The sequence below is a fragment of the Hyla sarda genome, chromosome 13 (genome assembly GCF_029499605.1).
Source record: "Hyla sarda isolate aHylSar1 chromosome 13, aHylSar1.hap1, whole genome shotgun sequence".
NCBI classification, from domain to species: Eukaryota; Metazoa; Chordata; class Amphibia; order Anura; family Hylidae; genus Hyla; species Hyla sarda.
The window spans coordinates 37,055,762-37,127,850 of record NC_079201.1 but is presented as its reverse complement, the minus strand read 5'-3'; positions in this window follow the sequence as shown (position 1 = coordinate 37,127,850).

Below are 72,089 nucleotides of genomic sequence, written 5' to 3'. Positions count from 1 at the left end.
TGGATGTAAAGTGCTCTGTGGGCAAACTACAATGCTCAGAAGAGAAGGAGCGCCATTGGGCTTTTGGAGAGAGAATGTGTCTGGAATTGAAGGCCATGTGTGTATACAAAGCCCCCCCCCTGTGGTGCCAGAACAATGGACTACTCCCCTCAAGGAATATAATAAGGGGATACAGTGAGCATTTACAACCCCCAGGTGTCTAACAGATTTTTTGAACAGTGGTCCGTGAAAATAAAAAATGTAATTTTTCATTTGCACAGCTCACTGTTCCAAAGATCTGTGAAACGCCAGTGGGGTGTAAATGCTCACTGCACCCCTTATAATATTCTGTGAGGGGTGAAGTTGCGAAAACAGTGTCACATGTGGGGGGGTTTCTGATGTTCTGGCATAATGGGAGGTTTGTTAATACACATCGCCCCCGACTTCAATTTCAGCAAAATTCTCTCTCCAAATGTCCAATGTCGCTCCTTCTGTTCTGAGGCCTCAGAGTACTTAACGTCCACATATGGGGCCTTTTCTTAATCAGGAGAAATTGGGGTTCAAATTTTGGGGTCCATTTTCTCCTATTACACCATGTGAAAATGAAAAATTTGGAGTAACACCATCATTTTAGTGTTAAAAATAAAAACTTACATTTTTTGGCCCACTGTTCAAAAAACCTGTGAGGTGTAAGTACTCACTGTAACCCTTGTTACGTCACATGTGGGGCGTTTCTGCTGTTCTTGCGTCATGGGAGGTTTGTAAATGCACATGGCCCCAGACTTCAATTTCAGCTAAATTCTCTCTCCAAAAGCCCAATGGTACTCCTTCTGTTCTGAGACCTGTAGTGCGCCAGCAGAGCACTTAAAGTCCACATATGGGGCATTTTCTCAGGAGAAATTGGGCTTCCAATTTTGGGGTCCATTTCCTCCTATTACCCCTTGTGAATAAGAAAAATTTAGGGTAACACCATCATTTTAGTGGTAAAAATCAAATTTTCCATTTTCACATCCAACTTCAAGGCAAAGTCGTCAAACACCTGTGAGGTATTAAGGCTCACTATACCCCTTGTTACATTCTTTGAGGGGTGTAGTTTCTAAAATAGTATACCATGTGGTTTTTTTTTTTTGCAGTTTTGGCACCCTGAGGACATTCTAAATGCAACATGCCCCCCAAAAACCATTTCAGCAAATTCCCTTTCAAAAAGCCAAATTTTGCTCCTTCTCTTCTGAGCATTGTAGTGTACCAGCAGAGCACTTAATGTTCACATATGGGGCGTTTTCTTAATTGGGAGAAATTGAGCTTCAAATTTTGGGGTCCATTTTCTCCTATTACCCCTTGTGAAAAAGAAAAATATGGGGCAACACCATCATTTTAGTGTTAAAAATCAAATTTTCCGTTTTCACGTCCAACTTCAACGCAAAGTCGTCAAACACCTGTGAGGTGTTAAGACTCACTATACCCCTTGTTACGTTCCTTGAGCAGTGTAGTTTGCAAAATAGTATGCCATGTGGGTTGTTTTCTTTTTTTGCTGTTCTGGCACCCTGGGGACTTTCAAAATGCAACATGCCCCCCAAAAACCATTTCAGCAAAATTCTCTTTCAAAAAGCCAAATTTTGCTCCCTCTCTTCTAAGCTTTGTAGTGCGCCAGCAGAGCACTTAACGTCCACATATGGTGCATTTTTTTAATCAGGAGAAATTGGGCAAAATCTTTATCCTCACCATCCCGGAAGATGTTTTTGCCCCCAGGGATGGGGAGGATATGAAGTTATAAAGTCCCCCTCGGTCGCCCCATAAGTAGTCACCTGGACTATACTTACTGGTCCCGTCGCTGCGGCTGTGCTCCCAACCCCTCGGCTTGATTGACGTCTCATGTCACCACTCTGCTTTGTCTGCTTAGCGATGATGCAGGCCGTCAATCAAGCTGAGAGGGCGGCATCATGGTCGAAGTTACAGGACTCGGTAAGTTTAAGTCCTCGCAGGGGACTACTTACGGAGCGGCTGGGGGGGGCGGTGGGGCGACTTAGTAACTTCATATCCTCACCGTCCCTGAAGGTAAAAAATGTCTCCCAGGGATGGCGAGGATAAAGATTTTGGCTTAAAAGGGTACTCCGCCCCTAGACATCTTATCCCATATCCAAAGGATAGGGGATAAGATGTCAGATCACCACGGTCCCGCTGCTGGCGACCCCCGGGATGAAAGGGGGCGGGCAGTGACGTCACGAGGGGCGGAGCCATGATGTAACGATGCTCCGTCCCCTGTATCGCCAGTCATTACGCACAGAGCGAACTCGCTATGTGCAGTAATGATAGCGCAGCGCCGCAGCTGCGATCCCGGGGGTCACCAGCAGCGGGACCGCGGCAATCTGACATCTTATCCCCTATCCTTTGGATAGGGGATAATATGTCTAGGGGCAGATTACCCCTTTAAATAATGCATTGCCAAGCATCATATAAGGTAAAATATGCTGCTTGGTTCCCTTTAAAGGGGTATTCCTCCCCTGGCATCTTATCCCCTATCCAAAGGATAGGGGATAAGATGTTAGATCGCCGTTGTCCCGCTGCTGGGGACCCCGGGGATCGCCGCTGCGGCACCCCGCCATCATTACTGCACAGAGATCACTACTACACGGAAATTTCTTTATACCAGAACAGGAATATGTATGAATATATTGAGGAAACGTTCTGCCAGTTCTCTACCATACATTCTTGTAATTACTATTAGACTGTACTGAAATTAAAGGGGGTTTTCAGGACTTTTGTGATTGCTGGTCTATTCACAGGATAGCCCCTCAATTGCTGTTCAGTGTGCCGCACTATACAGTAAATAGGGACAAAAGCCTTGCTCTCTTCATTATATAGTGGTGGCGCTGAATAACAGCATCATGGCTCTCATTGACGTAGATGGGAGCTGAGCTGCAGTTGCCTGGCACCACCACTGTAGAAAGAAAGGCCTAGGGCTTCAGGCCCATTTCCTGTATAAGAAGAGGAGCTGAATAGCTGCTCAGAGGGTGTGCCTGGAGTCAGTATCCTGATGATCAGCAATTAATGGCCTATCCTAATGATAGACAATCATTTAAATTTGAAAAAATCAACCCCTCAAAAGAATAAAAATACATAAATTAAAAATAAATATATTTTTATGTTTGGGAAATGTATGTATTTTTATTATTTTGAAGAGTCGATTTTTTTCAAATTTCAATAATTGCCTATCCTTAGAATTCTCTATAAAAAAAGAGAACCAATGTGTAACATGTTTTTACTGTTTTTTTTACTGTTTTTACATTTATTTACTGTTTAATAATCCCTGAGATTAGCTGCAAGAAAGGAACCATTAGAGAGTTAATTAATATTTATATTAACCCCGTTTATGAACGTCCATAAGCGTCTCCTGAGTTATGACGGCCGCTCAGCAGGTGAGCGCGCATCATACCAGGTGGGTCCCGGTTGCTATAAGAAACCAGGACCCGTGGCTAATGCCGGCCATCGCCGATCGGGCTGATGTCCAGCATAAATTCTTTAGGCGTGGCAATCAAAGTTGATCGCCGCGTCTAAAGTGAAAATAAAATCTTCCCGGCAGCTCAGTCGGGCTGATCGGTACCATCGCGGAAAAATCACAATGTCCCGATCAGCTAGAATGCAACAGGAGGGTGCCTTACCTGCCTCCTGCGCTTCTGATCGGTGATTGATTGCTCCAAGCCTGAAATCAAGGCTTGAGCAATCAAACGCCGATAACAATGATCCCTGCCATTAAATGCAATGGCAGTGATCAGTGTATTGAATCAATGTACTGCATGCAAAAAAAAATAAGTGAAAAAAAGTTAACAAAGATCATTTAACCCATTCCCTAATAAAAGTTTGAATCATCCCCCTTTTCCCAATAAAAAAATAACTGTAAATAAAAATAAACATATGTGGTATCGCCGCGTGCGTAAATGTCCGAACTATAAAAATATATAGTTAATTAAACCGCACGTTCAATGGCGTATGTGTGATGGCCGCCAACCCCCCATCCATAGACTTGTATTGAGGAGGCGGGCCGTGATGTGATGAGGGGGCGGAGACATGATGTAACGATGCTCCGGCCCCTGTATTGCCTGTCATTACGCACAAAGCAAGTATGCTCTGTGCAGTAATGATAGCAGGGTGCAGTAGTGGAGATCCCGGGGGTCCCCAGCAGCGGGACCCCGGTGATCTGACATCTTATCCCCTATCCTTTGGATAGGGGACAAGATGCTAGGGGTGGAGTACCCCTTTAAGGGCTTAAAGGGGTATTTTAGGAATAAAAAAATAGGCCTTTTTTCTTTCAAAGAAAGTGCCCTCCTTGTCTCCACTTTGAATGAGGTATTAAAACTTGGCTCCATTCACTTCAGTGGAACGGAGGTGTGAAACCACACCCAAACTGGATACAAACAGGTCTTTGAAAGAAAAAAGGCCTGTTTTTTTAATTCCTGGAATACCCCTTTAATTACTGATGACAATCAGGCTAGATGTAATATCTAGACCAAAGATCACTATTAGGTGTGCATACGGCACTGAGGACGTGGAGGGATCTCTACAGTATACTGGGAAACGCTGGTGAGTGTGCTATGGTGCTCTGGCTTATAGATAGGTAATCATAGTAGTCAAACATAGAAGATAATGGAAATAAAGCCGGCACTCACCATTCTTCTCAAAATTCTTGCTTTATTTTGCTTCACATGTGTTCAGGGGTAGGGAGCAGACGTGGTGGGGATTACAAAGGCGACAAAAGCTCCGTTTTGTGCTGTGAATGCACTTCCTCCGGCCCTAACTTCTAGACTAACAGTACACCTTTATATACCAGGTAAGCCTTCCTGTTATCCAATCACCTTATTTTCTCTCCTTGACACGTGACTATGACGTAAACCTCCGGGAGAGAGAAAGGGGAGGGGGGGGGGGGATAGTGTTTGTGATTAAAAACAAGCTGATTGTTCTGTTCTATCGTTGAGGCCTATTACACCTGTCGCATTAGTCTTGATTATCCATTCAGTTTCTATTGTTAATAATTTCCTGTCTAGCCTTTCTCCTTTTTGGACAGTTATTCTTTCCAGTCCTGCAAATTTTAAGATATCAGGATTATTATTATCCGTTTCCCTTACGTGGGACATTAGTCTGGCAGCTCCTGGTTTTCCTGTACGTATAGCGTACAGGTGTTCTCTTATTCTCACCCTGAGCTGTCGACTTGTCTGCACCAGGTAATAAAAACCGCATGGACAGAACAGGGCATAAACCACCTGATCCGTCTTGCAAGTTATAAGATCTTGGACTGTATGTGACACTGCTCCTAGCCGTATGTATTTAGCTTCCATGTTGTATTTGCAAAAATTGCAATTTTTACATTTTTTATTGCCTTTAGGTACGGTGTCTCCTAACCAGGTTTTTTTTTAGATTTTTTCTCCTTCTCTTTTCGTTGTTCGTTTTTTCTCAGAATACTCCCTATTGTTTGAGTTTTTTTTATAGGTTATTCTTGGTTTTCTCAGAGCAATTTCTCTTAGATCTTCATCTGATTTTAAAATGAACCAACTATTTCTTATAGCTCTTTCAGCTATTTTGTTCACAGGATCATTATCCAATACAAACGTGAACCTTTTTTCTTTTTCTTTAGGATAAGTTTTTTTATTTTTTAACAAATCTATTCTGTTCTTTTTTTCTGCTTTCTGCCTTGCTTGTGTTATTATTTTCTTTGGATAAGCTCGTTCTAAAAGACGTTTTTCTAAATCGTTTGCTTGTTTTAGATATGTATCTTCTTTTGTATTATTACGTTTTAGTCTTATAAATTGTCCATATGGTATGGCATTTTTTCCAGCTATTTTATGTGAACTTTGATTCTGAGTATTTTTTGCAACTTGTTTGCAATAACCTTCAGATATAATATGTCCCTCTTCTATAATTAGTTTAACATCTAGAAACTCTAATTCTTGTTCTCCATACTGATATGTAAATTCCATATTAAAGGTGTTTATTGTATTTAGATGTATAACAAAATCTATGAACTGCTCTTTGGTACCTGTCCATGTTATCAATATGTCGTCTACATAGCGATTATATGTTTTTATATGTTTGACATATGGGTTTGAACTGTTATAAATATAATAATTTTCAAATATTGCCATGTATAGATTAGCGTATGTGCAGGAGATGGGAGTTCCCATCGGGGTCCCCGTCTCCTGCCTATACCACCTGTCACCTGACATGAAAGTATTATTAGTAAGGACAAATCTCAAACCTTCACATACGAATTCCATCATTTCTGGTGATATACCCGTATCTTTAATGTATCCTCGTATAGCCTGTATACCCGTCTCATGGGGAATACGGGTATACAGGCTTACCACGTCAATAGAGCATAGAGTAGTCCTCTTTTAACAGTAGACACCATCTACAATTTGTAGCAAATGACTGGTGTCTTTTATATAGGAAGGAATCGACTCCAATAAGGGGTTCAATATCCAGTCTTAGTACTGGGATAGGAACTCAGTCGCTGAGCCGATCCCCGCCACTATGGGCATTCCTGGGGGTCGGCTCAGCGACTTGTGAACCTTAGGGAGGTGATACCAGTATGCCGGTTTTGGCACTTCTGGGATCAGTCTCTCTGCGGTTTTCCGACTGAGTAGACCTTTTTCAACACTTATATGCAAAAATGACCGCAAATTCGACATGATTTTATATGTCAGATCTGCGGGCAGGGGGGAGTAGGTGGTGGTGTCGGAGAGCTGCCTTTTGGCTTCTTCCAAGTATTGCGACTTCTCCTGCACCACCACACTGCCCCCCTTATCTGCACGGATAATAACTAGATCATCCCTTTTACATAATTTTGTTAAGGCTAGTGATTCCTCCTTAATGAGGTTTTCAACAGGGTCAGGGTAGAGAATTGATTTCACTTCTTTCAGAACTGCCTTTGAAGAAAGGTCTATACTGCTACCTTGATAGATAGGGGGAGAAAACCTTGATTTATTTCCTTTTGTGAAAAATTTCCTTTTAATCTCCCTGTTGCCCTGCTGAATTTCCTCAAAATTAGAGGCTAACATCTCTATGCAATCCCTTTCTGCTGTGTCGAAACCTGGAGGAAAAAAAAACAGAGGACCAATGGTAATAGGGGACTCTCCTTCCATAGGTACTTGCTCTTGTGATATTTTATTACAAAAAAACTTGTGAAGGTTGATGTCCCTTAAAGACGTTGCTAGGTCTATTTCAAATCTAGTGTCATTGAATCTGTCATTTATGCCAAAGTTCAGACCTCTTGAAAGTAGGGACAGCGTGTTATTGTCCAAACACTCCTCTGTGAGGTTAATTACATTAACAGTTCTTGGTTGACCAAGGATTCATTTTTCTTTTTTTCTGATCTTGAGTCAGCTGTGTTGAACTTCTTTCGTTTCTGTCTGCCTCTTCTTGTGTGCCTCTTTGAGTTTCTAAAGGGATATTCTCACTTTTTCGTTCTTGTTCATACGCTGCGTTTTTTTCGCCATTTTGATTTTTTGAAGCTTGAGATTTTTCTGTTGATATTTTAGATTTTTGTCTTTTACTTTGTGGATTATACTTCCGTCCTGTGTTATTTGGTTCCGTTGTTTTATTTTGCCATGTATAGATATTGTTATTATCATAGTCTCTCTTATCCATTAGAAATTTATCATGCTTATTAATTTTTGCTTCATCTTGTAAAGGAATAAGTTTAGTTTTTAATTTTCTTGAAAACTGTTAAGCTGTTCCGTGGTGACTCTTTTTGCGAGCTCTCTTTTTGCTTTTGAAAGTTCTTCCTGTATTAAACCGTACTCTATACGCGGTTACGGGTTAGGACAATTTGTAGAAGCTTCATCGCATGATCATGGAAAGCTTTTTGCCACGCGTTCACAAAGACTTCGTCTTCATGGAAGATGGCCGGAGGTTTGTACATTCTAAGTCCCCTTGGGACGCGTTCGCATTGCATATAGGACTGAAGCGAGTTCACTGTCCAGAAGTAGTTTATTTCTCTTTCTGACAGACTTGTGATGCGATGTTCCAGTTGCTTAGTACTGATCATTTCTATGTCGTCTTTGACATTGCAGTCTAGAAAGTAACCTCCCACGTCTTCCCTCCCTATGTGAATAGCGACATCCAGATTTTCGAACTGATCGTTAAGATCCATCTCCGTGTTTTCTGAGTTTTCTGCCATATCCTCGTGCTCTGTAGGCTTAAGCAGCAGAAAAGTTCGTAAAAAAGATCACTCTTAGGTGTGCATACGGCACTGAGGACTTGGAGGCATCTCTACAGTATACTGGGAAACGCTGGTGAGTGTGCTGTGGTGCTCTGGCTTATAGATAGGTAATCATAGTAGTCCAACATAGAAGATAATGGAAATAAAGCCGGCACTCACCATTCTTCTCAAAATTCTTGCTTTATTTTGCTTCACATGTGTTCAGGGGTAGGGAACAGACGTGGGGGGGGGGGATTACAAAGGTGACAAAAGCTCCGTTTCGTGCTGTGAATGCACTTCCTCCGGCCCTAACTTCTAGACTAACAGTACATCTTTATATACCAGGTAAGCCTTCCTGTTATCCAATCACCTTATTTTCTCTCCTTGACACATGACTATGACGTACACCTCCGGGAGAGAGAAAGGGGAGGGGGGGGTGTTTGTGATTAAAAACAAGCTGATTGTTCTGTTCTATCATTGAGGCCTAGTACACCTGTCGCATTAGTCTTGATTATCCATTCAGTTTCTATTTTTAATAATTTCCTGTCTAGCCTTTCTCCTTTTTGGACAGTTATTCTTTCCAGTCCTGCAAATTTTAAGATATCAGGATTATTATTATCCGTTTCCCTTACGTGGGACATTAGTCTGGCAGCTCCTGGTTTTCCTGTACGTATAGCGTACAGGTGTTCTCTTATTCTCACCCTGAGCTGTCGGCTTGTCTGCCCCAGGTAATAAAAACCGCATGGACAGAACAGGGCATAAACCACCTGATCTGTCTTGCAAGTTATAAGATTTTGGACTGTATGTGACACTGCTCCTAGTCGTATGTATTTAGCTTCCATGTTGTATTTGCAAAAATTGCAATTTTTACATTTTTTATTGCCTTCAGGTACGGTGTCTCCTAACCAGGTTTTTTTTAGTTTTTTTTCTCCTCTCTTTTAGTTGTTCGTTTTTTCTCAGAACACTCCCTATTGTAATATCTAGACCTACAAAGACATCTTAGACTCTACCTTATACATGAAGATATATGTGTTGAAAATAAGTATATAGTCTATGGACAGCTTCTTATAAAACACAATCATGTCTTAGGTACAGAGATTAAGAATATTTGTGATCCCTAATCTCTGTTTTGTTATTTGTAGGAATTCCTTTTTCAATATTTAATAGAATAGACTAGACTTACTGCAGAGTTTACAAGTTTATTTTAGACAGACTGACCGCAGATTTAGGACATAACTGTACTATAAAGAAAAAACAATAATTTGTTTTTTTTTTTTTGCTACAAATATACAATTAATAATAACAACAAAAAAACTATATAAAAGACTATAGCCGTAATGATACATAGCCTGATGAAATAATGCTGAAGGGCATAATACACTGCACTTTAATACTAGTGCAGTGTATTATATGAGTGATCTTAAGATTGCTGTTAAAAGTCCCCTTTGTAAAAAACTTAAAGGCTAGCTACAAACTGAGAAATAACTATTGTCGGAGGTTCCAAGCGTACATTACCGGCATCATAGATGGCAATGTATTCTGCCCGGATCCTATCTAAATAAAGTTAAAAATATACAATTTATAAAATAATTCACCCCCACCCCAACCCATACAAAAAATAAATGTTTATATAAAAAAGAATTTAAAAAAATAACCCATTTCTCCCCTCACATAAGCTATAATTAAAAATCAACTGTCAACATAATGCTGACAGCCATAATACACTGCACTATAATACTATTGCAATGTATTATATGAGTGATCAAAAGATCACTGGGGAAAGCCCTCTCATGGTATTTGTTAAAAAAAAGACCAAAAAATAAAAAAACTAGTTAAAAAAATATTCAAACAGAACACCCTAAAAAAAATATAAAAAAAAGAAAAAATATTTAAAAACCAAAAACCCGAAGTAAAACCCCTGACAATACTGTAACCATACATTGTCTTTTGGAATAATGACAAGAGGCATAAGACACTAGTGCAGTGTATAATTATATAGCTATCGAAAGATTGCTGCTCAAAGTCCCTTGATGGGAATAGTTAAAGGAAATTTGTCACCAGTGTCACCTGCACTAACCTGTCGGTACCAACAGATAGTGCAGGTGACACTAATGACAAAGGTCCTTGCCTTGTCCCGTTCCGTGGAGGGGATCTCCGGTAATCTTCTCTGTTAAGCTTCAGCTCTAGGCCCGGCTTGGGGCACGAGTGGAGCTTAGGAATGTCACTGCTGCTACGAGTCCAGCAGAGAGCAGCAGCGGCTAGGGGCATTGGCAGAGCTTAGTGACATCACCGCTGCTGCTCCCTGCTTGGTCCCGCTGCTAAAGAACAGCAGTGGTGAAGTCCCTATGCTCCGCCCATGCACCAAGCTGGCCAGAGCTGAAGCTTAACAGAGAAGATCACCGGAGATTCCCGCCACTGAACGGGAAAAGGTAAGTACCGTTGTCACCAGTGTCACCTGCATCTGTCAGTACCGCCACTTTTGTGTAGGTGACACTGGTGACATATTTCCATTAAAAACAATAATAGAAAAAGAAGGTTAATAAAATAATTAAAAAAGAAAAAAAACTTCTACAAAAATATCCCTAAAAAAACATATTTGGTATGAAATATAAAATTAAGAAAATAGAAAAAATATATTAAAATTCCCCCAAAAACTATATAACCCCATACAAATCCCTCACAATGCCATAACCATGCACTGCCTGTCAGAATAATGCTAAGAGGAATAATACACTGCACCACAATAGTAGTGCAGTGTTTTATAGAAATAATCAGATCTTTGGTGAAAGGTTGCCCTCTAATGGGAATATGGGTGAAAAAAACAACCCATAAAATAAAAGTGTAATAACATGATTTATTGACCCCCCCCCCCTCCCCCACCAACAAAAAAAGAAAAAGAAAACAGTAGAAAGGCAGAAATGCTTTTGAAAAAAGAAATACACAATAATAATTTATAAAATTTTCGGCCCCCTCCCCCAAAGAAAACATATATTACCCTTAAAATGTATGAATAAATAAATGAAAATTAAGACATAACCCAAACATTACAAAAACAAACCCTCCAAAAACCTGTCAATAGTCTTCGTCAACATCATCCTGGGATGATGCGAAGAGTAGTACACTGCACTACTATAGAAATAAAAATCCCTACCATCTAAATCCCAATGTGTTCCATTTTTTTTTTTGTTCCTTTTTCTTATGCGGTTTCATAATCCCTGAGATAAGTAGTTCTGGCCCTAGAGTGTTATATATATTAGCGTCTGTAGCATGTATCAGGAACATGTTATCATACCTGTGTCTTTTTACAGGTGACTGATGTCCGGTGAGAAGGTGAAAGTGACCTATACCCCCGTCAACTGCAAGAAAGGAACCACAGGACAGGTAATTAATATTTATATTAATTACTGATAACAATCAGGCTAGATGTAATATCTAGACCTGCAGAGATGTCATAGTCTCCACCTTATACATGAACATATATGTGTTGTTAATAAGCATATCGTCTATGGACAGCTTCTTATATAACACAACCATGTCTCAGGTACAGAGAATAGGAACATTTATGATCCTTAATATCTGTTTTTTATTTGTAGGAATTCCTTTTTCAATATTTAATAGAATAGACCCAACTTACCCCAAGGTTTACAAGTTTCCTTTAGACAAACTGACTGCAGATTTAGAACATAACTGTAATGTAAAGAAAAATCAATAATTTGTTTTTGCTACAAATATATAATTATAAAAATAATGAGAATTAAAAAACTATATATTAAAAGACTATAGCCATAATAATACATAGCCTGTTGAAATAATCATGAAGCGCATAATACACTGCACTTTAATACTAGTGCAGTGTATTATATGAGCGATCTTAAGATCGCTGTTAAAAGTCCCCTTTGTAAAAAAAACGTAAAGGCTAGCTAGGAATTTTCATCCGGAATAACTATTGCCGGAGGTTCCAAGCGTACATTACCGTCATCATAGATGGCAATGTATTGTGCCCGGATCCTATGTAAATGAAGTAAAAATAAACAATTTATAAAATAATTCACCCCACCCCAACCCCTACAAAAAAATAAATGTTTATATAAAAAAGAATAAAAAAAAAATAACCCATTTCTCCCCTCACATAAGCTATAATAAAAAATCGGCTGTCAACATAATGCTGACAGCGATAATACACTGCACTATAACACTATTGCAATGTATTATATGGGTGATCACAAGATCACTGGGGAAAGGCCTCTCATCGAATTTGTTAAAAAAAAAAAAAGACCAAAAAATAAAAAAAAAAGAAAAAAAAGTTAAAAAAATATTCAAACAGAACACCCTAAAAAAAAACCTATTAAAAAAAGAAAAAATAATTTTAAACCAAAAACCCGAAATAAAACCCCTGACAATACTGTAACCATACATTGTCTTTTAGAATAATGACAAGAGGCCTAAGACACTAGTGCAGTGTATTCTTACATAGCTATCGAAAGATTGCTGCTCAAAGTCCCTTGATGGGAATAGTTAAAGGAAATTTGTCACCAGTGTCACCTGCACTAACCTGTCGGTACCAACAGATAGTGCAGGTGACACTAATGACAAAGGTCCTTGCCTTGTCCCGTTCCGTGGAGGGGATCTCCGGTAATCTTCTCTGTTAAGCTTCAGCTCTGGGCCCGGCTTGGGGTACGAGTGGAGCTTAGGAATGTCACTGCTGCTACGAGTCCAGCAGAGAGCAGCAGCGGCTAGGGGCATTGGCAGAGCTTCGTGACATCACCGCTGCTGCTCCCTGCTTGGTCCCGCTGCTAAAGAACAGCAGTGGTGATGTCCCTATGCTCCGCCCATGCACCAAGCTGGCCAGAGCTGAAGCTTAACAGAGAAGATCACCGGAGATTCCCGCCACTGAACAGGAAAAGGTAAGTACCGTTGTCACCAGTGTCACCTGCACTGTCTGTCAGTACCGCCACTTTTGTGTAGGTGACACTGGTGACATATTTCCATTAAAAACAATAAAAGAAAAAGAAGGTTAATAAAATAATTAAAAAAGAAAAAAAACTTCTACAAAAATGTCCCTAGAAAAACATATTTGGTATGAAATATAAAATTAAGAAAATAGAAAAAATATATAAAAATTCCCCCAAAAACTATATAACCCCATACAAATCCCTCACAATGCCATAACCATGCACTGCCTGTCAGAATAATGCTAAGAGGAATAATACACTGCACCACAATAGTAGTGCAGTGTTTTATAGAAATAATCAGATCTTTGGTGAAAGGTTGCCCTCTAATGGGAATATGGGTTAAAAAAACAACCCATAAAATAAAAGTGTAATAACATGATTTATTGACCCCCCCATCCCCAACAACAAAAAAAGAAAAAGAAAACAGTAGAAAGGCAGAAATGCTTTTGAAAAAAGAAATACACAATAATAATTTATAAAATTTTCTGCCCCCTCCCCCAAAGAAAACATATATTACCCTTAAAATGTATAAATAAATAAATGAAAATTAAGACATAACCCAAACATTACAAAAACAAACCCTCCAAAAACCTGTCAATAGTCTGCGTCAACATCATCCTGGGATGATGGGAGGAGTAGTAAACTGCACTACTATAGAAATAAAAATCCCTATCATCTAAATCCCAATGTGTTCCATTTTTTTTTGTTCCTTTTTCTTATGCGGTTTCATAATCCCTGAGATAAGTAGTTCTGGCCCTAGAGTGTTATATATATATTAGCGTCTGTAGCATGTATCAGGAACATGTTATCATACCTGTGTCTTTTTACAGGTGACTGATGTCCGGTGAGAAGTTGAAAGTGACCTATACCCCCGTCAACTGCAAGAAAGGAACCACAGGACAGGTAATTAATATTTATATTAATTACTGATAACAATAAGGCTAGATGTAATATCTAGACCTGCAGAGATGTCATAGTCTCCACCTTATACATGAACATATATGTGTTGTTAATAAGCATATCGTCTATGGACAGCTTCTTATATAACACAACCATGTCTCAGGTACAGAGAATAGGAACATTTATGATCCTTAATATCTGTTTTTTATTTGTAGGAATTCCTTTATCAATATTTAATAGAATAGACCCAACTTACCCCAAGGTTTACAAGTTTCCTTTAGACAAACTGACTGCAGATTTAGAACATAACTGTAATGTAAAAAAAAATCAATAATTTGTTTTTGCTACAAATATATAATTATAAAAATAATGAGAATTAAAAAACTATATATTAAAAGACTATAGCCATAATAATACATAGCCTGTTGAAATAATCATGAAGCACATAATACACTGCACTTTAATACTAGTGCAATGTATTATATGAGCGATCTTAAGATCGCTGTTAAAAGTCCCCTTTTTAAAAAAAACGTAAAGGCTAGCTAGGAATTTTCATCCGGAATAACTATTGCCGGAGGTTCCAAGCGTACATTACCGTCATCATAGATGGCAATGTATTCTGCCCGGATGCTATGTAAATGAAGTTAAAAATAAACAATTTATAAAATAATTCACCCCACCCCAACCCCTACAAAAAAATAAATGTTTATATAAAAAAGAATAAAAAAAAAATAACCCATTTCTCCCCTCACATAAGCTATAATTAAAAATCGTCTGTCAACATAATGCTGACAGCGATAATACACTGCACTATAACACTATTGCAATGTATTATATGGGTGATCACAAGATCACTGGGGAAAGGCCTCTCATCGAATTTGTTAAAAAAAAAAGACCAAAAAATAAAAATAAAGAAAAAAAAGTTAAAAAAATATTCAAACAGAACACCCTAAAAAAAAACATTAAAAAAAGAAAAAATAATTTTAAACCAAAAACCCGAAATAAAACCCCTGACAATACTGTAACCATACATTGTCTTTTAGAATAATGACAAGAGGCCTAAGACACTAGTGCAGTGTATTCTTACATAGCTATCGAAAGATTGCTGCTCAAAGTCCCTTGATGGGAATAGTTAAAGGAAATTTGTCACCAGTGTCACCTGCACTAACCTGTCGGTACCAACAGATAGTGCAGGTGACAATAATGACAAAGGTCCTTGCCTTGTCCCGTTCCGTGGAGGGGATCTCCGGTAATCTTCTCTGTTAAGCTTCAGCTCTAGGCCCGGCTTGGGGCACGAGTGGAGCTTAGGAATGTCACTGCTGCTACGAGTCCAGCAGAGAGCAGCAGCGGCTAGGGGCATTGGCAGAGCTTAGTGACATCACCGCTGCTGCTCCCTGCTTGGTCCCGCTGCTAAAGAACAGCAGTGGTGATGTCCCTATGCTCCGCCCATGCACCAAGCTGGCCAGAGCTGAAGCTTAACAGAGAAGATCACCAGAGATTCCCGCCACTGAACGGGAAAAGGTAAGTACCGTTGTCACCAGTGTCACCTGCACTATCTGTCAGTACCGCCACTTTTGTGTAGGTGACACTGGTGACATATTTCCATTAAAAACAATAAAAGAAAAAGAAGGTTAATAAAATAATTAAAAAAGAAAAAAAACTTCTACAAAAATATCCCTAAAAAAACATATTTGGTATGAAATATAAAATTAAGAAAATAGAAAAAATATATAAAAATTCCCCCAAAAACTATATAACCCCATACAAATCCCTCACAATGCCATAACCATGCACTGCCTGTCAGAATAATGCTAAGAGGAATAATACACTGCACCACAATAGTAGTGCAGTGTTTTATAGAAATAATCAGATCTTTGGTGAAAGGTTGCCCTCTAATGAGAATATGGGTGAAAAAAACAACCCATAAAATAAAAGTGTAATAACATGATTTATTGACTCCCCCCCCTCCCCCACCAACAAAAAAAGAAAAAGAAAACAGTAGAAAGGCAGAAATGCTTTTGAAAAAAGAAATACACAATAATAATTTGTAAAATTTTCTGCCCCCTCCCCCAAAGAAAACATATATTACCCTTAAAATGTATGAATAAATAAATGAAAATTAAGACATAACCCAAACATTACAAAAACAAACCCTCCAAAAACCTGTCAATAGTCTGCGTCAACATCATCCTGGGATGATGGGAAGAGTAGTACACTGCACTACTATAGAAATAAAAATCCCTACCATCTAAATCCCAATGTGTTCCATTTTTTTTTTTTGTTCCTTTTTCTTATGCGGTTTCATAATCCCTGAGATAAGTAGTTCTGGCCCTAGAGTGTTATATATATTAGCGTCTGTAGCATGTATCAGGAACATGTTATCATACCTGTGTCTTTTTACAGGTGACTGATGTCCTGTGAGAAGGTGAAAGTGACCTATACCCCCGTCAACTGCAAGAAAGGAACCACAGGACAGGTAATTAATATTTATATTAATTACTGATAACAATCAGGCTAGATGTAATATCTAGACCTGCAGAGATGTCATAGTCTCCACCTTATACATGAACATATATGTGTTGTTAATAAGCATATCGTCTATGGACAGCTTCTTATATAACACAACCATGTCTCAGGTACAGAGAATAGGAACATTTATGATCCTTAATATCTGTTTTTTATTTGTAGGAATTCCTTTTTCAATATTTAATAGAATAGACCCAACTTACCCCAAGGTTTACAAGTTTCCTTTAGACAAACTGACTGCAGATTTAGAACATAACTGTAATGTAAAGAAAAATCAATAATTTGTTTTTGCTACAAATATATAATTATAAAAATAATGAGAATTAAAAAACTATATATTAAAAGACTATAGCCATAATAATACATAGCCTGTTGAAATAATCATGAAGCGCATAATACACTGCACTTTAATACTAGTGCAGTGTATTATATGAGCGATCTTAAGATCGCTGTTAAAAGTCCCCTTTGTAAAAAAAAACGTAAAGGCTAGCTAGGAATTTTCATCCGGAATAACTATTGCCGGAGGTTCCAAGCGTACATTACCGTCATGATAGATGGCAATGTATTCTGCCCGGATCCTATGTAAATGAAGTTAAAAATAAACAATTTATAAAATAATTCACCCCACCCCAACCCCTACAAAAAAATAAATGTTTATATAAAAAAGAATAAAAAAAAAATAACCCATTTCTCCCCTCACATAAGCTATAATTAAAAATCGGCTGTCAACATAATGCTGACAGCGATAATACACTGCACTATAACACTATTGCAATGTATTATATGGGTGATCACAAGATCACTGGGGAAAGGCCTCTCATCGAATTTGTTAAAAAAAGACCAAAAAATTAAAAATAAAGTAAAAAAAGTTAAAAAAAATATTTAAACAGAACACCCTAAAAAAAAACATATTAAAAAAAGAAAAAAAAATTTAAAACCAAAAACCCGAAATAAAACCCCTGACAATACTGTAACCATACATTGTCTTTTAGAATAATGACAAGAGGCGTAAGACACTAGTGCAGTGTATTATTACATAGCTATCGAAAGATTGCTGCTCAAAGTCCCTTGATGGGAATAGTTAAAGTAAATTGTCACCAGTGTCACCTGCACTAACCTGTCGGTACCAACAGATAGTGCAGGTGACACTAATGACAAAGGTCCTTGCCTTGTCCCGTTCCGTGGAGGGGATCTCCGGTAATCTTCTCTGTTAAGCTTCAGCTCTAGGCCCGGCTTGGGGCACGAGTGGAGCTTAGGAATGTCACTGCTGCTACGAGTCCAGCAGAGAGCAGCAGCGGCTAGGGGCATTGGCAGAGCTTAGTGACATCACCGCTGCTGCTCCCTGCTTGGTCCCGCTGCTAAAGAACAGCAGTGGTGATGTCCCTATGCTCCGCCCATGCACCAAGCTGGCCAGAGCTGAAGCTTAACAGAGAAGATCACCGGAGATTCCCGCCACTGAACGGGAAAAGGTAAGTACCGTTGTCACCAGTGTCACCTGCACTATCTGTCAGTACCGCCACTTTTGTGTAGGTGACACTGGTGACATATTTCCATTAAAAACAATAAAAGAAAAAGAAGGTTAATAAAATAATTAAAAAAGAAAAAAAACTTCTACAAAAATATCCCTAAAAAAACATATTTGGTATGAAATATAAAATTAAGAAAATAGAAAAAATATATAAAAATTCCCCCAAAAACTATATAACCCCATACAAATCCCTCACAATGCCATAACCATGCACTGCCTGTCAGAATAATGCTGAGAGGAATAATACACTGCACCACAATAGTAGTGCAGTGTTTTATAGAAATAATCAGATCTTTGGTGAAAGGTTGCCCTCTAATGGGAATATGGGTGAAAAAAACAACCCATAAAATAAAAGTGCAATAACATGATTTATTGACCCCCCCCCCCCCCTCCCCCACCACCAAAAAAAGAAAAAGAAAACAGTAGAAAGGCAGAAATGCTTTTGAAAAAAGAAATACACAATAATAATTTATAAAATTTTCTGCCCCCTCCCCCAAAGAAAACATATATTACCCTTAAAATGTATGAATACATAAATGAAAATTAAGACATAATCCAAACATTACAAAAACAAACCCTCCAAAAACCTGTCAATAGTCTGGGTCAACATCATCCTGGGATGATGGGAGGAGTAGTACACTGCACTACTATAGAAATAAAAATCCCTATCATCTAAATCCCAATGTGTTCCATTTTTTTTTGTTCCTTTTTCTTATGCGGTTTCATAATCCCGAAGATAAGTAGTTCTGGCCCTAGAGTGTTATATATATTAGCGTCTGTAGCATGTATCAGGAACATGTTATCATACCTGTGTCTTTTTACAGGTGACTGATGTCCGGTGAGAAGGTGAAAGTGACCTATACCCCCGTCAACTGCAAGAAAGGAACCACAGGACAGGTAATTCATATTTATATTAATTACTGATAACAATCAGGCTAGATGTAATATCTAGACCTGCAGAAATGTCATAGTCTCCACCTTATACATGAACATATATGTGTTGTTAATAAGCATATCGTCTATGGACAGCTTCTTATATAACACAACCATGTCTCAGGTACAGAGAATAGGAACATTTATGATCCTTAATATCTGTTTTTTATTTGTAGGAATTCCTTTATCAATATTTAATAGAATAGACCCGACTTACCCCAAGGTTTACAAGTTTCCTTTAGACAAACTGACTGCAGATTTAGAACATAACTGTAATGTAAAGAAAAATCAATAATTTGTTTTTGCTACAAATATATAATTATAAAAATAATGAGAATTAAAAAACTATATATTAAAAGACTATAGCCATAATAATACATAGCCTGTTGAAATAATCATGAAGCGCATAATACACTGCACTTTAATACTAGTGCAGTGTATTATATGAGCGATCTTAAGATCGCTGTTAAAAGTCCCCTTTGTAAAAAAAACTTAAAGGCTAGCTAGGTATTTTCAGCCGGAATAACTATTGCCGGAGGTTCCAAGCGTACATTACCGTCATCATAGATGGCAATGTATTCTGCCCGGATCCTATGTAAATGAAGTTAAAAATAAACAATTTATAAAATAATTCACCCCACCCCAACCCCTACAAAAAAATAAATGTTTATATAAAAAAGAATAAAAAAAAAAATAACCCATTTCTCCCCTCACATAAGCTATAATTAAAAATCGGCTGTCAACATAATGCTGACAGCGATAATACACTGCACTATAACACTATTGCAATGTATTATATGGGTGATCACAAGATCACTGGGGAAAGGCCTCTCATCGAATTTGTTAAAAAAAAGACCAAAAAATAAAAAATAAAGAAAAAAAAGTTAGAAAAAATATTCAAACAGAACACCCTAAAAAAACATATTAAAAAAAGAAAAAATCATTTTAAACCAAAAACCCGAAATAAAACCCCTGACAATACTGTAACCATACATTGTCTTTTAGAATAATGAGAAGAGGCCTAAGACACTAGTGCAGTGTATTCTTACATAGCTATCGAAAGATTGCTGCTCAAAGTCCCTTGATGGGAATAAATAAAGGAAATTTGTCACCAGTGTCACCTGCACTAACCTGTCGGTACCAACAGATAGTGCAGGTGACACTAATGACAAAGGTCCTTGCCTTGTCCCGTTCCGTGGAGGGGATCTCCGGTAATCTTCTCTGTTAAGCTTCAGCTCTAGGCCCGGCTTGGGGCACGAGTGGAGCTTAGGAATGTCACTGCTGCTACGAGTCCAGCAGAGAGCAGCAGCGGCTAGGGGCATTGGCAGAGCTTAGTGACATCACCGCTGCTGCTCCCTGCTTGGTCCCGCTGCTAAAGAACAGCAGTGGTGATGTCCCTATGCTCCGCCCATGCACAAAGCTGGCCAGAGCTGAAGCATAACAGAGAAGATCACCGGAGATTCCTGTCACTGAACGGGAAAAGGTAAGTACCGTTGTCACCAGTGTCACCTGCACTATCTGTCAGTACCGCCACTTTTGTGTAGGTGACACTGGTGACATATTTCCATTAAAAACAATAAAAGAAAAAGAAGGTTAATAAAATAATTAAAAAAGAAAAAAAACTTCTACAAAAATATCCCTAAAAAAACATATTTGGTATGAAATATAAAATTAAGAAAATAGAAAAAATATATAAAAATTCCCCCAAAAACTATATAACCCCATACAAATCCCTCACAATGCCATAACCATGCACTGCCTGTCAGAATAATGCTAAGAGGAATAATACACTGCACTACAATAGTAGTGCAGTGTTTTATAGAAATAATCAGATCTTTGGTGAAAGGTTGCCCTCTAATGGGAATATGGGTGAAAAAAACAACCCATAAAATAAAAGTGTAATAACATGATTTATTGACCCCCCCCCCTCCCCCACCAACAAAAAAAGAAAAAGAAAACAGTAGAAAGGCAGAAATGCTTTTGAAAAAAGAAATACACAATAATAATTTATAAAATTTTCTGCCCCCTCCCCCAAAGAAAACATATATTACCCTTAAAATGTATGAATAAATAAATGAAAATGAAGACATAACCCAAACATTACAAAAACAAACCCTCCAAAAACCTGTCAATAGTCTGCGTCAACATCATCCTGGGATGATGGGAGGAGTAGTATACTGCACTACTATAGAAATAAAAATCCCTATCATCTAAATCCCAATGTGTTCCATTTTTTTTTGTTCCTTTTTCTTATGCGGTTTCATAATCCCTGAGATAAGTAGTTCTGGCCCTAGAGTGTTATATATATTAGCGTCTGTAGCATGTATCAGGAACATGTTATCATACCTGTGTCTTTTTACAGGTGACTGATGTTCGGTGAGAAGGTGAAAGTGACCTATACCCCCGTCAACTGCAAGAAAGGAACCACAGGACAGGTAATTAATATTTATATTAATTACTGATAACAATCAGGCTAGATGTAATATCTAGACCTGCAGAGATGTCATAGTCTCCACCTTATACATGAACATATATGTGTTGTTAATAAGCATATCGTCTATGGACAGCTTCTTATATAACACAACCATGTCTCAGGTACAGAGAATAGGAACATTTATGATCCTTAATATCTGTTTTTTATTTGTAGGAATTCCTTTATCAATATTTAATAGAATAGACCCAACTTACCCCAAGGTTTACAAGTTTCCTTTAGACAAACTGACTGCAGATTTAGAACATAACTGTAATGTAAAGAAAAATCAATAATTTGTTTTTGCTTCAAATATATAATTATAAAAATAATGAGAATTAAAAAACTATATATTAAAAGACTATAGCCATAATAATACATAGCCTGTTGAAATAATCATGAAGCGCATAATACACTGCACTTTAATACTAGTGCAGTGTATTATATGAGCGATCTTAAGATCGCTGTTAAAAGTCCCCTTTGTAAAAAAAAACGTAAAGGCTAGCTAGGAATTTTCATCCGGAATAACTATTGCCGGAGGTTCCAAGCGTACATTACCGTCATCATAGATGGCAATGTATTCTGCCCGGATCCTATGTAAATGAAGTTAAAAATAAACAATTTATAAAATAATTCACCCCACCCCAACCCCTACAAAAAAATAAATGTTTATATAAAAAAGAATTAAAAAAAAATAACCCATTTCTCCCCACACATAAGCTATAATTAAAAATCGGCTGTCAACATAATGCTGACAGCGATAATACACTGCACTATAACACTATTGCAATGTATTATATGGGTGATCACAAGATCACTGGGGAAAGGCCTCTCATCGAATTTGTTAAAAAAAAGACCAAAAAATAAAAAATAAAGAAAAAAAAGTTAGAAAAAATATTCAAACAGAACACCCTAAAAAAAAACATATTAAAAAAAGAAAAAATAATTTTAAACCAAAAACCCGAAATAAAACCCCTGACAATACTGTAACCATACATTGTGTTTTAGAATAATGAGAAGAGGCCTAAGACACTAGTGCAGTGTATTCTTACATAGCTATCAAAAGATTGCTGCTCAAAGTCCCTTGATGGGAATAGTTAAAGGAAATTTGTCACCAGTGTCACCTGCACTAACCTGTCGGTACCAACAGATAGTGCAGGTGACACTAATGACAAAGGTCCTTGCCTTGTCCCGTTCCGTGGAGGGGATCTCCGGTAATCTTCTCTGTTAAGCTTCAGCTCTAGGCCCGGCTTGGGGCACGAGTGGAGCTTAGGAATGTCACTGCTGCTACGAGTCCAGCAGAGAGCAGCAGCGGCTAGGGGCATTGGCAGAGCTTAGTGACATCACCGCTGCTGCTCCCTGCTTGGTCCCGCTGCTAAAGAACAGCAGTGGTGATGTCCCTATGCTCCGCCCATGCACCAAGCTGGCCAGAGCTGAAGCTTAACAGAGAAGATCACCGGAGATTCCCGCCACTGAACGGGAAAAGGTAAGTACCGTTGTCACCAGTGTCACCTGCACTATCTGTCAGTACCGCCACTTTTGTGTAGGTGACACTGGTGACATATTTCCATTAAAAACAATAAAAGAAAAAGAAGGTTAATAAAATAATTAAAAAAGAAAAAAAAACTTCTACAAAAATATCCCTAAAAAAACATATTTGGTATGAAATATAAAATTAAGAAAATAGAAAAAATATATGAAAATTCCCCCAAAAACTATATAACCCCATACAAATCCCTCACAATGCCATAACCATGCACTGCCTGTCAGAATAATGCTGAGAGGAATAATACACTGCACCACAATAGTAGTGCAGTGTTTTATAGAAATAATCAGATCTTTGGTGAAAGGTTGCCCTCTAATGGGAATATGGGTGAAAAAAACAACCCATAAAATAAAAGTGTAATAACATGATTTATTGACCCCCCCCCCTCCCCCACCAACAAAAAAAGAAAAAGAAAACAGTAGAAAGGCAGAAATGCTTTTGAAAAAAGAAATACACAATAATAATTTATAAAATTTTCTGCCCCCTCCCCAAAGAAAACATATATTACCCTTAAAATGTATGAATAAATAAATGAAAATGAAGACATAACCCAAACATTACAAAAACAAACCCTCCAAAAACCTGTCAATAGTCTGCGTCAACATCATCCTGGGATGATGGGAGGAGTAGTACACTGCACTACTATAGAAATAAAAATCCCTATCATCTAAATCCCAATGTGTTCCATTTTTTTTTGTTCCTTTTTCTTATGCGGTTTCATAATCCCTGAGATAAGTAGTTCTGGCCCTAGAGTGTTATATATTAGCGTCTGTAGCATGTATCAGGAACATGTTATCATACCTGTGTCTTTTTACAGGTGACTGATGTCCGGTGAGAAGGTGAAAGTGACCTATACCCCCGTCAACTGCAAGAAAGGAACCACAGGACAGGTAATTAATATTTATATTAATTACTGATAACAATCAGGCTAGATGTAATATCTAGACCTGCAGAGATGTCATAGTCTCCACCTTATACATGAACATATATGTGTTGTTAATAAGCATATCGTCTATGGACAGCTTCTTATATAACACAACCATGTCTCAGGTACAGAGAATAGGAACATTTATGATCCTTAATATCTGTTTTTTATTTGTAGGAATTCCTTTTTCAATATTTAATAGAATAGACCCAACTTACCCCAAGGTTTACAAGTTTCCTTTAGACAAACTGACTGCAGATTTAGAACATAACTGTAATGTAAAGAAAAATCAATAATTTGTTTTTGCTACAAATATATAATTATAAAAATAATGAGAATTAAAAAACTATATATTAAAAGACTATAGCCATAATAATACATAGCCTGTTGAAATAATCATGAAGCGCATAATACACTGCACTTTAATACTAGTGCAGTGTATTATATGAGCGATCTTAAGATCGCTGTTAAAAGTCCCCTTTGTAAAAAAAAACGTAAAGGCTAGCTAGGAATTTTCATCCGGAATAACTATTGCCGGAGGTTCCAAGCGTACATTACCGTCATGATAGATGGCAATGTATTCTGCCCGGATCCTATGTAAATGAAGTTAAAAATAAACAATTTATAAAATAATTCACCCCACCCCAACCCCTACAAAAAAATAAATGTTTATATAAAAAAGAATAAAAAAAAAATAACCCATTTCTCCCCTCACATAAGCTATAATTAAAAATCGGCTGTCAACATAATGCTGACAGCGATAATACACTGCACTATAACACTATTGCAATGTATTATATGGGTGATCACAAGATCACTGGGGAAAGGCCTCTCATCGAATTTGTTAAAAAAAGACCAAAAAATTAAAAATAAAGTAAAAAAAGTTAAAAAAAATATTTAAACAGAACACCCTAAAAAAAAACATATTAAAAAAAGAAAAAAAAATTTAAAACCAAAAACCCGAAATAAAACCCCTGACAATACTGTAACCATACATTGTCTTTTAGAATAATGACAAGAGGCGTAAGACACTAGTGCAGTGTATTATTACATAGCTATCGAAAGATTGCTGCTCAAAGTCCCTTGATGGGAATAGTTAAAGTAAATTGTCACCAGTGTCACCTGCACTAACCTGTCGGTACCAACAGATAGTGCAGGTGACACTAATGACAAAGGTCCTTGCCTTGTCCCGTTCCGTGGAGGGGATCTCCGGTAATCTTCTCTGTTAAGCTTCAGCTCTAGGCCCGGCTTGGGGCACAAGTGGAGCTTAGGAATGTCACTGCTGCTACGAGTCCAGCAGAGAGCAGCAGCGGCTAGGGGCATTGGCAGAGCTTAGTGACATCACCGCTGCTGCTCCCTGCTTGGTCCCGCTGCTAAAGAACAGCAGTGGTGATGTCCCTATGCTCCGCCCATGCACCAAGCTGGCCAGAGCTGAAGCTTAACAGAGAAGATCACCGGAGATTCCCGCCACTGAACGGGAAAAGGTAAGTACCGTTGTCACCAGTGTCACCTGCACTATCTGTCAGTACCGCCACTTTTGTGTAGGTGACACTGGTGACATATTTCCATTAAAAACAATAAAAGAAAAAGAAGGTTAATAAAATAATTAAAAAAGAAAAAAAACTTCTACAAAAATATCCCTAAAAAAACATATTTGGTATGAAATATAAAATTAAGAAAATAGAAAAAATATATAAAAATTCCCCCAAAAACTATATAACCCCATACAAATCCCTCACAATGCCATAACCATGCACTGCCTGTCAGAATAATGCTGAGAGGAATAATACACTGCACCACAATAGTAGTGCAGTGTTTTATAGAAATAATCAGATCTTTGGTGAAAGGTTGCCCTCTAATGGGAATATGGGTGAAAAAAACAACCCATAAAATAAAAGTGCAATAACATGATTTATTGACCCCCCCCCCCTCCCCCACCACCAAAAAAAGAAAAAGAAAACAGTAGAAAGGCAGAAATGCTTTTGAAAAAAGAAATACACAATAATAATTTATAAAATTTTCTGCCCCCTCCCCCAAAGAAAACATATATTACCCTTAAAATGTATGAATACATAAATGAAAATTAAGACATAATCCAAACATTACAAAAACAAACCCTCCAAAAACCTGTCAATAGTCTGGGTCAACATCATCCTGGGATGATGGGAGGAGTAGTACACTGCACTACTATAGAAATAAAAATCCCTATCATCTAAATCCCAATGTGTTCCATTTTTTTTTGTTCCTTTTTCTTATGCGGTTTCATAATCCCGAAGATAAGTAGTTCTGGCCCTAGAGTGTTATATATATTAGCGTCTGTAGCATGTATCAGGAACATGTTATCATACCTGTGTCTTTTTACAGGTGACTGATGTCCGGTGAGAAGGTGAAAGTGACCTATACCCCCGTCAACTGCAAGAAAGGAACCACAGGACAGGTAATTCATATTTATATTAATTACTGATAACAATCAGGCTAGATGTAATATCTAGACCTGCAGAAATGTCATAGTCTCCACCTTATACATGAACATATATGTGTTGTTAATAAGCATATCGTCTATGGACAGCTTCTTATATAACACAACCATGTCTCAGGTACAGAGAATAGGAACATTTATGATCCTTAATATCTGTTTTTTATTTGTAGGAATTCCTTTATCAATATTTAATAGAATAGACCCGACTTACCCCAAGGTTTACAAGTTTCCTTTAGACAAACTGACTGCAGATTTAGAACATAACTGTAATGTAAAGAAAAATCAATAATTTGTTTTTGCTACAAATATATAATTATAAAAATAATGAGAATTAAAAAACTATATATTAAAAGACTATAGCCATAATAATACATAGCCTGTTGAAATAATCATGAAGCGCATAATACACTGCACTTTAATACTAGTGCAGTGTATTATATGAGCGATCTTAAGATCGCTGTTAAAAGTCCCCTTTGTAAAAAAAACTTAAAGGCTAGCTAGGTATTTTCAGCCGGAATAACTATTGCCGGAGGTTCCAAGCGTACATTACCGTCATCATAGATGGCAATGTATTCTGCCCGGATCCTATGTAAATGAAGTTAAAAATAAACAATTTATAAAATAATTCACCCCACCCCAACCCCTACAAAAAAATAAATGTTTATATAAAAAAGAATAAAAAAAAAAATAACCCATTTCTCCCCTCACATAAGCTATAATTAAAAATCGGCTGTCAACATAATGCTGACAGCGATAATACACTGCACTATAACACTATTGCAATGTATTATATGGGTGATCACAAGATCACTGGGGAAAGGCCTCTCATCGAATTTGTTAAAAAAAAGACCAAAAAATAAAAAATAAAGAAAAAAAAGTTAGAAAAAATATTCAAACAGAACACCCTAAAAAAACATATTAAAAAAAGAAAAAATCATTTTAAACCAAAAACCCGAAATAAAACCCCTGACAATACTGTAACCATACATTGTCTTTTAGAATAATGAGAAGAGGCCTAAGACACTAGTGCAGTGTATTCTTACATAGCTATCGAAAGATTGCTGCTCAAAGTCCCTTGATGGGAATAAATAAAGGAAATTTGTCACCAGTGTCACCTGCACTAACCTGTCGGTACCAACAGATAGTGCAGGTGACACTAATGACAAAGGTCCTTGCCTTGTCCCGTTCCGTGGAGGGGATCTCCGGTAATCTTCTCTGTTAAGCTTCAGCTCTAGGCCCGGCTTGGGGCACGAGTGGAGCTTAGGAATGTCACTGCTGCTACGAGTCCAGCAGAGAGCAGCAGCGGCTAGGGGCATTGGCAGAGCTTAGTGACATCACCGCTGCTGCTCCCTGCTTGGTCCCGCTGCTAAAGAACAGCAGTGGTGATGTCCCTATGCTCCGCCCATGCACAAAGCTGGCCAGAGCTGAAGCATAACAGAGAAGATCACCGGAGATTCCTGTCACTGAACGGGAAAAGGTAAGTACCGTTGTCACCAGTGTCACCTGCACTATCTGTCAGTACCGCCACTTTTGTGTAGGTGACACTGGTGACATATTTCCATTAAAAACAATAAAAGAAAAAGAAGGTTAATAAAATAATTAAAAAAGAAAAAAAACTTCTACAAAAATATCCCTAAAAAAACATATTTGGTATGAAATATAAAATTAAGAAAATAGAAAAAATATATAAAAATTCCCCCAAAAACTATATAACCCCATACAAATCCCTCACAATGCCATAACCATGCACTGCCTGTCAGAATAATGCTAAGAGGAATAATACACTGCACTACAATAGTAGTGCAGTGTTTTATAGAAATAATCAGATCTTTGGTGAAAGGTTGCCCTCTAATGGGAATATGGGTGAAAAAAACAACCCATAAAATAAAAGTGTAATAACATGATTTATTGACCCCCCCCCCTCCCCCACCAACAAAAAAAGAAAAAGAAAACAGTAGAAAGGCAGAAATGCTTTTGAAAAAAGAAATACACAATAATAATTTATAAAATTTTCTGCCCCCTCCCCCAAAGAAAACATATATTACCCTTAAAATGTATGAATAAATAAATGAAAATGAAGACATAACCCAAACATTACAAAAACAAACCCTCCAAAAACCTGTCAATAGTCTGCGTCAACATCATCCTGGGATGATGGGAGGAGTAGTATACTGCACTACTATAGAAATAAAAATCCCTATCATCTAAATCCCAATGTGTTCCATTTTTTTTTGTTCCTTTTTCTTATGCGGTTTCATAATCCCTGAGATAAGTAGTTCTGGCCCTAGAGTGTTATATATATTAGCGTCTGTAGCATGTATCAGGAACATGTTATCATACCTGTGTCTTTTTACAGGTGACTGATGTTCGGTGAGAAGGTGAAAGTGACCTATACCCCCGTCAACTGCAAGAAAGGAACCACAGGACAGGTAATTAATATTTATATTAATTACTGATAACAATCAGGCTAGATGTAATATCTAGACCTGCAGAGATGTCATAGTCTCCACCTTATACATGAACATATATGTGTTGTTAATAAGCATATCGTCTATGGACAGCTTCTTATATAACACAACCATGTCTCAGGTACAGAGAATAGGAACATTTATGATCCTTAATATCTGTTTTTTATTTGTAGGAATTCCTTTATCAATATTTAATAGAATAGACCCAACTTACCCCAAGGTTTACAAGTTTCCTTTAGACAAACTGACTGCAGATTTAGAACATAACTGTAATGTAAAGAAAAATCAATAATTTGTTTTTGCTTCAAATATATAATTATAAAAATAATGAGAATTAAAAAACTATATATTAAAAGACTATAGCCATAATAATACATAGCCTGTTGAAATAATCATGAAGCGCATAATACACTGCACTTTAATACTAGTGCAGTGTATTATATGAGCGATCTTAAGATCGCTGTTAAAAGTCCCCTTTGTAAAAAAAAACGTAAAGGCTAGCTAGGAATTTTCATCCGGAATAACTATTGCCGGAGGTTCCAAGCGTACATTACCGTCATCATAGATGGCAATGTATTCTGCCCGGATCCTATGTAAATGAAGTTAAAAATAAACAATTTATAAAATAATTCACCCCACCCCAACCCCTACAAAAAAATAAATGTTTATATAAAAAAGAATTAAAAAAAAATAACCCATTTCTCCCCACACATAAGCTATAATTAAAAATCGGCTGTCAACATAATGCTGACAGCGATAATACACTGCACTATAACACTATTGCAATGTATTATATGGGTGATCACAAGATCACTGGGGAAAGGCCTCTCATCGAATTTGTTAAAAAAAAGACCAAAAAATAAAAAATAAAGAAAAAAAAGTTAGAAAAAATATTCAAACAGAACACCCTAAAAAAAAACATATTAAAAAAAGAAAAAATAATTTTAAACCAAAAACCCGAAATAAAACCCCTGACAATACTGTAACCATACATTGTGTTTTAGAATAATGAGAAGAGGCCTAAGACACTAGTGCAGTGTATTCTTACATAGCTATCAAAAGATTGCTGCTCAAAGTCCCTTGATGGGAATAGTTAAAGGAAATTTGTCACCAGTGTCACCTGCACTAACCTGTCGGTACCAACAGATAGTGCAGGTGACACTAATGACAAAGGTCCTTGCCTTGTCCCGTTCCGTGGAGGGGATCTCCGGTAATCTTCTCTGTTAAGCTTCAGCTCTAGGCCCGGCTTGGGGCACGAGTGGAGCTTAGGAATGTCACTGCTGCTACGAGTCCAGCAGAGAGCAGCAGCGGCTAGGGGCATTGGCAGAGCTTAGTGACATCACCGCTGCTGCTCCCTGCTTGGTCCCGCTGCTAAAGAACAGCAGTGGTGATGTCCCTATGCTCCGCCCATGCACCAAGCTGGCCAGAGCTGAAGCTTAACAGAGAAGATCACCGGAGATTCCCGCCACTGAACGGGAAAAGGTAAGTACCGTTGTCACCAGTGTCACCTGCACTATCTGTCAGTACCGCCACTTTTGTGTAGGTGACACTGGTGACATATTTCCATTAAAAACAATAAAAGAAAAAGAAGGTTAATAAAATAATTAAAAAAGAAAAAAAAACTTCTACAAAAATATCCCTAAAAAAACATATTTGGTATGAAATATAAAATTAAGAAAATAGAAAAAATATATGAAAATTCCCCCAAAAACTATATAACCCCATACAAATCCCTCACAATGCCATAACCATGCACTGCCTGTCAGAATAATGCTGAGAGGAATAATACACTGCACCACAATAGTAGTGCAGTGTTTTATAGAAATAATCAGATCTTTGGTGAAAGGTTGCCCTCTAATGGGAATATGGGTGAAAAAAACAACCCATAAAATAAAAGTGTAATAACATGATTTATTGACCCCCCCCCCTCCCCCACCAACAAAAAAAGAAAAAGAAAACAGTAGAAAGGCAGAAATGCTTTTGAAAAAAGAAATACACAATAATAATTTATAAAATTTTCTGCCCCCTCCCCAAAGAAAACATATATTACCCTTAAAATGTATGAATAAATAAATGAAAATGAAGACATAACCCAAACATTACAAAAACAAACCCTCCAAAAACCTGTCAATAGTCTGCGTCAACATCATCCTGGGATGATGGGAGGAGTAGTACACTGCACTACTATAGAAATAAAAATCCCTATCATCTAAATCCCAATGTGTTCCATTTTTTTTTGTTCCTTTTTCTTATGCGGTTTCATAATCCCTGAGATAAGTAGTTCTGGCCCTAGAGTGTTATATATTAGCGTCTGTAGCATGTATCAGGAACATGTTATCATACCTGTGTCTTTTTACAGGTGACTGATGTCCGGTGAGAAGGTGAAAGTGACCTATACCCCCGTCAACTGCAAGAAAGGAACCACAGGACAGGTAATTAATATTTATATTAATTACTGATAACAATCAGGCTAGATGTAATATCTAGACCTGCAGAGATGTCATAGTCTCCACCTTATACATGAACATATATGTGTTGTTAATAAGCATATCGTCTATGGACAGCTTCTTATATAACACAACCATGTCTCAGGTACAGAGAATAGGAACATTTATGATCCTTAATATCTGTTTTTTATTTGTAGGAATTCCTTTATCAATATTTAATAGAATAGACCCAACTTACCCCAAGGTTTACAAGTTTCCTTTAGACAAACTGACTGCAGATTTAGAACATAACTGTAATGTAAAGAAAAATCTATAATTTGTTTTTGCTACAAATATATAATTATAAAAATAATGAGAATTAAAAAACTATGTATTAAAAGACTATAGCCATAATAATACATAGCCTGTGTAAATAATCATGAAGCGCATAATACACTGCACTTTAATACTAGTGCAGTGTATTATATGAGCGATCTTAAGATCGCTGTTAAAAGTCCCCTTTGTAAAAAAAACGTAAAGGCTAGCTAGGAATTTTCATCCGGAATAACTATTGCCGGAGGTTCCAAGCGTACATTACCGTCATCATAGATGGCAATGTATTCTGCCCGGATCCTATGTAAATGAAGTTAAAAATAAACAATTTATAAAATAATTCACCCCACCCCAACCCCTACAAAAAAATAAATGTTTATATAAAAAAGAATAAAAAAAAAATAACCCATTTCTCCCCTCACATAAGCTATAATTAAAAATCGTCTGTCAACATAATGCTGACAGCGATAATACACTGCACTATAACACTATTGCAATGTATTATATGGGTGATCACAAGATCACTGGGGAAAGGCCTCTCATCGAATTTGTTAAAAAAAAAAGACCAAAAAATAAAAATAAAGAAAAAAAAGTTAAAAAAATATTCAAACAGAACACCCTTAAAAAAAACATATTAAAAAAAGAAAAAATAATTTTAAACCAAAAGCCCGAAATAAAACCCCTGACAATACTGTAACCATACATTGTCTTTTAGAATAATGACAAGAGGCCTAAGACACTAGTGCAGTGTATTCTTACATAGCTATCGAAAGATTGCTGCTCAAAGTCCCTTGATGGGAATAGTTAAAGGAAATTTGTCACCAGTGTCACCTGCACTAACCTGTCGGTACCAACAGATAGTGCAGGTGACAATAATGACAAAGGTCCTTGCCTTGTCCCGTTCCGTGGAGGGGATCTCCGGTAATCTTCTCTGTTAAGCTTCAGCTCTAGGCCCGGCTTGGGGCACGAGTGGAGCTTAGGAATGTCACTGCTGCTACGAGTCCAGCAGAGAGCAGCAGCGGCTAGGGGCATTGGCAGAGCTTAGTGACATCACTGCTGCTGCTCCCTGCTTGGTCCCGCTGCTAAAGAACAGCAGTGGTGATGTCCCTATGCTCCGCCCATGCACCAAGCTGGCCAGAGCTGAAGCTTAACAGAGAAGATCACCGGAGATTCCCGCCACTGAACGGGAAAAGGTAAGTACCGTTGTCACCAGTGTCACCTGCACTATCTGTCAGTACCGCCACTTTTGTGTAGGTGACACTGGTGACATATTTCCATTAAAAACAATAAAAGAAAAAGAAGGTTAATAAAATAATTAAAAAAGAAAAAAAACTTCTACAAAAATATCCCTAAAAAATCATATTTGGTATGAAATATAAAATTAAGAAAATAGAAAAAATATATAAAAATTCCCCCAAAAACTATATAACCCCATACAAATCCCTCACAATGCCATAACCATGCACTGCCTGTCAGAATAATGCTAAGAGGAATAATACACTGCACCACAATAGTAGTGCAGTGTTTTATAGAAATAATCAGATCTTTGGTGAAAGGTTGCCCTCTAATGGGAATATGGGTTAAAAAAACAACCCATAAAATAAAAGTGTAATAACATGATTTATTGACCCCCCCCATCCCCAACAACAAAAAAAGAAAAAGAAAACAGTAGAAAGGCAGAAATGCTTTTGAAAAAAGAAATACACAATAATAATTTATAAAATTTTCTGCCCCCTCCCCCAAAGAAAACATATATTACCCTTAAAATGTATAAATAAATAAATGAAAATTAAGACATAACCCAAACATTACAAAAACAAACCCTCCAAAAACCTGTCAATAGTCTGCGTCAACATCATCCTGGGATGATGGGAGGAGTAGTACACTGCACTACTATAGAAATAAAAATCCCTATCATCTAAATCCCAATGTGTTCCATTTTTTTTGTTCCTTTTTCTTATGCGGTTTCATAATCCCTGAGATAAGTAGTTCTGGCCCTAGAGTGTTATATATATATTAGCGTCTGTAGCATGTATCAGGAACATGTTATCATACCTGTGTCTTTTTACAGGTGACTGATGTCCGGTGAGAAGTTGAAAGTGACCTATACCCCCGTCAACTGCAAGAAAGGAACCACAGGACAGGTAATTAATATTTATATTAATTACTGATAACAATCAGGCTAGATGTAATATCTAGACCTGCAGAAATGTCATAGTCTCCACCTTATACATGAACATATATGTGTTGTTAATAAGCATATCGTCTATGGACAGCTTCTTATATAACACAACCATGTCTCAGGTACAGAGAATAGGAACATTTATGATCCTTAATATCTGTTTTTTATTTGTAGGAATTCCTTTATCAATATTTAATAGAATAGACCCGACTTACCCCAAGGTTTACAAGTTTCCTTTAGACAAACTGACTGCAGATTTAGAACATAACTGTAATGTAAAGAAAAATCAATAATTTGTTTTTGCTACAAATATATAATTATAAAAATAATGAGAATTAAAAAACTATATATTAAAAGACTATAGCCATAATAATACATAGCCTGTTGAAATAATCATGAAGCGCATAATACACTGCACTTTAATACTAGTGCAGTGTATTATATGAGCGATCTTAAGATCGCTGTTAAAAGTCCCCTTTGTAAAAAAAAATGTAAAGGCTAGCTAGGAATTTTCATCAGGAATAACTATTGCCGGAGGTTCCAAGCGTACATTACCGTCATCATAGATGGCAATGTATTCTGCCCGGATCCTATGTAAATGAAGTTAAAAATAAACAATTTATAAAATAATTCACCCCACCCCAACCCCTACAAAAAAATAAATGTTTATATAAAAAAGAATAAAAAAAAAAGAACCCATTTCTCCCCTCACATAAGCTATAATTAAAAATCGGCTGTCAACATAATGCTGACAGCGATAATACACTGCACTATAACACTATTGCAATGTATTATATGGGTGATCACAAGATCACTGGGGAAAGGCCTCTCATCGAATTTGTTAAAAAAAAAATAAGACCAAAAAATAAAAAATAAAGAAAAAAAAGTTAAAAAAAATATTCAAACAGAACACCCTAAAAAAAAAACCTATTAAAAAAAGAAAAAATAATTTTAAACCAAAAACCCGAAATAAAACCCCTGACAATACTGTAACCATACATTGTCTTTTAGAATAATGACAAGAGGCCTAAGACACTAGTGCAGTGTATTCTTACATAGCTATCGAAAGATTGCTGCTCAAAGTCCCTTGATGGGAATAGTTAAAGGAAATTTGTCACCAGTGTCACCTGCACTAACCTGTCGGTACCAACAGATAGTGCAGGTGACACTAATGACAAAGGTCCTTGCCTTGTCCCGTTCCGTGGAGGGGATCTCCGGTAATCTTCTCTGTTAAGCTTCAGCTCTGGGCCCGGCTTGGGGCACGAGTGGAGCTTAGGAATGTCACTGCTGCTACGAGTCCAGCAGAGAGCAGCAGCGGCTAGGGGCATTGGCAGAGCTTAGTGACATCACCGCTGCTGCTCCCTGCTTGGTCCCGCTGCTAAAGAACAGCAGTGGTGATGTCCCTATGCTCCGCCCATGCACCAAGCTGGCCAGAGCTTAAGCTTAACAGAGAAGATCACCGGAGATTCCCGCCACTGAACAGGAAAAGGTAAGTACCGTTGTCACCAGTGTCACCTGCACTGTCTGTCAGTACCGTCACTTTTGTGTAGGTGACACTGGTGACATATTTCCATTAAAAACAATAAAAGAAAAAGAAGGTTAATAAAATAATTAAAAAAGAAAAAAAACTTCTACAAAAATATCCTTAGAAAAACATATTTGGTATGAAATATAAAATTAAGAAAATAGAAAAAATATATAAAAATTACCCCCAAAACTATATAACCCCATACAAATCCCTCACAATGCCATAACCATGCACTGCCTGTCAGAATAATGCTAAGAGGAATAATACACTGCACCACAATAGTAGTGCAGTGTTTTATAGAAATAATCAGATCTTTGGTGAAAGGTTGCCCTCTAATGGGAATATGGGTTAAAAAAACAACCCATAAAATAAAAGTGTAATAACATGATTTATTGACCCCCCCATCCCCAACAACAAAAAAAGAAAAAGAAAACAGTAGAAAGGCAGAAATGCTTTTGAAAAAAGAAATACACAATAATAATTTATAAAATTTTCTGCCCCCTCCCCCAAAGAAAACATATATTACCCTTAAAATGTATAAATAAATAAATGAAAATTAAGACATAACCCAAACATTACAAAAACAAACCCTCCAAAAACCTGTCAATAGTCTGCGTCAACATCATCCTGGGATGATGGGAGGAGTAGTACACTGCACTACTATAGAAATAAAAATCCCTATCATCTAAATCCCAATGTGTTCCATTTTTTTTTGTTCCTTTTTCTTATGTGGTTTCATAATCCCTGAGATAAGTAGTTCTGGCCCTAGAGTGTTATATATATTAGCGTCTGTAGCATGTATCAGGAACATGTTATCATACCTGTGTCTTTTTACAGGTGACTGATGTCCGGTGAGAAGGTGAAAGTGACCTATACCCCCGTCAACTGCAAAAAAGGAACCACAGGACAGGTAATTAATATTTATATTAATTACTGATAACAATAAGGCTAGATGTAATATCTAGACCTGCAGAGATGTCATAGTCTCCACCTTATACATGAACATATATGTGTTGTTAATAAGCATATCGTCTATGGACAGCTTCTTATATAACACAACCATGTCTCAGGTACAGAGAATAGGAACATTTATGATCCTTAATATCTGTTTTTTATTTGTAGGAATTCCTTTATCAATATTTAATAGAATAGACCCGACTTACCCCAAGGTGTACAAGTTTCCTTTAGACAAACTGACTGCAGATTTAGAACATAACTGTAATGTAAAAAAAAATCAATAATTTGTTTTTGCTACAAATATATAATTATAAAAATAATGAGAATTAACCAGCCTAGCGGTATTCCCGAGCGTGACTCGGGGTTAATTTTCGCTGCTAGAAGCGGTAACCCCGAGTCACGCTCGGGGTAGAATTGCAGAGTTGCTGTGCGGGCTGCACAGTATATCGCAAAAGCAATCAAATCGCGATTTTTGCTTTTTGCGATATAGTGATGCAGCCCCCGGGAAAATATGTGATTATCTGCTCGGGTCGGCTCCCGTTGCGGGGGCCGGCCAGAGCAGGTAAAGACATATACTAAAAGTCAGTGTTTCTCAACCAGGGGGCCTCCAGATGTTGCAAAACTACAACTCTCAGCATGCCCGGACAGCCAAAGGCTGTCCGGGCATGCTGGGAGCAGTAGTTTCACAACAGCTGGAGGCCCCCTGGTAGAAAACCCTGAACTAAGTGTAAAAGTAAGAAGGAAGAAAATAAAAAAACCTTTTGCTCACCTAGTCCCGGTCCCTGAAGATGTCGTTCCCCTCCGTGCGCTCTGTTCACTGCTCTCTTCATCTTACAGGACCTTTCACTTTTCAGCCAATCACAGGCCGCAGTGGTGTAAAGCCTGTGATTGGCTGAAGGGGAAAGGACTTGTTCTGCAGCAAATACACTAGGTTTGAAATCTGCCGGCAAACCTAGTGTATTTGCTGCAGGACAAGAAGATGACAAGGTGACAGAGGGGGGAATGTGACACAGGGGAGAATGTAACAAGGGGGGGGGAATGTGACAAGGGGGGGGGGAATGTGACATAGGGGGGAATGTAACAAGGGGGGGGGGAATGTGACAAGGGGGGGGGGGGAATGTGACATAGGGGGGAATGTGACAGAGGGGAGAATGTGACAAGGGGGGGGATGTGACAGGGGGGAGGAATGTGACAAAGGGGGGATGTGACAGGGGGGGAGTGGAATGTAACATGGAGGGGGGAGAAGGTAACAAGGGGGGGAGAATGTAACAAGGGGGGAATGTGACAGGGGGGATGAATGTGACGGGGGGGAGAGTGTAACAAGGGGGGAGAATGTGACAGGGGGGATGAATGTGACAGGGGGGGGAGAATGCAACAAGGGGAGGAATGTGACAGGGGGGGAATGTGATATGGGGGGGGGGGAAATGTGACAAGGGAGGGGGAATGTGACGGGGGGAGATGTGGAATTTCAATGCAAAAAATTGTACCGCTTTTGGTACAAATTTCCAGACGGAATCGTACCGCTAGGGAGGTTAAAAAACTATATATTAAAAGACTATAGCCATAATAATACATAGCCTGTTGAAATAATCATGAAGCGCATAATACACTGCACTTTAATACTAGTGCAATGTATTCTATGAGCGATCTTAAGATCGCTGTTAAAAGTCCCCTTTGTAAAAAAAATTTAAAGGCTAGCTAGGAATTTTCATCAGGAATAACTATTGCCGGAGGTTCCAAGCGTACATTACCGTCATCATAGATGGCAATGTATTCTGCCCGGATCCTATGTAAATGAAGTTAAAAATAAACAATTTATAAAATAATTCACCCCACCCCAACCCCTACAAAAAAATAAATGTTTATATAAAAAAGAATAAAAAAAAAATAACCCATTTCTACCCTCACATAAGCTATAATTAAAAATCGGCTGTCAACATAATGCTGACAGCGATAATACACTGCACTATAACACTATTGCAATGTATTATATGGGTGATCACAAGATCACTGGGGAAAGGCCTCTCATCGAATTTGTTAAAAAAAAAAGACCAAAAAATAAAAAATAAAGAAAAAAAAGTTAAAAAAATATTCAAACAGAACACCCTAAAAAAAAATATTAAAAAAATAAAAAATAATTTTAAACCAAAAACCCGAAATAAAACCCCTGACAATACTGTAACCATACATTATCTTTTAGAATAATGACAAGAGGCCTAAGACACTAGTGCAGTGTATTATTACATACCTATCGAAAGATTGCTGCTCAAAGTCCCTTGATGGGAATAGTTAAAGGAAATTTGTCACCAGTGTCACCTGCACTAACCTGTCGGTACCAACAGATAGTGCAGGTGACACTAATAACAAAGGTCCTTGCCTTGTCCCGTTCCGTGGAGGGGATCTCCTGTAATCTTCTCTGTTAAGCTTCAGCTCTAGGCCCGGCTTGGGGCACGAGTGGAGCTTAGGAATGTCACTGCTGCTACGAGTCCAGCAGAGAGCAGCAGCGGCTAGGGGCATTGGCAGAGCTTAGTGACATCACCGCTGCTGCTCCCTGCTTGGTCCCGCTGCTAAAGAACAGCAGTGGTGATGTCCCTATGCTCCGCCCATGCACAAAGCTGGCCAGAGCTGAAGCTTAACAGAGAAGATCACCGGAGATTCCCGCCACTGAACGGGAAAAGGTAATTACCGTTGTCACCAGTGTCACCTGCACTATCTGTCAGTACCGCCACTTTTGTGTAGGTGACACTGGTGACATATTTCCATTAAAAACAATAAAAGAAAAAGAAGGTTAATAAAATAATTAAAAAAGAAAAAAAACTTCTACAAAAATATCCCTAAAAAAACATATTTGGTATGAAATATAAAATTAAGAAAATAGAAAAAATATATAAAAATTCCCCCAAAAACTATATAACCCCATACAAATCCCTCACAATGCCATAACCATGCACTGCCTGTCAGAATAATGCTAAGAGGAATAATACACTGCACCACAATAGTAGTGCAGTGTTTTATAGAAATAATCAGATCTTTGGTGAAAGGTTGCCCTCTAATGGGAATATGGGTGAAAAAAACAACCCATAAAATAAAAGTGTAATAACATGATTTATTGACCCCCCCCCCCCTCCCCCACCAACAAAAAAAGAAAAAGAAAACAGTAGAAAGGCAGAAATGCTTTTGAAAAAAGAAATACACAATAATAATTTATAAAATTTTCTGCCCCCTCCCCCAAAGAAAACATATATTACCCTTAAAATGTATAAATAAATAAATGAAAATTAAGACATAACCCAAACATTACAAAAACAAACCCTCCAAAAACCTGTCAATAGTCTGCGTCAACATCATCCTGGGATGATGGGAAGAGTAGTACACTGCACTACTATAGAAATAAAAATCCCTACCATCTAAATCCCAATGTGTTCCATTTTTTTTTTGTTCCTTTTTCTTATGCGGTTTCATAATCCCTGAGATAAGTAGTTCTGGCCCTAGAGTGTTATATATATTAGCGTCTGTAGCATGTATCAGGAACATGTTATCATACCTGTGTCTTTTTACAGGTGACTGATGTCCGGTGAGAAGGTGAAAGTGTCCTATACCCCCGTCAACTGCAAGAAAGGAACCACAGGACAGGTAATTAATATTTATATTAATTACTGATAACAATCAGGCTAGATGTAATATCTAGACCTGCAGAGATGTCATAGTCTCCACCTTATACATGAACATATATGTGTTGTTAATAAGCATATCGTCTATGGACAGCTTCTTATATAACACAACCATGTCTCAGGTACAGAGAATAGGAACATTTATGATCCTTAATATCTGTTTTTATTTGTAGGAATTCCTTTTTCAATATTTAATAGAATAGACCCAACTTACCCCAAGGTTTACAAGTTTCCTTTAGACAAACTGACTGCAGATTTAGAACATAACTGTAATGTAAAGAAAAATCAATAATTTGTTTTTGCTACAAATATATAATTATAAAAATAATGAGAATTAAAAAACTATATATTAAAAGACTATAGCCATAATAATACATAGCCTGTTGAAATAATCATGAAGCGCATAATACACTGCACTTTAATACTAGTGCAGTGTATTATATGAGCGATCTTAAGATCGCTGTTAAAAGTCCCCTTTGTAAAAAAAACGTAAAGGCTAGCTAGGAATTTTCATCCGGAATAACTATTGCCGGAGGTTCCAAGCGTACATTACCGTCATCATAGATGGCAATGTATTCTGCCCGGATCCTATGTTAATGAAGTTAAAAATAAACAATTTATAAAATTATTCACCCCACCCCAACCCCTACAAAAAAATAAATGTTTATATAAAAAAGAATAAAAAAAAAATAACCCATTTCTACCCTCACATAAGCTATAATTAAAAATCGGCTGTCAACATAATGCTGACAGCGATAATACACTGCACTATAACACTATTGCAATGTATTATATGGGTGATCACAAGATCACTGGGGAAAGGCCTCTCATCGAATTTGTTAAAAAAAAAAGACCAAAAAATAAAAAATAAAGAAAAAAAAGTTAAAAAAATATTCAAACAGAACACCCTAAAAAAAAATATTAAAAAAATAAAAAATAATTTTAAACCAAAAACCCGAAATAAAACCCCTGACAATACTGTAACCATACATTATCTTTTAGAATAATGACAAGAGGCCTAAGACACTAGTGCAGTGTATTATTACATAGCTATCGAAAGATTGCTGCTCAAAGTCCCTTGATGGGAATAGTTAAAGGAAATTTGTCACCAGTGTCACCTGCACTAACCTGTCGGTACCAACAGATAGTGCAGGTGACACTAATAACAAAGGTCCTTGCCTTGTCCCGTTCCGTGGAGGGGATCTCCGGTAATCTTCTCTGTTAAGCTTCAGCTCTAGGCCCGGCTTGGGGCACGAGTGGAGCTTAGGAATGTCACTGCTGCTACGAGTCCAGCAGAGAGCAGCAGCGGCTAGGGGCATTGGCAGAGCTTAGTGACATCACCGCTGCTGCTCCCTGCTTGGTCCCGCTGCTAAAGAACAGCAGTGGTGATGTCCCTATGCTCCGCCCATGCACAAAGCTGGCCAGAGCTGAAGCTTAACAGAGAAGATCACCGGAGATTCCCGCCACTGAACGGGAAAAGGTAAGTACCGTTGTCACCAGTGTCACCTGCACTATCTGTCAGTACCGCCACTTTTGTGTAGGTGACACTGGTGACATATTTCCATTAAAAACAATAAAAGAAAAAGAAGGTTAATAAAATAATTAAAAGAGAAAAAAAACTTCTACAAAAATATCCCTAAAAAAACATATTTGGTATGAAATATAAAATTAAGAAAATAGAAAAAATATATAAAAATTCCCCCAAAAACTATATAACCCCATACAAATCCCTCACAATGCCATAACCATGCACTGCCTGTCAGAATAATGCTAAGAGGAATAATACACTGCACCACAATAGTAGTGCAGTGTTTTATAGAAATAATCAGATCTTTGGTGAAAGGTTGCCCTCTAATGGGAATATGGGTGAAAAAAACAACCCATAAAATAAAAGTGTAATAACATGATTTATTGACCCCCCCCCCTCCCCCACCAACAAAAAAAGAAAAAGAAAACAGTAGAAAGGCAGAAATGCTTTTGAAAAAAGAAATACACAATAATAATTTATAAAATTTTCTGCCCCCTCCCCCAAAGAAAACATATATTACCCTTAAAATGTATGAATAAATAAATGAAAATTAAGACATAACCCAAACATTACAAAAACAAACCCTCCAAAAACCTGTCAATAGTCTGCGTCAACATCATCCTGGGATGATGGGAAGAGTAGTACACTGCACTACTATAGAAATAAAAATCCCTACCATCTAAATCCCAATGTGTTCCATTTTTTTTTTTGTTCCTTTTTCTTATGCGGTTTCATAATCCCTGAGATAAGTAGTTCTGGCCCTAGAGTGTTATATATATTAGCGTCTGTAGCATGTATCAGGAACATGTTATCATACCTGTGTCTTTTTACAGGTGACTGATGTCCGGTGAGAAGGTGAAAGTGACCTATACCCCGGTCAACTGCAAGAAAGGAACCACAGGACAGGTAATTAATATTTATATTAATTACTGATAACAATCAGGCTAGATGTAATATCTAGACCTGCAGAGATGTCATAGTCTCCACCTTATACATGAACATATATGTGTTGTTAATAAGCATATCGTCTATGGACAGCTTCTTATATAACACAACCATGTCTCAGGTACAGAGAATAGGAACATTTATGATCCTTAATATCTGTTTTTTATTTGTAGGAATTCCTTTTTCAATATTTAATAGAATAGACCCAACTTACCCCAAGGTTTACAAGTTTCCTTTAGACAAACTGACTGCAGATTTAGAACATAACTGTAATGTAAAGAAAAATCAATAATTTGTTTTTGCTACAAATATATAATTATAAAAATAATGAGAATTAAAAAACTATATATTAAAAGACTATAGCCATAATAATACATAGCCTGTTGAAATAATCATGAAGCGCATAATACACTGCACTTTAATACTAGTGCAGTGTATTATATGAGCGATCTTAAGATCGCTGTTAAAAGTCCCCTTTGTACAAAAAACGTAAAGGCTAGCTAGGAATTTTCATCCGGAATAACTATTGCCGGAGGTTCCAAGCGTACATTACCATCATCATAGATGGCAATGTATTCTGCCCGGATCCTATGTAAATGAAGTTAAAAATAAACAATTTATAAAATAATTCACCCCACCCCAACCCCTACAAAAAAATAAATGTTTATATAAAAAAGAATAAAAAAAAAATAACCCATTTCTCCCCTCACATAAGCTATAATTAAAAATCGGCTGTCAACATAATGCTGACAGCGATAATACACTGCACTATAACACTATTGCAATGTATTATATGGGTGATCACAAGATCACTGGGGAAAGGCCTCTCATCGAATTTGTTAAAAAAAAGACCAAAAAATAAAAAATAAAGAAAAAAAAGTTAAAAAAAATATTCAAACAGAACACCCTAAAAAAAAAATATTAAAAAAATAAAAAATAATTTTAAACCAAAAACCCGAAATAAAACCCCTGACAATACTGTAACCATACATTATCTTTTAGAATAATGACAAGAGGCCTAAGACACTAGTGCAGTGTATTATTACATAGCTATCGAAAGATTGCTGCTCAAAGTCCCTTGATGGGAATAGTTAAAGGAAATTTGTTACCAGTGTCACCTGCACTAACCTGTCGGTACCAACAGATAGTGCAGGTGACACTAATGACAAAGGTCCTTGCCTTGTCCCGTTCCGTGGAGGGGATCTCCGGTAATCTTCTCTGTTAAGCTTCAGCTCTAGGCCCGGCTTGGGGCACGAGTGGAGCTTAGGAATGTCACTGCTGCTACGAGTCCAGCAGAGAGCAGCAGCGGCTAGGGGCATTGGCAGAGCTTAGTGACATCACCGCTGCTGCTCCCTGCTTGGTCCCGCTGCTAAAGAACAGCAGTGGTGATGTCCCTATGCTCCGCCCATGCACCAAGCTGGCCAGAGCTGAAGCTTAACAGAGAAGATCACCGGAGATTCCCGCAACTGAACGGGAAAAGGTAAGTACCGTTGTCACCAGTGTCACCTGCACTATCTGTCAGTACCGCCACTTTTGTGTAGGTGACACTGGTGACATATTTCCATTAAAAACAATAAAAGAAAAAGAAGGTTAATAAAATAATTAAAAAAGAAAAAAAACTTCTACAAATATATCCCTAAAAAAACATATTTGGTATGAAATATAAAATTAAGAAAATAGAAAAAATATATAAAAATTCCCCCAAAAACTATATAACCCCATACAAATCCCTCACAATGCCATAACCACGCACTGCCTGTCAGAATAATGCTAAGAGGAATAATACACTGCACCACAATAGTAGTGCAGTGTTTTATAGAAATAATCAGATCTTTGGTGAAAGGTTGCCCTCTAATGGGAATATGGGTGAAAAAAACAACCCATAAAATAAAAGTGTAATAACATGATTTATTGACCCCCCCCCCCCTCCCCCACCAACAAAAAAAGAAAAAGAAAACAGTAGAAAGGCAGAAATGCTTTTGAAAAAAGAAATACACAATAATAATTTATAAAATTTTCTGCCCCCTCCCCCAAAGAAAACATATATTACCCTTAAAATGTATGAATAAATAAATGAAAATTAAGACATAACCCAAACATTACAAAAACAAACCCTCCAAAAACCTGTCAATAGTCTGCGTCAACATCATCCTGGGATGATGGGAAGAGTAGTACACTGCACTACTATAGAAATAAAAATCCCTACCATCTAAATCCCAATGTGTTCCATTTTTTTTTTTGTTCCTTTTTCTTATGCGGTTTCATAATCCCTGAGATAAGTAGTTCTGGCCCTAGAGTGTTATATATATTAGCGTCTGTAGCATGTATCAGGAACATGTTATCATACCTGTGTCTTTTTACAGGTGACTGATGTCCGGTGAGAAGGTGAAAGTGACCTATACCCCCGTCAACTGCAAGAAAAGAACCACAGGACAGGTAATTAATATTTATATTAATTACTGATAACAATAAGGCTAGATGTAATATCTAGACCTGCAGAGATGTCATAGTCTCCACCTTATACATGAACATATATGTGTTGTTAATAAGCATATCGTCTATGGACAGCTTCTTATATAACACAACCATGTCTCAGGTACAGAGAATAGGAACATTTATGATCCTTAATATCTGTTTTTTATTTGTAGGAATTCCTTTTTCAATATTTAATAGAATAGACCCAACTTACCCCAAGGTTTACAAGTTTCCTTTAGACAAACTGACTGCAGATTTAGAACATAACTGTAATGTAAAGAAAAATCAATAATTTGTTTTTGCTACAAATATATAATTATAAAAATAATGAGAATTAAAAAACTATATATTAAAAGACTATAGCCATAATAATACATAGCCTGTTGAAATAATCATGAAGCGCATAATACACTGCACTTTAATACTAGTGCAGTGTATTATATGAGCGATCTTAAGATCGCTGTTAAAAGTCCCCTTTGTACAAAAAACGTAAAGGCTAGCTAGGAATTTTCATCCGGAATAACTATTGCCGGAGGTTCCAAGCGTACATTACCGTCATCATAGATGGCAATGTATTCTGCCCGGATCCTATGTAAATGAAGTTAAAAATAAACAATTTATAAAATAATTCACCCCACCCCAACCCCTACAAAAAAATAAATGTTTATATAAAAAAGAATAAAAAAAAATAACCCATTTCTCCCCTCACATAAGCTATACTTAAAAATCGGCTGTCAACATAATGCTGACAGCGATAATACACTGCACTATAACACTATTGCAATGTATTATATGGGTGATCACAAGATCACTGGGGAAAGGCCTCTCATCGAATTTGTTAAAAAAAAGACCAAAAAATAAAAAATAAAGAAAAAAAAGTTAAAAAAAATATTCAAACAGAACACCCTAAAAAAAAAATATTAAAAAAATAAAAAATAATTTTAAACCAAAAACCCGAAATAAAACCCCTGACAATACTGTAACCATACATTATCTTTTAGAATAATGACAAGAGGCCTAAGACACTAGTGCAGTGTATTATTACATAGCTATCGAAAGATTGCTGCTCAAAGTCCCTTGATGGGAATAGTTAAAGGAAATTTGTTACCAGTGTCACCTGCACTAACCTGTCGGTACCAACAGATAGTGCAGGTGACACTAATGACAAAGGTCCTTGCCTTGTCCCGTTCCGTGGAGGGGATCTCCGGTAATCTTCTCTGTTAAGCTTCAGCTCTAGGCCCGGCTTGGGGCACGAGTGGAGCTTAGGAATGTCACTGCTGCTACGAGTCCAGCAGAGAGCAGCAGCGGCTAGGGGCATTGGCAGAGCTTAGTGACATCACCGCTGCTGCTCCCTGCTTGGTCCCGCTGCTAAAGAACAGCAGTGGTGATGTCCCTATGCTCCGCCCATGCACCAAGCTGGCCAGAGCTGAAGCTTAACAGAGAAGATCACCGGAGATTCCCGCAACTGAACGGGAAAAGGTAAGTACCGTTGTCACCAGTGTCACCTGCACTATCTGTCAGTACCGCCACTTTTGTGTAGGTGACACTGGTGACATATTTCCATTAAAAACAATAAAAGAAAAAGAAGGTTAATAAAATAATTAAAAAAGAAAAAAAACTTCTACAAATATATCCCTAAAAAAACATATTTGGTATGAAATATAAAATTAAGAAAATAGAAAAAATATATAAAAATTCCCCCAAAAACTATATAACCCCATACAAATCCCTCACAATGCCATAACCATACACTGCCTGTCAGAATACTGCTAAAAGGAATAATACACTGCACCACAATAGTAGTGCAGTGTTTTATAGAAATAATCAGATCTTTGGTGAAAGGTTGCCCTCTAATGGGAATATGGGTGAAAAAAACAACCCATAAAATAAAAGTGTAATAACATGATTTATTGACCCCCCCCCCCTCCCCCACCAACAAAAAAAGAAAAAGAAAACAGTAGAAAGGCAGAAATGCTTTTGAAAAAAGAAATACACAATAATAATTTATAAAATTTTCTGCCCCCTCCCTCAAAGAAAACATATATTACCCTTAAAATGTATGAATAAATAAATGAAAATTAAGACATAACCCAAACATTACAAAAACAAACCCTCCAAAAACCTGTCAATAGTCTGCGTCAACATCATCCTGGGATGATGGGAGGAGTAGTACACTGCACTACTATAGAAATAACAATCCCTATCATCTAAATCCCAATGTGTTCCAATTTTTTTTGTTCCTTTTTCTTATGCGGTTTCATAATCCCTGAGATAAGTAGTTCTGGCCCTAGAGTGTTATATATATTAGCGTCTGTAGCATGTATCAGGAACATGTTATCATACCTGTGTCTTTTTACAGGTGACTGATGTCCGGTGAGAAGGTGAAAGTGACCTATACCCCCGTCAACTGCAAGAAAGGAACCACAGGACAGGTAATTAATATTTATATTAATTACTGATAACAATAAGGCTAGATGTAATATCTAGACCTGCAGAGATGTCATAGTCTCCACCTTATACATGAACATATATGTGTTGTTAATAAGCATATCGTCTATGGACAGCTTCTTATATAACACAACCATGTCTCAGGTACAGAGAATAGGAACATTTATGATCCTTAATATCTGTTTTTTATTTGTAGGAATTCCTTTTTCAATATTTAATAGAATAGACCCAACTTACCCCAAGGTTTACAAGTTTCCTTTAGACAAACTGACTGCAGATTTAGAACATAACTGTAATGTAAAGAAAAATCAATAATTTGTTTTTGCTACAAATATATAATTATAAAAATAATGAGAATTAAAAAACTATATATTAAAAGACTATAGCCATAATAATACATAGCCTGTTGAAATAATCATGAAGCGCATAATACACTGCACTTTAATACTAGTGCAGTGTATTATATGAGCGATCTTAAGATCGCTGTTAAAAGTCCCCTTTGTAAAAAAAAACGTAAAGGCTAGCTAGGAATTTTCATCCGGAATAACTATTGCCGGAGGTTCCAAGCGTACATTACCGTCATCATAGATGGCAATGTATTCTGCCCGGATCCTATGTAAATGAAGTTAAAAATAAACAATTTATAAAATAATTCACCCCACCCCAACCCCTACAAAAAAATAAATGTTTATATAAAAAAGAATAAAAAAAAAATAACCCATTTCTCCCCTCACATAAGCTATAATTAAAAATCGGCTGTCAACATAATGCTGACAGCGATAATACACTGCACTATAACACTATTGCAATGTATTATATGGGTGATCACAAGATCACTGGGGAAAGGGCTCTTATCGAATTTGTTAAAAAAAAGACCAAAAAATAAAAAATAAAGAAAAAAATAGTTTAAAAAAATATTCAAACAGAACACCCTAAAAAAAAACATATTAAAAAAAGAAAAAATAATTTTAAACCAAAAACCCGAAATAAAACCCCTGACAATACTGTAACCATACATTGTCTTTTAGAATAATGACAAGAGGCCTAAGACACTAGTGCAGTGTATTATTACATAGTTATAGAAAGATTGCTGCTCAAAGTCCCTTGATGGGAATAGTTAAAGGAAATTTGTCACCAGTGTCACCTGCACTAACCTGTCGGTACCAACAGATAGTGCAGGTGACACTAATGACAAAGGTCCTTGCCTTGTCCCGTTCCGTGGAGGGGATCTCCGGTAATCTTCTCTGTTAAGCTTCAGCTCTAGGCCCGGCTTGGGGCACGAGTGGAGCTTAGGAATGTCACTGCTGCTACGAGTCCAGCAGAGAGCAGCAGCGGCTAGGGGCATTGGCAGAGCTTAGTGACATCACCGCTGCTGCTCCCTGCTTGGTCCCGCTGCTAAAGAACAGCAGTGGTGATGTCCCTATGCTCCGCCCATGCACAAAGCTGGCCAGAGCTGAAGCTTAACAGAGAAGATCACCGGAGATTCCCCCCACTGAACGGGAAAAGGTAAGTACCGTTGTCACCAGTGTCACCTGCACTATCTGTCAGTACCGCCACTTTTGTGTAGGTGACACTGGTGACATATTTCCATTAAAAACAATAAAAGAAAAAGAAGGTTAATAAAATAATTAAAAAAAAAAAAAACTTCTACAAAAATATCCCTAAAAAAACATTATGGTATGAAATATAAAATTAAGAAAATAGAAAAAATATATAAAAATTCCCCCAAAAACTATATAACCCCATACAAATCCCTCACAATGCCATAACCATGCACTGCCTGTCAGAATAATGCTAAGAGGAATAATACACTGCACCACAATAGTAGTGCAGTGTTTTATAGAAATAATCAGATCTTTGGTGAAAGGTTGCCCTCTAATGGGAATATGGGTGAAAAAAACAACCCATAAAATAAAAGTGTAATAACATGATTTATTGACCCCCCCCCCTCCCCCACCAACAAAAAAAGAAAAAGAAAACAGTAGAAAGGCAGAAATGCTTTTGAAAAAAGAAATACACAATAATAATTTATAAAATTTTCTGCTCCCTCCCCCAAAGAAAACATATATTACCCTTAAAATGTATGAATAAATAAATGAAAATTAAGACATAACCCAAACATTACAAAAACAAACCCTCCAAAAACCTGTCAATAGTCTGCGTCAACATCATCCTGGGATGATGGGAAGAGTAGTACACTGCACTACTATAGAAATAAAAATCCCTACCATCTAAATCCCAATGTGTTCCATTTTTTTTTTTGTTCCTTTTTCTTATGCGGTTTCATAATCCCTGAGATAAGTAGTTCTGGCCCTAGAGTGTTATATATATTAGCGTCTGTAGCATGTATCAGGAACATGTTATCATACCTGTGTCTTTTTACAGGTGACTGATGTCCGGTGAGAAGGTGAAAGTGACCTATACCCCCGTCAACTGCAAGAAAGGAACCACAGGACAGGTAATTAATATTTATATTAATTACTGATAACAATCAGGCTAGATGTAATATCTAGACCTGCAGAGATGTCATAGTCTCCACCTTATACATGAACATATATGTGTTGTTAATAAGCATATCGTCTATGGACAGCTTTCTTATATAACACAACCATGTCTCAGGTACAGAGAATAGGAACATTTATGATCCTTAATATCTGTTTTTTATTTGTAGGAATTCCTTTTTCAATATTTAATAGAATAGACCCAACTTACCCCAAGGTTTACAAGTTTCCTTTAGACAAACTGACTGCAGATTTAGAACATAACTGTAATGTAAAGAAAAATCAATAATTTGTTTTTGCTACAAATATATAATTATAAAAATAATGAAAATTAAAAAACTATATATTAAAAGACTATAGCCATAATAATACATAGCCTGTTGAAATAATCATGAAGCGCATAATACACTGCACTTTAATACTAGTGCAGTGTATTATATGAGCGATCTTAAGATCGCTGTTAAAAGTGCCCTTTGTAAAAAAAACGTAAAGGCTAGCTAGGAATTTTCATCCGGAATAACTATTGCTGGAGGTTCCAAGCGTACATTACCGTCATCATAGATGGCAATGTATTCTGCCCGGATCCTATGTAAATGAAGTTAAAAATAAACAATTTATAAAATAATTCACCCCACCCCAACCCCTACAAAAAAATAAATGTTTATATAAAAAAGAATTAAAAAAAAATAACCCATTTCTCCCCTCACATAAGCTATAATTAAAAATCGGCTGTCAACATAATGCTGACAGCGATAATACACTGCACTATAACACTATTGCAATGTATTATATGGGTGATCACAAGATCACTGGGGAAAGGCCTCTCATCGAATTTGTTAAAAAAAAAGACCAAAAAATAAAAATAAAGAAAAAAAAGTTAAAAAAAATATTCAAACAGAACACCCTAAAAAAAAACATATTAAAAAAAGAAAAAATAATTTTAAACCAAAAACCCGAAATAAAACCCCTGACAATACTGTAACCATACATTCTCTTTTAGAATAATGACAAGAGGCCTAAGACACTAGTGTAGTGTATTCTTACATAGCTATCGAAAGATTGCTGCTCAAAGTCCCTTGATGGGAATAGTTAAAGGAAATTTGTCACCAGTGTCACCTGCACTAACCTGTCGGTACCAACAGATAGTGCAGGTGACAATAATGACAAAGGTCCTTGCCTTGTCCCGTTCCGTGGAGGGGATCTCCGGTAATCTTCTCTGTTAAGCTTCAGCTCTAGGCCCGGCTTGGGGCACGAGTGGAGCTTAGGAATGTCACTGCTGCTACGAGTCCAGCAGAGAGCAGCAGCGGCTAGGGGCATTGGCAGAGCTTAGTGACATCACCGCTGCTGCTCCCTGCTTGGTTCCGCTGCTAAAGAACAGCAGTGGTGATGTCCCTATGCTCCGCCCATGCACCAAGCTGGCCAGAGCTGAAGCTTAACAGAGAAGATCACCGGAGATTCCCGCCACTGAACGGGAAAAGGTAAGTACCGTTGTCACCAGTGTCACCTGCACTGTCTGTCAGTACCGCCACTTTTGTGTAGGTGACACTGGTGACATATTTCCATTAAAAACAATAAAAGAAAAAGAAGGTTAATAAAATAATTAAAAAAGAAAAAAAACTTCTACAAAAATATCCCTAAAAAAACATATTTGGTATGAAATATAAAATTAAGAAAATAGAAAAAATATATAAAAATTCCCCCAAAAACTATATAACCCCATACAAATCCCTCACAATGCCATAACCATGCACTGCCTGTCAGAATAATGCTAAGAGGAATAATACACTGCACCACAATAGTAGTGCAGTGTTTTATAGAAATAATCAGATCTTTGGTGAAAGGTTGCCCTCTAATGGGAATATGGGTGAAAAAAACAACCCATAAAATAAAAGTGTAATAACATGATTTATTGACCCCCCCCCCCTCCCCCACCAACAAAAAAAGAAAAAGAAAACAGTAGAAAGGCAGAAATGCTTTTGAAAAAAGAAATACACAATAATAATTTATAAAATTTTCTGCCCCCTCCCCCAAAGAAAACATATATTACCCTTAAAATGTATGAATAAATAAATGAAAATTAAGACATAACCCAAACATTACAAAAACAAACCCTCCAAAAACCTGTCAATAGTCTGCGTCAACATCATCCTGGGATGATGGGAAGAGTAGTACACTGCACTACTATAGAAATAAAAATCCCTACCATCTAAATCCCAATGTGTTCCATTTTTTTTTTTTGTTCCTTTTTCTTATGCGGTTTCATAATCCCTGAGATAAGTAGTTCTGGCCCTAGAGTGTTATATATATTAGCGTCTGTAGCATGTATCAGGAACATGTTATCATACCTGTGTCTTTTTACAGGTGACTGATGTCCGGTGAGAAGGTGAAAGTGACCTATACCCCCGTCAACTGCAAGAAAGGAACCACAGGACAGGTAATTAATATTTATATTAATTACTGATAACAATCAGGCTAGATGTAATATCTAGACCTGCAGAGATGTCATAGTCTCCACCTTATACATGAACATATATGTGTTGTTAATAAGCATATCGTCTATGGACAGCTTCTTATATAACACAACCATGTCTCAGGTACAGAGAATAGGAACATTTATGATCCTTAATATCTGTTTTTTATTTGTAGGAATTCCTTTTTCAATATTTAATAGAATAGACCCAACTTACCCCAAGGTTTACAAGTTTCCTTTAGACAAACTGACTGCAGATTTAGAACATAACTGTAATGTAAAGAAAAATCAATAATTTGTTTTTGCTACAAATATATAATTATAAAAATAATGAGAATTAAAAAACTATATATTAAAAGACTATAGCCATAATAATACATAGCCTGTTGAAATAATCATGAAGCGCATAATACACTGCACTTTAATACTAGTGCAGTGTATTATATGAGCGATCTTAAGATCGCTTTTAAAAGTCCCCTTTGTAAAAAAAAACGTAAAGGCTAGCTAGGAATTTTCATCCGGAATAACTATTGCCGGAGGTTCCAAGCGTACATTACCGTCATCACAGATGGCAATGTATTCTGCCCAGATCCTATGTAAATGAAGTTAAAAATAAACAATTTATAAAATAATTCACCCCACCCCAACCCCTACAAAAAAATTAATGTTTATATAAAAAAGAATTAAAAAAAAATAACCCATTTCTCCCCTCACATAAACTATAATTAAAAATCGGCTGTCAACATAATGCTGACAGCGATAATACACTGCACTATAACACTATTGCAATGTATTATATGGGTGATCACAAGATCACTGGGGAAAGGCCTCTCATCGAATTTGTTAAAAAAAAGACCAAAAAATAAAAAATAAAGAAAAAAAAGTTAAAAAAAATATTCAAACAGAACACCCTAAAAAAAAACATATTAAAAAAAGAAAAAATAATTTTAAACATAAAACCCAAAATAAAACCCCTGACAATACTGTAACCATACATTGTCTTTTAGAATAATGACAAGAGGCCTAAGACACTAGTGCAGTGTATTATTACATAGCTATCGAAAGATTGCTGCTCAAAGTCCCTTGATGGGAATAGTTAAAGGAAATTTGTCACCAGTGTCACCTGCACTAACCTGTCGGTACCAACAGATAGTGCAGGTGACACTAATGACAAAGGTCCTTGCCTTGTCCCGTTCCGTGGAGGGGATCTCCGGTAATCTTCTCTGTTAAGCTTCAGCTCTAGGCCCGGCTTGGGGCACGAGTGGAGCTTAGGAATGTCACTGCTGCTACGAGTCCAGCAGAGAGCAGCAGCGGCTAGGGGCATTGGCAGAGCTTAGTGACATCACCGCTGCTGCTCCCTGCTTGGTCCCGCTGCTAAAAAACAGCAGTGGTGATGTCCCTATGCTCCGTCCATGCACCAAGCTGTCCAGAGTTGAAGCTTAACAGAGAAGATCACCGGAGATTCCCGCGACTGAACGGGAAAAGGTAAGTACCGTTGTCACCAGTGTCACCTGCACTATCTGTCAGTACCGCCACTTTTGTGTAGGTGACACTGGTGACATATTTCCATTAAAAACAATAAAAGAAAAAGAAGGTTAATAAAATAATTAAAAAAGAAAAAAAACTTCTACAAATATATCCCTAAAAAAACATATTTGGTATGAAATATAAAATTAAGAAAATAGAAAAAATATATAAAAATTCCCCCAAAAACTATATAACCCCATACAAATCCCTCACAATGCCATAACCATACACTGCCTGTCAGAATACTGCTAAGAGGAATAATACACTGCACCACAATAGTAGTGCAGCGTTTTATAGAAATAATCAGATCTTTGGTGAAAGGTTGCCCTCTAATGGGAATATGGGTGAAAAAAACAACCCATAAAATAAAAGTGTAATAACATGATTTATTGACCCCCCCCCCCTCCCCCACCAACAAAAAAAGAAAAAGAAAACAGTAGAAAGGCAGAAATGCTTTTGAAAAAAGAAATACACAATAATAATTTATAAAATTTTCTGCCCCCTCCTCCAAAGAAAACATATATTACCCTTAAAATGTATGAATAAATAAATGAAAATTAAGACATAACCCAAACATTACAAAAACAAACCCTCCAAAAACCTGTCAATAGTCTGCATCAACATCATCCTGGGATGATGGGAGGAGTAGTACACTGCACTACTATAGAAATAAAAATCCCTATCATCTAAATCCCAATGTGTTCCATTTTTTTTGTTCCTTTTTCTTATGCGGTTTCATAATCCCTGAGATAAGTAGTTCTGACCCTAGAGTGTTATATATATTAGCGTCTGTAGCATGTATCAGGAACATGTTATCATACCTGTGTCTTTTTACAGGTGACTGATGTCCGGTGAGAAGGTGAAAGTGACCTATACCCCCGTCAACTGCAAGAAAGGAACCACAGGACAGGTAATTAATATTTATATTAATTACTGATAACAATCAGGCTAGATGTAATATCTAGACCTGCAGAGATGTCATAGTCTCCACCTAATACATGAACATATATGTGTTGTTAATAAGCATATCGTCTATAGACAGCTTCTTATATAACACAACCATGTCTCAGGTACAGAGAATAGGAACATTTATGATCCTTAATATCTGTTTTTTATTTGTAGGAATTCCTTTATCAATATTTAATAGAATAGACCCAACTTACCCCAAGGTTTACAAGTTTCCTTTAGACAAACTGACTGCAGATTTAGAACATAACTGTAATGTAAAGAAAAATCTATAATTTGTTTTTGCTACAAATATATAATTATAAAAATAATGAGAATTAAAAAACTATCTATTAAAAGACTATAGCCATAATAATACATAGCCTGTTGAAATAATCATGAAGCGCATAATACACTGCACTTTAATACTAGTGCAGTGTATTATATGAGCGATCTTAAGATCGCTGTTAAAAGTCCCCTTTGTAAAAAAAAATGTAAAGGCTAGCTAGGAATTTTCATCAGGAATAACTATTGCCGGAGGTTCCAAGCGTACATTACCGTCATCATAGATGGCAATGTATTCTGCCCGGATCCTATGTAAATGAAGTTAAAAATAAACAATTTATAAAATAATTCACCCCACCCCAACCCCTACAAAAAAATAAATGTTTATATAAAAAAGAATAAAAAAAACAATAACCCATTTCTCCCCTCACATAAGCTATAATTAAAAATCGGCTGTCAACATAATGCTGACAGCGATAATACACTGCACTATAACACTATTGCAATGTATTATATGGGTGATCACAAGATCACTGGGGAAAGGCCTCTCATCGAATTTGTTAAAAAAAAAAAGACCAAAAAATAAAAAATAAAGAAAAAAAGTTAAAAAAAATATTCAAACAGAACACCCTAAAAAAAAACATATTAAAAAAAAAAATAATAATTTTAAACCAAAAACCCGAAATAAAACCCCTGACAATACTGTAACCATACATTGTCTTTTAGAATAATGACAAGAGGCCTAAGACACTAGTGCAGTGTATTCTTACATAGCTATCGAAAGATTGCTGCTCAAAGTCCCTTGATGGGAATAGTTAAAGGAAATTTGTCACCAGTGTCACCTGCACTAACCTGTCGGTACCAACAGATAGTGTAGGTGACACTAATGACAAAGGTCCTTGCCTTGTCCCGTTCCGCGGAGGGGATCTCCGGTAATCTTCTCTGTTAAGCTTCAGCTCTGGGCCCGGCTTGGGGCACGAGTGGAGCTTAGGAATGTCACTGCTGCTACGAGTCCAGCAGAGAGCAGCAGCGGCTAGGGGCATTGGCAGAGCTTCGTGACATCACCGCTGCTGCTCCCTGCTTGGTCCCGCTGCTAAAGAACAGCAGTGGTGATGTCCCTATGCTCCGCCCATGCACCAAGCTGGCCAGAGCTGAAGCTTAACAGAGAAGATCACCGGAGATTCCCGCCACTGAACGGGAAAAGGTAAGTACCGTTGTCACCAGTGTCACCTGCACTGTCAGTACCGCCACTTTTGTGTAGGTGACACTGGTGACATATTTCCATTAAAAACAATAAAAGAAAAAGAAGGTTAATAAAATAATTAAAAATGAAAAAAAACTTCTACAAAAATATCCCTAAAAAAACATATTTGGTATGAAATATAAAATTAAGAAAATAGAAAAAATATATAAAAATTCCCCCAAAAACTATATAACCCCATACAAATCCCTCACAATGCCATAACCATGCACTGCCTGTCAGAATAATGCTAAGAGGAATAATACACTGCACCACAATAGTAGTGCAGTGTTTTATAGAAATAATCAGATCTTTGGTGAAAGGTTGCCCTCTAATGGGAATATGGGTGAAAAAAACAACCCATAAAATAAAAGTGTAATAACATGATTTATTGACCCCCCCCCTCCCCCACCAACAAAAAAAGAAAAAGAAAACAGTAGAAAGGCAGAAATGCTTTTGAAAAAAGAAATACACAATAATAATTTATAAAATTTTCTGCCCCCTCCCCCAAAGAAAACATATATTACCCTTAAAATGTATGAATAAATAAATGAAAATTAAGACATAACCCAAACATTACAAAAACAAACCCTCCAAAAACCTGTCAATAGTCTGCGTCAACATCATCCTGGGATGATGGGAAGAGTAGTACACTGCACTACTATAGAAATAAAAATCCCTACCATCTAAATCCCAATGTGTTCCATTTTTTTTTTTTGTTCCTTTTTCTTATGCGGTTTCATAATCCCTGAGATAAGTAGTTCTGGCCCTAGAGTGTTATATATATTAGCGTCTGTAGCATGTATCAGGAACATGTTATCATACCTGTGTCTTTTTACAGGTGACTGATGTCCGGTGAGAAGGTGAAAGTGACCTAAACCCCCGTCAACTGCAAGAAAGGAACCACAGGACAGGTAATTAATATTTATATTAATTACTGATAACAATCAGGCTAGATGTAATATCTAGACCTGCAGAGATGTCATAGTCTCCACCTTATACATGAACATATATGTGTTGTTAATAAGCATATCGTCTATGGACAGCTTCTTATATAACACAACCATGTCTCAGGTACAGAGAATAGGAACATTTATGATCCTTAATATCTGTTTTTTATTTGTAGGAATTCCTTTTTCAATATTTAATAGAATAGACCCAACTTACCCCAAGGTTTACAAGTTTCCTTTAGACAAACTGACTGCAGATTTAGAACATAACTGTAATGTAAAGAAAAATCAATAATTTGTTTTTGCTACAAATATATAATTATAAAAATAATGAGAATTAAAAAACTATATATTAAAAGACTATAGCCATAATAATACATAGCCTGTTGAAATAATCATGAAGCGCATAATACACTGCACTTTAATACTAGTGCAGTGTATTATATGAGCGATCTTAAGATCGCTGTTAAAAGTCCCCTTTGTAAAAAAAAACGTAAAGGCTAGCTAGGAATTTTCATCCGGAATAACTATTGCCGGAGGTTCCAAGCGTACATTACCGTCATCACAGATGGCAATGTATTCTGCCCAGATCCTATGTAAATGAAGTTAAAAATAAACAATTTATAAAATAATTCACCCCACCCCAACCCCTACAAAAAAATTAATACTTATATATAAAAAAGAATTAAAAAAAAATAACCCATTTCTCCCCTCACATAAACTATAATTAAAAATCGGCTGTCAACATAATGCTGACAGCGATAATACACTGCACTATAACACTATTGCAATGTATTATATGGGTGATCACAAGATCACTGGGGAAAGGCCTCTCATCGAATTTGTTAAAAAAAAGACCAAAAAATAAAAAATAAAGAAAAAAAAGTTAGAAAAAATATTCAAACAGAACACCCTAAAAAAAAACATATTAAAAAAAGAAAAAATAATTTTAAACCAAAAACCCGAAATAAAACCCCTGACAATACTGTAACCATACATTGTCTTTTAGAATAATGACAAGAGGCCTAAGACACTAGTGCAGTGTATTATTACATAGCTATCGAAAGATTGCTGCTCAAAGTCCCTTGATGGGAATTGTTAAAGGAAATTTGTCACCAGTGTCACCTGCACTAACCTGTCAGTACCAACAGATAGTGCAGGTGACACTAATGACAAAGGTCCTTGCCTTGTCCCGTTCCGTGGAGGGGATCTCCGGTAATCTTCTCTGTTAAGCTTCAGCTCTAGGCCCGGCTTGGGGCACGAGTGGAGCTTAGGAATGTCACTGCTGCTACGAGTCCAGCAGAGAGCAGCAGCGGCTAGGGGCATTGGCAGAGCTTAGTGACATCACCGCTGCTGCTCCCTGCTTGGTCCCGCTGCTAAAGAACAGTAGTGGTGATGTCCCTATGCTCCGCCCATGCACAAAGCTGGCCAGAGCTGAAGCTTAACAGAGAAGATCACCGGAGATTCCCGCCACTGAACGGGAAAAGGTAAGTACCGTTGTCACCAGTGTAGCCTGCACTATCTTTCAGTACCGCCACTTTTGTGTAGGTGACACTGGTGACATATTTCCATTAAAAACAATAAAAGAAAAAGAAGGTTAATAAAATAATTAAAAAAGAAAAAAAACTTCTACAAATATATCCCTAAAAAAACATATTTGGTATGAAATATAAAATTAAGAAAATAGAAAAAATATATAAAAATTCCCCCAAAAACTATATAACCCCATACAAATCCCTCACAATGCCATAACCATACACTGCCTGTCAGAATACTGCTAAGAGGAATAATACACTGCACCACAATAGTAGTGCAGTGTTTTATAGAAATAATCAGATCTTTGGTGAAAGGTTGCCCTCTAATGGGAATATGGGTGAAAAAAACAACCCATAAAATAAAAGTGTAATAACATGATTTATTGACCCCCCCCCCTCCCCCACCAACAAAAAAAGAAAAAGAAAACAGTAGAAAGGCAGAAATGCTTTTGAAAAAAGAAATACACAATAATAATTTATAAAATTTTCTGCCCCCTCCTCCAAAGAAAACATATATTACCCTTAAAATGTATGAATAAATAAATGAAAATTAAGACATAACCCAAACATTACAAAAACAAACCCTCCAAAAACCTGTCAATAGTCTGCGTCAACATCATCCTGGGATGATGGGAGGAGTAGTACACTGCACTACTATAGAAATAAAAATCCCTATCATCTAAATCCCAATGTGTTCCATTTTTTTTGTTCCTTTTTCTTATGCGGTTTCATAATCCCTGAGATAAGTAGTTCTGACCCTAGAGTGTTATATATATTAGCGTCTGTAGCATGTATCAGGAACATGTTATCATACCTGTGTCTTTTTACAGGTGACTGATGTCCGGTGAGAAGGTGAAAGTGACCTATACCCCCGTCAACTGCAAGAAAGGAACCACAGGACAGGTAATTAATATTTATATTAATTACTGATAACAATCAGGCTAGATGTAATATCTAGACCTGCAGAGATGTCATAGTCTCCACCTAATACATGAACATATATGTGTTGTTAATAAGCATATCGTCTATAGACAGCTTCTTATATAACACAACCATGTCTCAGGTACAGAGAATAGGAACATTTATGATCCTTAATATCTGTTTTTTATTTGTAGGAATTCCTTTTTCAATATTTAATAGAATAGACCCAACTTACCCCAAGGTTTACAAGTTTCCTTTAGACAAACTGACTGCAGATTTAGAACATAACTGTAATGTAAAGAAAAATCAATAATTTGTTTTTGCTACAAATATATAATTATAAAAATAATGAGAATTAAAAAACTATATATTAAAAGACTATAGCCATAATAATACATAGCCTGTTGAAATAATCATGAAGCGCATAATACACTGCACTTTAATACTAGTGCAGTGTATTATATGAGCGATCTTAAGATCGCTGTTAAAAGTCCCCTTTGTAAAAAAAAACGTAAAGGCTAGCTAGGAATTTTCATCCGGAATAACTATTGCCGGAGGTTCCAAGCGTACATTACCGTCATCACAGATGGCAATGTATTCTGCCCAGATCCTATGTAAATGAAGTTAAAAATAAACAATTTATAAAATAATTCACCCCACCCCAACCCCTACAAAAAAATTAATGTTTATATAAAAAAGAATTAAAAAAAAATAACCCATTTCTCCCCTCACATAAACTATAATTAAAAATCGGCTGTCAACATAATGCTGACAGCGATAATACACTGCACTATAACACTATTGCAATGTATTATATGGGTGATCACAAGATCACTGGGGAAAGGCCTCTCATCGAATTTGTTAAAAAAAAGACCAAAAAATAAAAAATAAAGAAAAAAAAGTTTAAAAAAATATTCAAACAGAACACCCTAAAAAAAAACATATTAAAAAAAGAAAAAATAATTTTAAACCAAAAACCCGAAATAAAACCCCTGACAATACTGTAACCATACATTGTCTTTTAGAATAATGACAAGAGGCCTAAGACACTAGTGCAGTGTATTATTACATAGCTATCGAAAGATTGCTGCTCAAAGTCCCTTGATGGGAATTGTTAAAGGAAATTTGTCACCAGTGTCACCTGCACTAACCTGTCAGTACCAACAGATAGTGCAGGTGACACTAATGACAAAGGTCCTTGCCTTGTCCCGTTCCGTGGAGGGGATCTCCGGTAATCTTCTCTGTTAAGCTTCAGCTCTAGGCCCGGCTTGGGGCACGAGTGGAGCTTAGGAATGTCACTGCTGCTACGAGTCCAGCAGAGAGCAGCAGCGGCTAGGGGCATTGGCAGAGCTTAGTGACATCACCGCTGCTGCTCCCTGCTTGGTCCCGCTGCTAAAGAACAGTAGTGGTGATGTCCCTATGCTCCGCCCATGCACAAAGCTGGCCAGAGCTGAAGCTTAACAGAGAAGATCACCGGAGATTCCCGCCACTGAACGGGAAAAGGTAAGTACCGTTGTCACCAGTGTCACCTGCACTATCTGTCAGTACCGCCACTTTTGTGTAGGTGACACTGGTGACATATTTCCATTAAAAACAATAAAAGAAAAAGAAGGTTAATAAAATAATTAAAAATGAAAAAAAACTTCTACAAAAATATCCCTAAAAAAACATATTTGGTATGAAATATAAAATTAAGAAAATAGAAAAAATATATAAAAATTCCCCCAAAAACTATATAACCCCATACAAATCCCTCACAATGCCATAACCATGCACTGCCTGTCAGAATAATGCTAAGAGGAATAATACACTGCACCACAATAGTAGTGCAGTGTTTTATAGAAATAATCAGATCTTTGGTGAAAGGTTGCCCTCTAATGGGAATATGGGTGAAAAAAACAACCCATAAAATAAAAGTGTAATAACATGATTTATTGACCCCCCCCCCCCTCCCCCACCAACAAAAAAAGAAAAAGAAAACAGTAGAAAGGCAGAAATGCTTTTGAAAAAAGAAATACACAATAATAATTTATAAAATTTTCTGCCCCCTCCCCCAAAGAAAACATATATTACCCTTAAAATGTATGAATAAATAAATGAAAATTAAGACATAACCCAAACATTACAAAAACAAACCCTCCAAAAACCTGTCAATAGTCTGCGTCAACATCATCCTGGGATGATGGGAAGAGTAGTACACTGCACTACTATAGAAATAAAAATCCCTACCATCTAAATCCCAATGTGTTCCATTTTTTTTTTTTGTTCCTTTTTCTTATGCGGTTTCATAATCCCTGAGATAAGTAGTTCTGGCCCTAGAGTGTTATATATATTAGCGTCTGTAGCATGTATCAGGAACATGTTATCATACCTGTGTCTTTTTACAGGTGACTGATGTCCGGTGAGAAGGTGAAAGTGACCTAAACCCCCGTCAACTGCAAGAAAGGAACCACAGGACAGGTAATTAATATTTATATTAATTACTGATAACAATCAGGCTAGATGTAATATCTAGACCTGCAGAGATGTCATAGTCTCCACCTTATACATGAACATATATGTGTTGTTAATAAGCATATCGTCTATGGACAGCTTCTTATATAACACAACCATGTCTCAGGTACAGAGAATAGGAACATTTATGATCCTTAATATCTGTTTTTTATTTGTAGGAATTCCTTTTTCAATATTTAATAGAATAGACCCAACTTACCCCAAGGTTTACAAGTTTCCTTTAGACAAACTGACTGCAGATTTAGAACATAACTGTAATGTAAAGAAAAATCTATAATTTGTTTTTGCTACAAATATATAATTATAAAAATAATGAGAATTAAAAAACTATATATTAAAAGACTATAGCCATAATAATACATAGCCTGTTGAAATAATCATGAAGCGCATAATACACTGCACTTTAATACTAGTGCAGTGTATTATATGAGCGATCTTAAGATCGCTGTTAAAAGTCCCCTTTGTAAAAAAAAACGTAAAGGCTAGCTAGGAATTTTCATCCGGAATAACTATTGCCGGAGGTTCCAAGCGTACATTACCGTCATCACAGATGGCAATGTATTCTGCCCAGATCCTATGTAAATGAAGTTAAAAATAAACAATTTATAAAATAATTCACCCCACCCCAACCCCTACAAAAAAATTAATGTTTATATAAAAAAGAATTAAAAAAAAATAACCCATTTCTCCCCTCACATAAACTATAATTAAAAATCGGCTGTCAACATAATGCTGACAGCGATAATACACTGCACTATAACACTATTGCAATGTATTATATGGGTGATCACAAGATCACTGGGGAAAGGCCTCTCATCGAATTTGTTAAAAAAAAGACCAAAAAATAAAAAATAAAGAAAAAAAAGTTTAAAAAAATATTCAAACAGAACACCCTAAAAAAAAACATATTAAAAAAAGAAAAAATAATTTTAAACCAAAAACCCGAAATAAAACTTCTGACAATACTGTAACCATACATTGTCTTTTAGAATAATGACAAGAGGCCTAAGACACTAGTGCAGTGTATTATTACATAGCTATCGAAAGATTGCTGCTCAAAGTCCCTTGATGGGAATTGTTAAAGGAAATTTGTCACCAGTGTCACCTGCACTAACCTGTCAGTACCAACAGATAGTGCAGGTGACACTAATGACAAAGGTCCTTGCCTTGTCCCGTTCCGTGGAGGGGATCTCCGGTAATCTTCTCTGTTAAGCTTCAGCTCTAGGCCCGGCTTGGGGCACGAGTGGAGCTTAGGAATGTCACTGCTGCTACGAGTCCAGCAGAGAGCAGCAGCGGCTAGGGGCATTGGCAGAGCTTAGTGACATCACCGCTGCTGCTCCCTGCTTGGTCCCGCTGCTAAAGAACAGTAGTGGTGATGTCCCTATGCTCCGCCCATGCACAAAGCTGGCCAGAGCTGAAGCTTAACAGAGAAGATCACCGGAGATTCCCGCCACTGAACGGGAAAAGGTAAGTACCGTTGTCACCAGTGTCACCTGCACTATCTGTCAGTACCGCCACTTTTGTGTAGGTGACACTGGTGACATATTTCCATTAAAAACAATAAAAGAAAAAGAAGGTTAATAAAATAATTAAAAATGAAAAAAAACTTCTACAAAAATATCCCTAAAAAAACATATTTGGTATGAAATATAAAATTAAGAAAATAGAAAAAATATATAAAAATTCCCCCAAAAACTATATAACCCCATACAAATCCCTCACAATGCCATAACCATGCACTGCCTGTCAGAATAATGCTAAGAGGAATAATACACTGCACCACAATAGTAGTGCAGTGTTTTATAGAAATAATCAGATCTTTGGTGAAAGGTTGCCCTCTAATGGGAATATGGGTGAAAAAAACAACCCATAAAATAAAAGTGTAATAACATGATTTATTGACCCCCCCCCCTCCCCCACCAACAAAAAAAGAAAAAGAAAACAGTAGAAAGGCAGAAATGCTTTTGAAAAAAGAAATACACAATAATAATTTATAAAATTTTCTGCCCCCTCCCCCAAAGAAAACATATATTACCCTTAAAATGTATGAATAAATAAATGAAAATTAAGACATAACCCAAACATTACAAAAACAAACCCTCCAAAAACCTGTCAATAGTCTGCGTCAACATCATCCTGGGATGATGGGAAGAGTAGTACACTGCACTACTATAGAAATAAAAATCCCTACCATCTAAATCCCAATGTGTTCCATTTTTTTTTTTTGTTCCTTTTTCTTATGCGGTTTCATAATCCCTGAGATAAGTAGTTCTGGCCCTAGAGTGTTATATATATTAGCGTCTGTAGCATGTATCAGGAACATGTTATCATACCTGTGTCTTTTTACAGGTGACTGATGTCCGGTGAGAAGGTGAAAGTGACCTAAACCCCCGTCAACTGCAAGAAAGGAACCACAGGACAGGTAATTAATATTTATATTAATTACTGATAACAATCAGGCTAGATGTAATATCTAGACCTGCAGAGATGTCATAGTCTCCACCTTATACATGAACATATATGTGTTGTTAATAAGCATATCGTCTATGGACAGCTTCTTATATAACACAACCATGTCTCAGGTACAGAGAATAGGAACATTTATGATCCTTAATATCTGTTTTTTATTTGTAGGAATTCCTTTTTCAATATTTAATAGAATAGACCCAACTTACCCCAAGGTTTACAAGTTTCCTTTAGACAAACTGACTGCAGATTTAGAACATAACTGTAATGTAAAGAAAAATCAATAATTTGTTTTTGCTACAAATATATAATTATAAAAATAATGAGAATTAAAAAACTATATATTAAAAGACTATAGCCATAATAATACATAGCCTGTTGAAATAATCATGAAGCGCATAATACACTGCACTTTAATACTAGTGCAGTGTATTATATGAGCGATCTTAAGATCGCTGTTAAAAATCCCCTTTGTAAAAAAAAACGTAAAGGCTAGCTAGGAATTTTCATCCGGAATAACTATTGCCGGAGGTTCCAAGCGTACATTACCGTCATCACAGATGGCAATGTATTCTGCCCAGATCCTATGTAAATGAAGTTAAAAATAAACAATTTATAAAATAATTCACCCCACCCCAACCCCTACAAAAAAATTAATGTTTATATAAAAAAGAATTAAAAAAAAAATAACCCATTTCTCCCCTCACATAAACTATAATTAAAAATCGGCTGTCAACATAATGCTGACAGCGATAATACACTGCACTATAACACTATTGCAATGTATTATATGGGTGATCACAAGATCACTGGGGAAAGGCCTCTCATCGAATTTGTTAAAAAAAAGACCAAAAAATAAAAAATAAAGAAAAAAAAGTTAAAAAAAATATTCAAACAGAACACCCTAAAAAAAAACATATTAAAAAAAGAAAAAATAATTTTAAACCAAAAACCCAAAATAAAACCCCTGACAATACTGTAACCATACATTGTCTTTTAGAATAATGACAAGAGGCCTAAGACACTAGTGCAGTGTATTATTACATAGCTATCGAAAGATTGCTGCTCAAAGTCCCTTGATGGGAATAGTTAAAGGAAATTTGTCACCAGTGTCACCTGCACTAACCTGTCGGTACCAACAGATAGTGCAGGTGACACTAATGACAAAGGTCCTTGCCTTGTCCCGTTCCGTGGAGGGGATCTCCGGTAATCTTCTCTGTTAAGCTTCAGCTCTAGGCCCGGCTTGGGGCACGAGTGGAGCTTAGGAATGTCACTGCTGCTACGAGTCCAGCAGAGAGCAGCAGCGGCTAGGGGCATTGGCAGAGCTTAGTGACATCACCGCTGCTGCTCCCTGCTTGGTCCCGCTGCTAAAAAACAGCAGTGGTGATGTCCCTATGCTCCGTCCATGCACCAAGCTGGCCAGAGCTGAAGCTTAACAGAGAAGATCACCGGAGATTCCCGCGACTGAACGGGAAAAGGTAAGTACCGTTGTCACCAGTGTCACCTGCACTATCTGTCAGTACCGCCACTTTTGTGTAGGTGACACTGGTGACATATTTCCATTAAAAACAATAAAAGAAAAAGAAGGTTAATAAAATAATTAAAAAAGAAAAAAAACTTCTACAAATATATCCCTAAAAAAACATATTTGGTATGAAATATAAAATTAAGAAAATAGAAAAAATATATAAAAATTCCCCCAAAAACTATATAACCCCATACAAATCCCTCACAATGCCATAACCATACACTGCCTGTCAGAATACTGCTAAGAGGAATAATACACTGCACCACAATAGTAGTGCAGTGTTTTATAGAAATAATCAGATCTTTGGTGAAAGGTTGCCCTCTAATGGGAATATGGGTGAAAAAAACAACCCATAAAATAAAAGTGTAATAACATGATTTATTGACCTCCCCCCTCCCCCACCAACAAAAAAAGAAAAAGAAAACAGTAGAAAGGCAGAAATGCTTTTGAAAAAAGAAATACACAATAATAATTTATAAAATTTTCTGCCCCCTCCTCCAAAGAAAACATATATTACCCTTAAAATGTATGAATAAATAAATGAAAATTAAGACATAACCCAAACATTACAAAAACAAACCCTCCAAAAACCTGTCAATAGTCTGCGTCAACATCATCCTGGGATGATGGGAGGAGTAGTACACTGCACTACTATAGAAATAAAAATCCCTATCATCTAAATCCCAATGTGTTCCATTTTTTTTGTTCCTTTTTCTTATGCGGTTTCATAATCCCTGAGATAAGTAGTTCTGACCCTAGAGTGTTATATATATTAGCGTCTGTAGCATGTATCAGGAACATGTTATCATACCTGTGTCTTTTTACAGGTGACTGATGTCCGGTGAGAAGGTGAAAGTGACCTATACCCCCGTCAACTGCAAGAAAGGAACCACAGGACAGGTAATTAATATTTATATTAATTACTGATAACAATCAGGCTAGATGTAATATCTAGACCTGCAGAGATGTCATAGTCTCCACCTAATACATGAACATATATGTGTTGTTAATAAGCATATCGTCTATAGACAGCTTCTTATATAACACAACCATGTCTCAGGTACAGAGAATAGGAACATTTATGATCCTTAATATCTGTTTTTTATTTGTAGGAATTCCTTTATCAATATTTAATAGAATAGACCCAACTTACCCCAAGGTTTACAAGTTTCCTTTAGACAAACTGACTGCAGATTTAGAACATAACTGTAATGTAAAGAAAAATCAATAATTTGTTTTTGCTACAAATATATAATTATAAAAATAATGAGAATTAAAAAACTATATATTAAAAGACTATAGCCATAATAATACATAGCCTGTTGAAATAATCATGAAGCGCATAATACACTGCACTTTAATACTAGTGCAGTGTATTATATGAGCGATCTTAAGATCGCTGTTAAAAGTCCCCTTTGTACAAAAAACGTAAAGGCTAGCTAGGAATTTTCATCCGGAATAACTATTGCCAGAGGTTCCAAGCGTACATTACCGTCATCATAGATGGCAATGTATTCTGCCCGGATCCTATGTAAATGAAGTTAAAAATAAACAATTTATAAAATAATTCACCCCACCCCAACCCCTACAAAAAAATAAATGTTTATATAAAAAAGAATAAAAAAAAAATAACCCATTTCTCCCCTCACATAAGCTATAATTAAAAATCGTCTGTCAACATAATGCTGACAGCGATAATACACTGCACTATAACACTATTGCAATGTATTATATGGGTGATCACAAGATCACTGGGGAAAGGCCTCTCATCGAATTTGTTAAAAAAAAAAGACCAAAAAATAAAAAATAATGAAAAAAAAGTTAAAAAAAATATTCAAACAGAACACCCTAAAAAAAAATATTAAAAAAATAAAAAATAATTTTAAACCAAAAACCCGAAATAAAACCCCTGACAATACTGTAACCATACATTATCTTTTAGAATAATGACAAGAGGCCTAAGACACTAGTGCAGTGTATTATTACATAGCTATCGAAAGATTGCTGCTCAAAGTCCCTTGATGGGAATAGTTAAAGGAAATTTGTCACCAGTGTCACCTGCACTAACCTGTCGGTACCAACAGATAGTGCAGGTGACACTAATGACAAAGGTCCTTGCCTTGTCCCGTTCCGTGGAGGGGATCTCCGGTAATCTTCTCTGTTAAGCTTCAGCTCTAGGCCCGGCTTGGGGCACGAGTGGAGCTTAGGAATGTCACTGCTGCTACGAGTCCAGCAGAGAGCAGCAGCGGCTAGGGGCATTGGCAGAGCTTAGTGACATCACCGCTGCTGCTCCCTGCTTGGTCCCGCTGCTAAAGAACAGCAGTGGTGATGTCCCTATGCTCCGCCCATGCACCAAGCTGGCCAGAGCTGAAGCTTAACAGAGAAGATCACCGGAGATTCCCGCAACTGAACGGGAAAAGGTAAGTACCGTTGTCACCAGTGTCACCTGCACTATCTGTCAGTACCGCCACTTTTGTGTAGGTGACACTGGTGACATATTTCCATTAAAAACAATAAAAGAAAAAGAAGGTTAATAAAATAATTAAAAAAGAAAAAAAACTTCTACAAATATATCCCTAAAAAAACATATTTGGTATGAAATATAAAATTAAGAAAATAGAAAAAATATATAAAAATTCCCCCAAAAACTATATAACCCCATACAAATCCCTCACAATGCCATAACCATACACTGCCTGTCAGAATACTGCTAAGAGGAATAATACACTGCACCACAATAGTAGTGCAGTGTTTTATAGAAATAATCAGATCTTTGGTGAAAGGTTGCCCTCTAATGGGAATATGGGTGAAAAAAACAACCCATAAAATAAAAGTGTAATAACATGATTTATTGACCCCCCCCCCTCCCCCACCAACAAAAAAAGAAAAAGAAAACAGTAGAAAGGCAGAAATGCTTTTGAAAAAAGAAATACACAATAATAATTTATAAAATTTTCTGCCCCCTCCCCCAAAGAAAACATATATTACCCTTAAAATGTATGAATAAATAAATGAAAATTAAGACATAACCCAAACATTACAAAAACAAACCCTCCAAAAACCTGTCAATAGTCTGCGTCAACATCCTCCTGGGATGATGGGAAGAGTAGTACACTGCACTACTATAGAAATAAAAATCCCTACCATCTAAATCCCAATGTGTTCCATTTTTTTTTTTGTTCCTTTTTCTTATGCGGTTTCATAATCCCTGAGATAAGTAGTTCTGGCCCTAGAGTGTTATATATATTAGCGTCTGTAGCATGTATCAGGAACATGTTATCATACCTGTGTCTTTTTACAGGTGACTGATGTTCGGTGAGAAGGTGAAAGTGACCTATACCCCCGTCAACTGCAAGAAAGGAACCACAGGACAGGTAATTAATATTTATATTAATTACTGATAACAATCAGGCTAGATGTAATATCTAGACCTGCAGAGATGTCATAGTCTCCACCTTATACATGAACATATATGTGTTGTTAATAAGCATATCGTCTATGGACAGCTTCTTATATAACACAACCATGTCTCAGGTACAGAGAATAGGAACATTTATGATCCTTAATATCTGTTTTTTATTTGTAGGAATTCCTTTATCAATATTTAATAGAATAGACCCAACTTACCCCAAGGTTTACAAGTTTCCTTTAGACAAACTGACTGCAGATTTAGAACATAACTGTAATGTAAAGAAAAATCTATAATTTGTTTTTGCTACAAATATATAATTATAAAAATAATGAGAATTAAAAAACTATATATTAAAAGACTATAGCCATAATAATACATAGCCTGTTGAAATAATCATGAAGCGCATAATACACTGCACTTTAATACTAGTGCAGTGTATTATATGAGCGATCTTAAGATCGCTGTTAAAAGTCCCCTTTGTAAAAAAAAATGTAAAGGCTAGCTAGGAATTTTCATCCGGAATAACTATTGCCGGAGGTTCCAAGCGTACATTACCGTCATCATAGATGGCAATGTATTCTGCCCGGATCCTATGTAAATGAAGTTAAAAATAAACAATTTATAAAATAATTCACCTCACCCCAACCCCTACAAAAAAAGTAAATGTTTATATAAAAAAGAATAAAAAAAAAATAACCCATTTCTCCCCTCACATAAGCTATAATTAAAAATCGGCTGTCAACATAATGCTGACAGCGATAATGCGCTGCACTATAACACTATTGCAATGTATTATATGGGTGATCACAAGATCACTGGGGAAAGGCCTCTCATCGAATTTGTTAAAAAAAAGACCAAAAAATAAAAAATAAAGAAAAAAAAGTTAAAAAAATATTCAAACAGAACACCCTAAAAAAAAACATATTAAAAAAAGAAAAAATAATTTTAAACCAAAAACCCGAAATAAAACCCCTGACAATACTGTAACCATACATTGTCTTTTAGAATAATGACAAGAGGCCTAAGACACTAGTGCAGTGTATTATTACATAGCTATCGAAAGATTGCTGCTCAAAGTCCCTTGATGGGAATAGTTAAAGGAAATTTGTCACCAGTGTCACCTGCACTAACCTGTCGGTACCAACAGATAGTGCAGGTGACACTAATGACAAAGGTCCTTGCCTTGTCCCGTTCCGTGGAGGGGATCTCCGGTAATCTTCTCTGTTAAGCTTCAGCTCTAGGCCCGGCTTGGGGCACGAGTGGAGCTTAGGAATGTCACTGCTGCTACGAGTCCAGCAAAGAGCAGCAGCGGCTAGGGGCATTGGCAGAGCTTAGTGACATCACCGCTGCTGCTCCCTGCTTGGTCCCGCTGCTAAAGAACAGCAGTGGTGATGTCCCTATGCTCCGTCCATGCACCAAGCTGGCCAGAGCTGAAGCTTAACAGAGAAGATCACCGGAGATTCCCGCGACTGAACGGGAAAAGGTAAGTACCGTTGTCACCAGTGTCACCTGCACTATCTGTCAGTACCGCCACTTTTGTGTAGGTGACACTGGTGACATATTTCCATTAAAAACAATAAAAGAAAAAGAAGGTTAATAAAATAATTAAAAAAGAAAAAAAACTTCTACAAATATATCCCTAAAAAAACATATTTGGTATGAAATATAAAATTAAGAAAATAGAAAAAATATATAAAAATTCCCCCAAAAACTATATAACCCCATACAAATCCCTCACAATGCCATAACCATACACTGCCTGTCAGAATACTGCTAAGAGGAATAATACACTGCACCACAATAGTAGTGCAGTGTTTTATAGAAATAATCAGATCTTTGGTGAAAGGTTGCCCTCTAATGGGAATATGGGTGAAAAAAACAACCCATAAAATAAAAGTGTAATAACATGATTTATTGACCTCCCCCCTCCCCCACCAACAAAAAAAGAAAAAGAAAACAGTAGAAAGGCAGAAATGCTTTTGAAAAAAGAAATACACAATAATAATTTATAAAATTTTCTGCCCCCTCCTCCAAAGAAAACATATATTACCCTTAAAATGTATGAATAAATAAATGAAAATTAAGACATAACCCAAACATTACAAAAACAAACCCTCCAAAAACCTGTCAATAGTCTGCGTCAACATCATCCTGGGATGATGGGAGGAGTAGTACACTGCACTACTATAGAAATAAAAATCCCTATCATCTAAATCCCAATGTGTTCCATTTTTTTTGTTCCTTTTTCTTATGCGGTTTCATAATCCCTGAGATAAGTAGTTCTGACCCTAGAGTGTTATATATATTAGCGTCTGTAGCATGTATCAGGAACATGTTATCATACCTGTGTCTTTTTACAGGTGACTGATGTCCGGTGAGAAGGTGAAAGTGACCTATACCCCCGT